This window comes from Ictidomys tridecemlineatus, chromosome 8, assembly GCF_052094955.1.
Source record: "Ictidomys tridecemlineatus isolate mIctTri1 chromosome 8, mIctTri1.hap1, whole genome shotgun sequence".
NCBI classification, from domain to species: domain Eukaryota; kingdom Metazoa; phylum Chordata; class Mammalia; order Rodentia; family Sciuridae; genus Ictidomys; species Ictidomys tridecemlineatus.
The window spans coordinates 99,419,162-99,480,109 of NC_135484.1; the positions used below are offsets into that span (position 1 = coordinate 99,419,162).

The following is a 60,948-nucleotide window of genomic DNA, read 5'->3' on the forward strand; positions in this document are numbered from 1 at the left end:
TTTGTTGAGGATGGTATATCATGGTGGGAATGTGTGGTGGAGCAAAGAGAGGAAGGATGAGGATTCTACAATCCCCTTTGGGAGCACACCCTCAATGACCCAAGGGCTTCCCACTAGGTTCCTCCTCCTAAGGGTCCACAACAGCACCACCTTGGAGATCAGGCCTTCAACACAAGAACTTTTGAAGACTACCTCATCCAATCCACAGCAGCAGATGATTGGTATTTAGCTAATGACCCAACCTCATCCCCCAATTAGAGAAAGCCATTGTTGATCAGCAGCTGCTTAATTAAAAAGACACGGAGCAAGACAGAAAGAGACAAGACTACCCAGAAGACTCCCTCTCAGTGGAACAACTTTCCTCTGATCTCTACCAAAGTCAAGTGTCTAATCTTACAGACATTAAGTAGGAAAAGAAGAAGAAATAATTTTCTAATGACTCAAAACTGTACAATATTTTTTTGTTTTGGAAATTTCTTGAATTTTCTTTTTATAATGATCTAGCTAAATAATCCAAAGAGTTTATAAGGCTATGCAGAGAAAAATAAAATCCTCCCTTCTTCCTGGGCCCTTACTGTTTGGGGCAGTGCCTCCCTCAGACTTAGCCAAGTCTGTGTGGTTGAGCTCCCCAAACTGCCAGGCAATCTTCCAGGGTTCTTGATTTGTCAGCCCTTAGGCCTGACCTCAATCTGGCATACTGACATGTTCTCAAAGAACACCCCAAAAGCACCAGGCCACAGACATAGCCAGCCAGCCATCGCCAGAGCTTGTTGCACTGTCGCATGATCTCACAGATGCCACTTGATGTTTTTGCGGTTTCTTCTTGACTAATGATGGATTCGTACTCCGGCAAACCCGTCGTTAGTTGAAATATTGTTAAGACAGAAATGCAAAAGGTCCTAGCTCAGCAGCACAGCACACTGTAGGGCACGATGGTTTCCTCTCATGATCTGGAGCTGTGGCTTCCTGCTGCCACTGCCCAGCCTCACAAGAGAGTTCTCTCACTACATACTGCTAGCTTGGGAAAAGATCAAAATTCCAAATTTGAAGTATGGTTTATCCTGAATTTGTATCACTTCCACACTATCATAAAGTCAAGAATTGTAAGTCAAACCATTGTAAGTCAGGGACCATCTGCACATCCTAACCCTTCCTTTGTGGTTCTCTTTGGCTCCTCCACCCAACTAGTAGAAGTAACTATGGTTGCCCAAAGAAAAGTGAACCTCAGAAAAAATAATATCATAAAGGAGCACTCAAGGCCCCACTTCCACTCTCCCATCACGGAGGGTCTTGGTTTTGGACGGAGAGAAGGTCAAGTTTAGGTGTCCAGCTCAATAGACTCCTAGGAATGAAGGGGTGGGGTTAGGGGGGGTTTGATCCTATAACCCAGAAGACACTATTATGGAGACACTGTTACTAGCCTTGGTTCACCACTTAGTGGTCTGGCAAGTGACAATCTCTTTTCTTGGGTGGCTATAAATCTGTCCTTGCTTCAGTTAAGGTCATCTTTTCAAAAATTGCCGTTTGGACCTCAGAGAACTGTTTTGGGCAATGGCACACATAATGACCCTTCCTAACTTGACCTTGGTAGTTCGTTTATTCTCCCTTTGGGCTCCTCTCCAAACTTTAAAACATGATTTTAGAATCAAGTCAGAGATGGTTTACTCTCCCTGGAAACCCAGTCCTTAGTGGAATTGAGAGAAAGGATTTTGGTTTTGATTTTGGTCTTTTAATTTTGTTTGGGGGTGGTTTAGGGTTGTCGTTGATGTTTTTAAGCAAAGAAGGGGACTTTTTCATATGTATTCTTGAAAGAAAGAGAATTTCTAGAGTGTCAGGATTTTCCATATCTCGTGACAAGATCAGGTACCTTCCCAGATATATGGCATTGACTCACATCTTATTCTGATGTCTGGGTGGCCTTAGGTCCTTTCAAGATTCTGTCATTAGTTTTCCCCTGGCTAGGTGTCCCTGCCATTACTACAGTGGTAATGATACTTCCAAACTGGAACCACATGGAGGAGGAAGGAGACATTTCTTAAATAATAGGAATGTTATTACCAGGAGATGGGGGGAATAGAGACTGTGCAGACAGAACAAGAAAGGTCTACTAACTCCTCAGTTTACAGATAAGAAAAGTGAGGTTCAGCATCCCTCCCCACAAGAGCCAGCTTCTACTGTGTGTGTTACCAGAAGAATTACATCCTGGTTTTTAGGGATGGGGAAAATTAGACACATAAAGTGGAGGCAAATTGTTCTAAGATCACAAGCTAATGAGTGATAAAACCGGAACCTGGATCCAGAAGTTAGGACCCATAGTATTTTAAATATATTTGGCAAGTTACCCAGCATTCACTGGGAAATTGAATCTATCTGAAAAATAGGTCTTTTCCATTTGCTAAAGGGTAGAAAATTTGTACATGGTGTTCTTAACTGAAGCTCTTAGCAGAAATGTTGATATTTTAAGTTTATTTATTTATAACCAGTTCATTTCTATTCAATGTCTATTGGACCCTTCCAGAAACCTTGCAAGGAATGGGACTTTTTCTTTCTTATAGCACCTTTGGGACTGGGTGTGCAGTATTTTTTTTTTTTTGCAGAAATCTTTTTACCAAAGTATAACAGACATATAGCAAAGAACATATATCTTAAGTTTGTAGCTCAGTGTTGTTTTAACAAATGTCATTATTTAATTTTTTAAAAGTATCATTGAGGTACATTTATTACAAAATGCTTAAGGTAGAATGGCCAGTCTCCCTCAGTGCTGGGCAGATAAGACCCCTAGGAAAGGGTTCCGGGGGACTAGCATGCAGTTCATCAAGAACTGGAGAACTTAGATACAGGTGCAGTTTTTATGTTTGGAAACTTCTGGTACTAAGCGTTTAACAAACAAATGAGTGAAAGGGAAACATGGTTAAGATTATTATTTGTATCTTTTTGATATCAGAAGTTGCTGAGGATGCATTCTCCTGGCTCTGAAGGGTTATGGACATCCAGTAGGTTAGTATTCTTCATATGAATACTAACACTGAGACTGAACTTCTATTCTGTCTCCAGGACTGAAAAACAAAATACACTGAATAGTGGGGGAAACTGACAAAGCTTTGCTCTTTGTTCAAGGCCATTCTAGGAATAATTGACTATAAGTTATATGGTATATAACCTCTATAATCCTGTGTAGGCCTTGAGCAGATCACTTCTCAGGATGGAGGAGAGAGATACATACTCCTCCATGGGACAGGGACTCAGAAAGATATGGAGGAGGGAAATTAGCTGCTTCTCCCCTAGAAAGCATCCATTATGGAGGAGGCACAAGGTGACCAAGTAGATAGAATGACCTGGTCAATCAATGTCAGGCAGCTCATCAATCAGCCACTCCGCCCAGTGGTGGCACATTGCTATCAGGAACTGAGTGACTATGGTAACAGCAAAGGAAGCTACACATGGGCCCCACACCATGGGTTTCCACTTACTAAAGCCAAAATCTAATGTATTAGCCAGAGAGACCCAAGGTGAGTTCCCTACAGCATTGTCCTTCAAGAAGACCAGTCAGACACTCTGCAAGTTGATTTATCTTTTATGGAATCAAATCTGTTTGGGGCATATATCTACTTTCTCACCTCAGGGTTTCAGTCAGCACCGGTATCTGACCTTCAAATAATCAATTCAGAATTTATGCATCCTTTCAGAAGAAGATACTAGGTCACTGGACTTCTCATAAGCCATACCCTCCAGAAGCTGCTGACCCAAGAGAATAACACAGTGGCCTTTTGCAGGAGAAGCTATGTGTCAGCTTGCACATGATATTCTATAAAGAGGAATCTTCACATTCCAGGACACAGTGTGCACCCTAGATAAGTGATCAGATATGCTGTTGTGTTACTGAAGATCAACTACGTGAGGCAATGAATCAGAGTGGGACACTGGTCTCTGCCTTTGCCACATAGACTCACTTGTCCCCACAGTGATAGCCTGTGTGTCTGGAGGTTTTGACTCTCAAAGGAGACTCAAAGCTTCTATGAGAAGGATTATTATCAGCCCCATTAAAAGTCCAGCTACAGGTATTTTCCAGTTACTTAGGCCTCCTTTTGTTAAAAGAGTAGTAGAGAACAAAAGAATCAGCATACTGGGGAATAATGGAACTTATTCATTCTGAGGAAATGGCAATTATTTTTCATAATGGGGGAAGAAAACAGTAAGTTTTACACCCAAGAGATCCACAGAGGCATTTCTTATTACTTTTGATAAAGAGTCTTTGCTTAGCCAAATTTTGATCTGTTTCCTGAAATCTTCCTAGACCCATCTTGACATTTCCTTAGAAAATCAAGTTTTAACAAAGAATCCTCCAAATTCAATTTAGCAAGAACCCCTCTCCATCAGTAACTGGTCATCCTGTGTCTCTGGTCTGGTCCCTTACCCCCCATCATCTCCAAGTTGTCTGTCTAATCAATCTGGCCTGTCTTCATCAAGAATCTCATTAGGTCAGTTTAGCCAGAATTCCTCCTTTAGACCGATGTTCCTTCTTAGTAATTTTTTTCCATCCACTGACCCCTACCCTGATCCTTAGCTATAAATTCCCACTTGCCCAGATGGTATTGGGAGTTGAGCACAATCTCTCTGCAAGGTTACAAGTTTCTTATACTTATCATGAGAGTCCAGAATAAAGTCAGCCTTATCATGCTGTAAAAATAAATAAAATAAAATGTTTGGTGATTTTTTTAGTAAGTATTTATAGATGTACAACCATCATCTCACTCCAGGGGTGAGCAGTCCCTTCATCCCTACAAGTTTCCTCATTCTAGTTGATCGCTGCTCCCAACCCAGCCCCTGGTTATCATCTGGCTGCCTTCTGTCACAGTCTGTTGACTGATGCAAAATAACTCTGGCTTTGAACCCACAGTGCCAAGAAAATCATCCTGGCTCGCCTTCTTGTGGCTTTCTCTTCCTGAAGGAAGGCCCACTAGAACGTTCCTTCCCAAGTGAGGAGCTGTTCTAAGCCTATGGCTCCATCTCTCACCAGAGAATGAGACAAGGCATCACAGATACCACCAGCATTTCCAGGTCCTGGGGAGGTTTCTGAAGTCCTTCATCAAAGACTTTGAGCTGTAATTTTCAGAAAATAGGATTTCATGTTAAAGTAAGCGATAATCCCATTAGCAGCTTCAGGTGGCCGTGTGCAAAGAGTCTAAGGGGCAAGGATTTGCAGATCATTCTAGCACTTGAACAGGAATATTCTGGGCTCCTGACACAGAGCTTCCCAACCTGTGTGTCCCAGATGGGTTCCAGGAGGACAAGATTCTGAATATCAAAGCCTTTTAGATGGCTGGAGAAGACTCCTAGTTTCCCCCCAGGGCTTACAACTATTACCATTTTTTCTTTCTACCTGTTCCTGAAATGTTGGGAAATTGCTCTGGGAAGCCCAGAGATGGGCCCTGAGTTTATGATTTCTTGAGACAAACCAATTCTCAACATCAACCCACTTTCCTAATTCAGGGTCTGTGCTCACCCCAGCCTCTTGTAGACTTTCCTTCTACTTTGTGTTGGCCAGTCTCAAGGTACGTTCTGATCCTCCTAGTGACTGTTCTTTTTGTAAAACAACATACATCTCTGGCTTATGTATGTTTCGTGTGTGTGTGTGTGTTTGTGTGTGTGTGTGTGGTGTGTTAATGGAAATAAAATTTATTATTTTAACCATTTTCGAATATACAATTCAGGGGCATTAGGAACATTCATATTACTGTGCAAACACCACCACAATCCTTCTCCTGCACTTTTTCATCATTCCAAACTCAAACTCTATACCCATTCAACAATAACTCCCCATTCTTTATCCCCAAGCCTCTGAAGACCACCATTCTACTATCTGTCTCTATGAATTTGCCTAATCTAGATACCTCATAGAAGCAGGATAATACAATACTTTCCCTGTGTGTCTCGCTTATTTTATATATAAGTGCTATAGTGCTTTCAAGATTCGTTCACGTTGCAGCATGTCGAACTTTAATTTGCTTTTAGGCCTGTTTTTTTTTTTTTTTTTTTTTTTGTGTGTGTGTGTGTGTGTTTATATGCAAATAGTTTCCTCTTGTGTGACATGGAGGGCACTGTACTCATCATGTTTCAGGACCTGCAGAGCTGATGCATGACCTTGGATTCGGTGACCTCACAAGATACTGCCACCTTTGTCTGAGAAGCCAACCACAACCCTCTTCCCCTCCACAATTAGTTCTCAGATTTATATAACTTCTCTCTGTGCAATTTCTATTTTACACCTAGTATTTGCGGTAAAGGGCTTTGTCCCTTCTAGAAGGGAAGGAATTTCAGCTACCAGGAAATAGGTATGGCTATATAAAAAAAATCAAGTTCATACTGAAATTGCACCACATGAAGATTGGTTGAGATAAAGGTCATGAGAGCAAAATAACAGTTGTTGGGCACTGTCTATGGACCAGGCGCTTGTCCAGCTATTCAACGTTCATTACGTGACTTAATCCTTTCAGCAAACCTCCAAGAGACATATGATCAGGTGAGAAATTGAGGCCCTGAGAAACTGAGGTACTTAGGTTCCCAGAGGTGAGACCAGGATCAGGGCAAGAAGCCAGGCCTACTCATGGCAGACCTTGGACACTTTCTTCTGCCAGATTCAAGAGCAAATATTTATAAAACATAAGATGTTTGAGAGATCTAATTGCTGGCGGAGAATACTTCATCTTGTTTCCCAGTGTGTCCTGTGATAACATGAGGAATTCAGGACTGCAGGGACCCTCCGCTTGGCCCAGCTTCAGGTGAGGGCATTCTATCAGTGCAGGTTCACCAGACTGGCAGCCCAGAAAGGGGGCAGGGGGCAGCTCGCTGTCCTGGTGGTGGTGGTAGGTAACTGCAAGGGTCCTCAGGTGGTGGATTCGTGTGGCTTCCTTCTCCCTCACAGTACCCTGCCTGCTGGGCTTGGGTAGGCCAGACTTCTAACCACCTGAGTCAGTAGACATTCCAGGGGATATGGAGGCCACTGACTTACCGCTTTCATCAATACCTTCTATTTTCACTCTTTGGTACTCTTAAATTCTCTTTTCATACCTTCTTCTGTAGTGAATGAAATAATGGACCTAATAGCTACTATTTTTTGAGCACATGCTTTATACATAGATTTGTGATGAGTAATTTATACCTCTTACTTAAACTTCACAGCCACCTTATAAAGTAGGGTCTAGGGGAATTTAAAGAACTTTCCACACTCATGGAAGCTAGTAAATTCTTTTTTAAAATTTTTATGGTGAAAAATTTTTTTCCATTTATAAAAATCCTAAAAATGATAAGCTATCTTTAAAAATAAATATTTTTTAAAAGATAAATATTTTAAAAAGACAAATATCAGAGTAACTCCATTCCACATAGAATTGTAAAACCATTCTATGCAGATTTAAAAAAAAATGTTATTGGTTCTTTTTTTCTTTTGGTGTCAAGGATTGAACCCAGGGGCATTGTGCATGCAAGGCAAGCACTCTACCAACTGAGCTAGTTCCCCAGCCCTGGTTCTTTTCAGTTACACATGACATTAGAATTTATTTTGATATAATTGTTAGTGTATGCCATTTGCCGTATTCTAGTTAGGATTCCATTCTTATGGACGTATGTGATCGTGGGATTTGCTAGGTGTATTCATATAGGTACACAGGAAAATGATTTTGTATTCATTCCATTGCCTTTCCTTTTCTCATTCCTCTCCATTCCCTTCATTCCCTTTTGTCTATTCTATTGAATATCTGTTATTTCTATCTTCCTCTTTATTGTGGGTTAACTTTCATATATCACAAAAACATTCAACTGTTGGTTTTGGGGGACTGGCTTATTTCACTTAGCATGATAATCTCCAGTTCCATCCATTTACTTGCAAACATCATAAAGTCATACTTGTTTATGACTTTTATAATATGCAACAATTTCTTTTTTCCATTCATTTGTTGAAGGGCATCTAGTTTGGTTCTAGAGCTTAGCTATTATGAATTGAGCTGCTGTAAATATTGATGTGGCTGTGTCTCTGTAGTATGCTGATTTAAAATCTTTTGGATATAAACTGAGGAGTGGGATAGTTGGGTCAAATGTTGGTTCCATTCCTAGTTTTTTGAGGAATTTCCATACTGCTTTCCAGAGTGGTTGCACTAATTTGCAGTGCCATCAGCATTGTATGAGTGCACCCTTTCCCCCCCACATCCTTGCCAATGTTTATTGTTACTTGTATTCTTTTTTGTCAATTAAATATTTTTCTTTCTTTTTCATGTATCTTTTTCATATTCTAATTGTTATGTATGACAGCAGAATGCATTACAATTCATATTACACAGAGCACATTTTTTTATATCTCTGGTTGTACATAAAGTAGAGTCACACTATTCATGTCTTCATATATGTACTTAGGGTAATGATATCTATCTCATTCCATAGTCTTTCCTACTCCTATGTCCCCTTCCTTCTCTTTCCTGTCCCTCCCTTCTCTTTCCTGCACTTTGCTCTATCTAGGGTTCATATAATCCCCCCATGCTCCCCCTACCTACACCATTATGAATCAGCATCCTTATATCAGAAAAAATATTTGTCATTTGGTTTCTTGGGATTGGTTAACTTCACTTAGCCTTATATTCTCCAACTCCATCCATTTACCTGCAAATACCATGATTTTATTCTCTTTTAATGCTGAATAGTATTCCATTGTGTATATATACCACATTTTTAATCCATTCATCTACTGAAGGACATCAAGGTTGGCTACACAGTTTAGCTATTGTGAATTGTACTGCTATAAACATTGATGTAGCTGTGTCCCAATAGTATGCTGTTTTTAAGTCCTTTGGGTATAGTCCTAGGAGAGGGATAGCTGGGTCAATGGTGGTTTCATTCCCAGTTTTCCAAGAAATCTCCGTACTGCTTTCCATATTGGCTGCACCAATTTGCAGTCCCACCAGCAGTGTATGAGTGTGCCTTTTCCCCCACATCCTTGCCAAAATTTATTATTGTTTGTATTCATAATAGCTGCCATTCTGACTGGAGTGAGATGAAATATTAGAGTAGTTTTGATTTGCATTTCTCTAATTGCTAGAGATATTGAACATTTTTTCATATATTTGTTGATTGATTGTATGTCATCTTCTGAGAAGTGTCTGTTCAGTTTGTTGGCCCATTTATTGATTGGGTTATTTGTTTTCTTGGTGTTAAAATATTTGAGTTCTTTATATATCCTAGAGATTAATGCTCTATCTGATATGCTTGTGGTAAAGATTTGCTCCCATTCTGTAGGTTCTCTATTCACCTCATTGATTGTTTCTTTTGCTGAGAAGAAGCTTTTTAGTTTGAATCCATCCCATTTATTGATTCTTGGTTTTAATTCTTATACCATAGGAAGCTGGGGCCTAATCTGACATGATGGAGATTTGGGCCTACTTCTTCTATTAGGTGCAAGGTCTCTGGTTTTATTCCCAGGTCCTTGATCCACTTTGAGTTGAGTTTTGTGCATGGTGAGAGATAGGGATTTAATTTCATTTTACTACATATAGATTTCCAGTTTTCCCATCACCTTTGTTGAAGAGGCTATCTTTTCTTCAATGCATGTTTTTGGTGCATTTACCAAGTGTGAGGTAACCGTATTTTTGTGAGTTTGTCTCTGTGTCTTCTGTTCCATTGGTCTTTGTGTCTGTTTTGTGTCAATATCATGTTGTTTTTGTTACTATAGCTCTGTAATATAATTTAAGTTCTGGTATTGTGGTGCCTCCTGCTTTATTTTTCTCTATAAAGATTGTTTTGGTTATTCTGAGCCTCTTATTTTTCCAGATGAATTCCATGACTGCTTTTCCTATTTCTATGAAGAATGTCATTAGAATGCTGATGGAAATTCCACTAAATTCTTATAGCACTTTTGGTAGTATGGCCATGTTGACATCAAGAGCATGAGAGAGCTTTCCATCTTCTAAGGTCTTCTTCAACTTCTTTCTTTAGTGTCCTGTAATTTTCATTGCAGAAGTATTTCACCTCTTTTGTTAGATTGATTCCAAGTTTTTTTTTTTGTTGTTGTTGTTGTTGTTTGTTTGAGACTTTTGTGAATGGGATAGTTTTCTTAATTTCTCTTTCAGCTGATTTGTTGTTGGAGTATAGAAATGCAATTGATTTATGGGTGTTAATTTTGAATCCTGCTACTTTGCTGAATTTGTTTATGAGTTCTGGAAGTTTTCTGGTGGAGTTTTTTTTTTTGGGGGGGGGGTCTTCTAAATATAAGATCATGTTGTTGGCCAGCAAATTTTGAGCTCTTCTTTTCCTATTCATATTCCTTTAATTTCTTTCTTTTGCCTAGTTAGAGCAAGTAAATTGTTGACAGGAGATTTGAGCAAAGGTCTGGCTTGGTCTTGCTGTGCCTGTTAAAAAATAGCAGAGAAAGGTCAAGGGGGCAGAAGGACCTGCATTGATTTAAATCATGCATGACAAGGACGCAAGTACAGTGGAAAGGGGATGTGGAGAACTCTCAAGTTCTGCTTTAAGCTGTGTCACCTTTTCAGAGGGCTGTAACAGATAGGTAAAAGTAGCTGTTGTGTCCCAGTATTCTTTAAGCCCCCATATTCCCTATAAAATTGCAAAAGAATCCTGTAATCGTCTTGTTATTTCAACTGCTTTTCTTTTTAAGTCTTTGTGATCAAATATAAAACTATAGTTGCATTTATTATTCCCAGATGGCATCATAGGGAACAGCTTTATGTAGTGACAAAGCATCCTGCCAAGTGTGAAACAAGAGACAGAAGAACCCCAGGCCTAGAAGAGATGCCACAGTTAGAATAACGTGGCTTTCCAGAGACACTTCCACTACAGGGAAGAGCCATCCCTTCTAGGGAATGGGATTGCAAAGGATTTTCAACGTTGAAGATTGTATCATTCCCTAAAGCAAAGGGGAACAGTAAAACACCATGTACTGAATGCTTCCTTTCTGTTTCCAAAAATCCTAGCCAAGTTAAGGGAACAATGAGAGCAAGCCTGGATCAGAAAGCCCGGATACATATTATCTTGAAGAACACTGTCTCATGCACACTGGGACCTAGGGAAAGTCCATGTTATCTGTAGAAAGCTACTTTCTTACATGTATGCTGGGAGAATTGCTCCTTGGAATGCTGGTCAGACAAGCAAACTAAGCCCACTGATGCTGACGATGTCACGGCTTCTGCAGCCTAACATATAAAAACCCCTCTCTGAGTGGAGATGGGCACAGAGCTGAGGGCACCGTGGAAAGGGTACATGTCACCCATCCAGTCTGCTGCCATTGGCCAAAACACCAGGAGAGAGAGAATGTGTTTCTTGGCAAAGCACCCTGGGGGACAAAGGTGCTGTCACTCTGTTACGACTAAATTCTTCTTGGAATAGTCAGGGATCTCTTGTAAACTTCCACCAGAAAAATCATATGTCTCCAATGCTTCCTTTGGGCACTTTTTTTGTCCTATCTGCAACCTACCCAACTGCCAGGGCACAACTGGGTTGTGGATGAAACAAAGCTTATATCCTCCCAGACAGTTTCTAAAATCCATCTTCTATTTAATTAGGGCCTCCACTTTGAGAAAAAACAAAATACAAAGATACCCTCAAAATGGCTAGCTTATCTATAGATAGAAAGTGAAATGAGTTTAAGCATTTTTTAAAAATCAGAAGTTGCTTCCTGACTCTAGCATCAAGATGGACGTGGGTGTACACATAGATGAACCACATGATAGGTTTAGACATGATGCCTAGCACATAGTGGACCTTCAGGAGAGCTCAATTTTCTTTTTTATCAACCTAGAAAAGAAGAACAGAGATTTTGTGGGTGGTTTTGAATATAACATCTGTTTCTGAGTTGGCTAAATAAGATATTGGAGGCTTTGAAATTGGGAAGAGAGGTGTGTTCAATAGGAGCCTCATGGCTGGTCCTGGGCAGGGAGGCCTCCCTCCTCTGGAATGTTTGCTCAGACTTGCTACACTGGGGCGTGGGGTGTGTTGCTCCTTATGGCCCTCCTGGGTCTGATCCTACCATTTGGTTCTGTTCATTGTCATTTAAAAGAATTATGCTTTGAAAAGTGGAATTGTGGGAAAAGAGTTCTTTTCCTGTGGAGAAGGAAAGGCAGAGTGAGATCCATGCTCAAACATAAATGTCTCTATGAGAAGAAAGCTCTGCAGCCCACATTCAGTCCAACCACTCTGGGAATTAACAAACATTTCTGCTAAGAGAAAAGCCCACTTCCAGGTCAACAGCTCTGGCCCAATATATCTGTGTTTTTTGCCAAAAGTAAATAATTCAGACTCACAGCTGAACTCTTGCAGCAGCAACAGATGACCGACATTCATTGCTTCTAAGGCGAGGATACTTGTGACCCCTCACTTGTTGCCACCAGTGCCTCTGTCCCCGACCCTAGGAGTGGGCGACTTCATCTAGAGCACACAATCTTCTGTTGGTTCGGCTTCCGAGGCTTATACCTATAATCTACAGTGCAGCCCTGGACAGGACCGTGGGTTGCACCTGGGAACTTACTAGAAGTGCAGTCTCAGGACTCAGCCTATCCCTATCCATCAGAATCTTCATTTTAAAAGACATCCAGGGGCTGGGGATGTGGCTTAAGCAGTAGCGCACTCGCCTGGAATGCGTGGGGCCCGGGTTCAATCCTCAGCACCACACACAAAGATGTTGTCTCCGCCAAAAAACTAAAAAATAAATAAAAGGATGGGATCCATCATGGCAGTCGGCGAGGAAGCAGCGATTCCAATGTCTCCACTTTAACGGGACCAGAACGACCCACTCCAACAGCCACAGCCTACCTACGGAGGAACTTCTAGCAAAATTCCCTTAAGAGGAGAGCAGCTGAGAACTGGTAGGTTTATTGGAAGTGACAGTTTGTCCCAGAGAAGTGGATCTTGGCTGGCCACGCGGGCACAGAGATACAGTCCTGCAGCCATCAGCCGCTCCTGCAAGCGGCTCTCACGGGAAGCCTATCTCTGGCTCAGCATGCGGCTGCCCCACCCACCTGCCTGGCTCTAGACCACACGGCCTCCACAGGCAGCTCCACAGTGGGTGCAGGTGTTTAGTCCCCCAGCCAGCACCCGCTAACGCAAGCGGCTGGCATCCGCCCGAACCGGCAGGCACCCTTCACCAACCGGGCTCGCACGGGAGGCCCATCTCTCGCTCAGTGAGAGGCTGCCCCACCCACCTGCCTGGCTCTTGACCACACGGCTGCAGCTTCCTGGCTCCACAGGCGGCTCCACGGCGGGTGCAGGAGTTTAGTTCTGCAGCCAGCACCCGCTTCTGCAAGTGTTTGGCACCTGGAGCTGCGCGGCCCGAACCGGCAGGTGCCCTTCACCATCTGGGCTATCACAGGAGGCCCATCTCTCCCTCAGCGAGCTGCTGCTCCACACGCCTGGCTCTTAACCACGCGGCCGCAGTTATCTGGCTCCACAGGCGGCTCCACGGCGGGTGCAGGTGTTTAGTCCCGCAGCCAGCACCCGCTACTGCAAGCGGCCAGCACCCGGCGGCTGGTCGCTCTGCCCGAACCGGCAGGCGCCCTTCACCATCCGGGCTCGCACGGGGGCCCATCTCTCCCTCAGCGAGAGGCTGCCCCACCCACCTGCCTGGCTCTTGACCACGCGGCTGCAGCTTCCTGGCTCCACAGGCGGCTCCACAGCGGGTGCAGGAGTTTAGTCCCGCAGCAAGCACCCGCTTCGGCTAGCGGCTGGCACCCGGAGCTGCGCGGCCCGCCCCGCCCAACCGGCAGGTCCCCTCCACCATCCGGGCTCTCACGGGAGGTCCATCTCTCGCTCTGCGAACGGCTGCCCCACCCACCCGGCTCTTAACCACACGGCAGTATGAAAAGACAAGGAAAGAAAGGACCACAAGCAATGCAGGTCAACTCAACTTTTGAAGAGGCAATAGCTGCAACAGAGGGAATATCAGAGAAAGAGTTCAGGATATATATGCTTCAGATGATCTGGAGTCTCAAGGAAGACATGAGACAGCAAAATCAGACAATGAAAGATCACATTGACAAACAAATCCAGGAAGTAAAAGATCAATTTCACAGGGAGATAGAGGTAATAAAAAACAAACAAATAGAAATCCTAGAAATGCAGGAAGCTATAAACCAACTTAAAAACTCAATTGAGAATACTACCAGCAGAGTAGATCACTTAGAAGATAGAACATTAGACAATGAAGACAAAGTATTTCAACTGGAAAAGAACATAGACAGCTCAGCAAGACTGCTAAGAAACCATGAGCAGAACATCCAAGAATTATGGGATAATATCAAAAGACCAAATTTAAGGGTCATTGGGATACAGGAAGGCACAGAGCTCCAAACCAAAGGAATAAATAATCTATTCAATGAAATAATACGAGAAAACTTCCCAGACTTGAGGAATGAGACAGAATCCCAAATCCTAGAAGCCTACAGGACGCCGAATGTGCAAAACCATAAGAGATCCACACCTAGACATATTATAATGAAGATGTCCAACATACAGAATAAGGAAAGAATTTTAAAAGCTACAAGAGAAAGGAAGCAGATTACATTTAGGGGTAAACCGATCAGGATAACAGCGGATCTCTCAACACAGACGCTGAAAGCTAGAAGATCCTGGAATAACATATTTCAAACACTGAAAGAAAATGGGTTCCAACCAAGAATCATGTACCCGGCGAAATTAAGCTTCAGGATGGAAGATGAAATTAAAACCTTCCACAATAAACAAAAGTTAAAAGAATTTGCAGCTAGAAAACCTTCTCTTCAAAAAATCCTTGGCAAAACATTACAGGAAGAGGAAGTAGAAAATAACATTGAACACCAACATTGGGAAATAGGACAGTAAATGGGGGAAAGTAATCAAAGAGGAAAACAAACCAGGTTTAGTATCATCAATAAACAAATATGGCTGGAAGAACAAACCATATCTCAATAATAACCCTAAATGTTAATGGCTTAAACTCACCAATTAAGAGACACAGGCTAGTTGAATGGATCACAAAACAAGACCCAACAATATGCTGCCTGCAGGAGACACATTTGATAGGAAAAGATATACATAGACTGAAGGTGAAAGGTTGAAAAAATCATACCACTCATATGGACTGCGGAAACAAGCAGGAGTGTCCATACTCATATCTAATAAAATAGATTTCAAGCCAAAGTTAATCAAAAGGGATAAAGAGGGACACTACATACTGCTCAAGGGAACCATACACCAACAAGACATAACAATCATAAATATATATGCCCCAAATAATGGTGCAGCTATGTTCATCAAGCAAACACTTCTCAAGTTCAAGAGTCTAATAGACCACCATACAATAATCATGGGAGACTTCAACACACCTCTCTCACTACTGGACAGATCTTCCAAACAAAAGTTAAACAAGGAAACTATAGAACTCAACAACACAATCAACAACCTAGACTTAATTGACATATATAGAATATACCATCCAACATCAAGTAGTTACACTTTTTTCTCAGCAGCACATGGATCCTTCACAAAAATAGATCATATATTATGTCACAGGGAAACTCTTAGACAATATAAAGGAGTAGAGATAATACCATGCATCTTGTCTGATCATAATGGAATGAAACTGAAAATCAATGATAAAAGAAGAAAGGAAAAATCAGGCATCACTTGGAGAATGAACAATAGGCTACTGAATGATCAATGGGTTTTAGAAGACATTAAGGAGGAAATTAAAAACTTCTTAGAGTTAAACGAAAACAAAGACACAACATATCGGAATCTATGGGACACATTGAAAGCAGTTCTAAGAGGAAAATTTATTGCTTGGAGTTCATTCCTTAAAAAAAGAAAAAACCAACAAATAAATGATCTCATACTTCATCTCAAAATCCTAGAAAAAGAAGAGCAAAACAACAGCAATAGGAGTAGAAGGCAAGAAATAATTAAAATCAGAGCTGAAATTAATGAAATCAAAACAAAAGAAACAATTGAAAAAATAGACAAAACTAAAAGTTGGTTCTTTGAAAAAATAAATAAGATCGACAGACCCTTAGCCATGCTAACGAAGAGAAGAAGAGAGAGAACCCAAATTACTAACATACGGGATGAAAAAGGCAATATCACAACAGACACTTCAGAAATACAGAAGATAATCAGAAATTATTTTGAATCCTTATACTCCAATAAAATAGAAGATAGTGAAGGTACAGATAAATTTCTTAAGTCATATGATCTGCCCAGATTGAGTCAGGAGGATATAGACAACCTAAACAGACCAATAACAATAGAGGAAACAGAAGAAACCATCAAAAGACTACCAACTAAGAAAAGCCCAGGACTGGATGGGTATACAGCAGAGTTTTACAAAACCTTTAAAGAGGAACTAACACCAATACTTTTCAAGCTATTTCAGGAAATAGAAAAAGAGGGAGAACTTCCAAATACATTCTACGAGGCCAACATCACACTAATCCCTAAACCAGACAAAGACACTTCAAAGAAAGAAAACTACAGACCAATATCTCTAATGAACCTAGATGCAAATATCCTCAATAAAATTCTGGCGAACCGGATTCAAAAACATATCAAAAAAATTATACACCATGATCAAGTAGGATTCATCCCTGGGATGCAAGGCTGGTTCAATATACGGAAATCAATAAATGTTATTCACCACATCAATAGACTTAAAAATAAGAACCACATGATCATCTCAATAGATGCAGAAAAAGCATTTGACAAAGTACAGCATCCCTTTATGTTCAAAACTCTAGAAAAATTAGGGATAACAGGATCATACCTCAACATTGTAAAAGCAATCTATGATAAGCCACAGGCCAGCATCATTCTGAATGGAGAGAAATTGAAGGCATTCCCTCTAAGATCTGGAACAAGACAGGGATGCCCTCTCTCACCACTTCTGTTCAACATAGTTCTCGAAACACTGGCCAGAGCAATTAGACAGACGAAAGAAATTAAAGGCATAAAAATAGGAAAAGAAGAACTTAAATTATCACTATTTGCTGACGACATGATTATATACCTAACAGACCCAAAAGGGTCTACAAAGAAACTATTAGAGCTAATAAATGAATTCAGCAAAGTGTCAGGGTATAAATTCAACACGCATAAATCAAATGCATTCCTGTATATCAGCGACAAATCCTCTGATACGGAAATGAGGACAACTACTCCATTCACAATATCCCCCCAAAAAATAAAATACTTGGGAATCAACCTAACAAGAGAGGTGAAAGATTTATACAATGAAAACTACAGAACCCTAAAGAAAGATATAGAAGAAGACCTTAGAAGATGGAAAAATATACCCTGTTCATGGATAGGCAGAACCAACATCATCAAAATGGCGATACTACCAAAAGTTCTCTATAAGTTCAATGCAATGCCAATCAAAATCCCAACAGCATTTCTTGTAGAAATAGATAAAAGAATCATGAAATTCATATGGAATAATAAAAGACCCAGAATAGCAAAAACAATGCTAAGCAGGAAGTGTGAATCAGGCGGTATAGAGATACCAGACCTCAAATTATACTACAGAGCAATAGTAACAAAAACAGCGTGGTACTGGTACCAGAACAGGCGGGTGGACCAATGGTACAGAATAGAGGACACAGTAACCAATCCACAAAACTACAACTATCTTATATTTGATAAAGGGGCTAAAAGCATGCAATGGAGGAAGGATAGCATCTTCAACAAATGGTGCTGGGAAAATTGGAAATTCATTTGCATCAAAATGAAACTGAATCCCTTTCTCTCACCATGCACAAAAGTTAACTCAAAATAGATCAAGGAGCTTGATATTAAATCAGAGACACGGCGTCTGATAGAAGAAAAAGTTGGCTATGATCTACATACTGTGGGGTCGGGCTCCAAATTCCTCAATAGGACACCCATAGCGCAAGACTTAACAGCTAGAATCAACAAATGGGACTTACTCAAACTAAAAAGTTTTTTCTCAGCAAAAGAAACAATAAGAGAGATAAACAGGGAGCCTACAACCTGGGAACAAATCTTTACTCCACACACTTCAGATAGAGCCCTAATATCCAGAGTATACAAAGAACTCAAAAAATTAGACAATAAGACAACAAATAACCCAATCAACAAATGGGCCAAGGACCTGAACAGACACTTCTCAGAGGAGGACATACAATCAATCAACAAGTACATGAAAAAATGCTCACCATCGCTATCGGTCAGAGAAATGCAAATCAAAACTACCCTAAGATACCATCTCACTCCAGTAAGATTGGCAGCCATCATGAAGTCCAACAACAACAAGTGCTGGAGAGGATGCGGGGAAAAGGGTACACTTGTTCATTGTTGGTGGGACTGCAAAATGGTGCAGCCAATTTGGAAAGCAGTATGGAGATTTCTTGGAAAGCTGGGAATGGAACCACCATTTGACCCAGCTATCCCCCTTCTCGGTCTATTCCCTAAAGACTTAAAAAGAGTATGCTACAGGGACACTGCTGCATCGATGTTCATAGCAGCACAATTCACAATAGCAAGATTGTGGAACCAACCTAGATGCCCTTCAATAGATGAATGGATAAAAAAAATGTGGCATTTATACACAATGGAGTAAGAAACAACAAAATCATAGAATTTGGAGGGAAATGGATGGCATTAGAGCAGATTATGCTAAGTGAAGCTAGCCAATCCTTAAAAAATAAATGCCAAATGACTTCTTTGATATAAGGGGAGTAACTAAGGACAGAGTAGGGACGAAGAGCATGAGAAGAAGACTAACATTAAACAGGGATGAGAGGGGGGGAGGGAAAGGGAGAGAGAAGGGAAACTGCAGGGAAAGGGAAGGTGATCCTCAGGGTTATATAAAATTACATACAAGAGGAAGTAAGGGGTAAGGGAAGAAGTACACAAGTGGAATAAATGTTTTACAGTAGAGGTGGTCGAGAGAGAAGAGGGGAGGGGAGGGGAGGGGTGGGGGGATAGTAGTTGATAGGTTAGAGAGCAGAATTCATCAGACACTAGAATAGCAATGTGTAAATCAATGGAAATGTAACTGATGTAACCAATGTGATTCAGCAATCTGTATACGGGGTAATAATGGAAGTTCATAACCATTCTGAATCAAATTGTGAAACATGATATATTAAGAAAGATGTAATTTTTAAAAAAAAAATAAAAAAAATAAATAAAAAAAATAAAAATAAATAAATAAAAAATTCTCTCTCTCTCTCTCTCTCTCTCTCTCTCTCTCTCTCTCTCTCTCTCTCTCTCTCCCCTCTCTCTCTTCCTCTCTCTCTCTCTTTAAAAAAAAAAAAAGACATCCAGGTTATTTGTGTGCACCTTCAAGTTTGCAACTCCATTTCCCCAAACACACAGGTGAACTTAGCTCTCTGAATAGATCACCACTGTCTCTAGATGGGTAAATGTTCTGTCACCTCCCATCCCCACTTGCCATCCTCTCTATGGGAGGGCCTCCTCCGTCTCTGCCTGCTTTGGTTTGAGACGCTCATTTGCTTCCAGGGGTGGTGTTTTTATTCAAATTCTCAAGCACTAGATCATGGCTTCCTTCTTCCCCTTTGAGTGAGAGGTCTGTGAAGAAAGCATGGACTTTAGCCACGTGAAAACCTGAGATCTGGCTGTTATAAGCTGGATGATTCAGCAAGTCCTTATCTGAGGTTCTGACATCTTATCTGTAAAATGAAAACACGACCTCTCTTGACATTATGTAGATAGTACCTGGCACATATTTCATCTGCTTGCTCAACTTTCCTGGATGTCCCTTGATAACTAGGTCCTTGGGAACCCTGACAGGCAAGGCTCTGATGTCCTTGGGCCCATACCCTCCTTTTATAGTGGCACCAGAGAATTGGATATAGACCGCCCTTGTGATGCAAATGGTGCCTTTTTCAGATAGTCTCATTCCACTATATAATATTATAGTGGAATAGTGTGGTTATATCTAGAGGAAAAAAGTACTTAATTTTGAAGGAGCATATATTTTAGTAAAATGTACCTCCAATAATACAAAAATACATATGTGTAATGATATTTATTAAAGCATTGTTTGTAAGTCCTCAACATTGGAAAAATCCTAAATGCCCCCACACAGGTGAGAGATGGCATAAAAATATGATGCATGCAAACAATGAGATACTTACTTTGAAGTTGTAAAATAAATAAACAAATAAATGACTAAATAAGAAAGTGCTTTGTGACCTAAGATGGAGATGAGTTCTGTGATCTGTCATTAAGTGAACATAACAACAACAAAACACAAAGTGCAAAAATATCGCTGTGATGGGCCGTCTTTCAGGTCAGAAAGAAGAGGAGCATTGAAACCTCTCCAAGCAATGAGTGCACACAAGGTCCCCAGTAAAAAGAGATGAGGAATTTTTGAGAAATGATTGAGTTCAGGGCTGGGGCAGAAGAAAGAAAGATAAGCCTAGGACATTTTTTTTGCTACAAAAAGTAGCTGCAGAAGCTCACAAAAAGAGAAAGCTTGTCATAAAAGACCCAGAAGCCAAGATGAAGGAGCTCTAAAGGCCAAAGCTGGAATGATTTGAGCAACACCATATATGTTGGTTATACATATATCCAAATAATATATTTACTTGATTGTATAAATAACTGAGCAAAGGAGAAAGAATAGCTCTGCTTTACAGAAGAATCCTAGTTATTAATTATAGAATAAATGAGGGAAATAAAAATCATTGTTAGAGGGCTGTCAATATAGCTCAGTTGGTAGAGTGCTTGCCTTGCCACACACAAGGCCCTGGGTTCAGTCCCCAGGACCAGCAAAAAAGAAAAAAATTAAAAAAAAAAAAAGAAAAGAAAAAAAAGAAGAGAAAAGAAAAAAGAAAAAAAAATCACTGATAAACTCTCTGGTAATATTTGCTGTAGACAAGATCTATAATGAATGCTACGTAGTCAGTAGATAAAAGCTGATTCAGAAGCAGAATATTTACCTAGTAACAAAGTCTCTCCATAAGATATTTATTCATTCTGAAGGAATAGCTTGTAACTACAATGGAAGACATGCCTTTAATCAAGGGATCAAGGTAAACATCGACAAGTATGAGACAGGTTATGTCTGGAAAATGATGTCTAGAAACCAAGCACTGAGAAGGTAATGGAGTAACTTCCATGATATTTTGCATAAAATGTATTATCTCAGCCAAACCACAAGAAAACATCAGGCAGATGCAAACTTAGACACAATCCACAAAGTAATTGACCATTTCTCTTTAAAAATACCAAGATGATAAAGGAGACGGATAGCCTGTCAGTCACAGATAGAGGTGGCTAAGTAGACATAACAACTAAATATAGTGTGGGGTATCAGATGACATCCTTGACTAGAAAAAAAAAAATCCCAATTGAAAAAGTGATGGAATCCAAGCAAGTCTGCAGTTTAATAAATAGCATTACCTATTGTTGAATTCCTGATTTTGATCATTGTACTATGGTATTGTAAGATGTTTATATTAGAGGACCCACGAGGTAAATGGTATCTTGGAACTCTATACCAGTTTTATAATTTTTTTCCATAATCGAAATAATTTTTAAAAAATTAAAAGATACACCTTAAATGATTTGTTGATGAAATAAAATGAAATTAAATCTGAGATTCTTTTCAAATTTTGTCGAAAATCATTGAAGCAAAGTGAAGGGTACATCTAAGCCTATCATCCTGTTCTTGCTGCATTTATACATGTTAGTGAATTTCTATTATAAAAGGGAAGTTATGAATATTCATTAAGCTCCCTCTATGTGCTGGGCACTTTGGTCAGCCATGATTGGCAGTCATGCCCCCAGGAACTCACAGTTGACAGGGCGGAAGCAGGTATTAAAGTCCAAGAGTGATATGATAGAGGGGGCACAGGACCCCAGGGCAGGGGATAGGAGTGTTCCAAACAGAGTAAACAGTGTGTGCAAAGGCTCAGGCACAAGGAGCTAGAGTGCAGCCAATAAGATAAAAGGTCTGCTAATGACCCCAACCAGGCAGCCAAGGTCTTACCATCTGGGGCTTGGACAACTCAGCCAGATTCCTTGGGCCTATGGAATTATGCAACAGAATCCACAGTTTAGCCCTTTCTACAAAAGTAGATTGCTCCCTCCCACTCTTATCAAATTCCTTTTCTGATAGCACTTTCTTACATTGAGGTTTTTCTTCCCCCATGAATTTTTTTATTCTTTTTTTTAATCTGCCCTAAACTTTACAGTCTATTTAATGAAATCTTTTGAAAGTAGTGTCCTAAGAAAACTGATGTCCAGTGACCATGACCTTCTAGGACAGACTTAAAATCCTTTGTTAACACATACATTGATAATTCTAAAGGACAAAATTGCCATTTTCTTTCTAATCTAGCATAACATTCTGGAAACATGAAAGCCAGGGGAGTGGCTGTTCCCCATTGGACCCCACCCCTGTTCAGAGAGCAAGGGTTGTTAGCATATTAAAGCTGCTAACACACCCACACAGAGCCGGGCCTAGAGGAACACAGCAGCCAGGCAGCCTGCACTTGAATCAGGTTGGTACTCCCTTTTTAAAATCTTCCTGAATGTTCTCGTGCCTGCTTCACTAGGAAAACATTTTTAAATGTGGTACGTTGTGTGAGCATTTTATGTTCTTATATTGCTTTCTTTGTATACTCAGGGGAAAAGAAATGTTGTCTATTAGTTCTTTAAGGAAAAATAATATCCAAGAATTCAGAAGAAAAAGACAGAGAATTTGATGCTAGGAAAAAAGCGAAATTGGTGTCATTATCAGTGATCTGAAGTGCTTGCTTCCTAGCGCCTGCCGGCATGTAGGAGCTGACACTAAAGTTGTGTTCTCCATTTAAAGTATGTATTAGTGTGACTCATATAGGAGTTGATACACAATTATGATGGGAGCACCACTTGAACAATGAAAAGAAAATATATCTAGGTGGTTGTATGGCTCTTGAAGTAGAATATCCAGTTTGGAAACCAGTAATCAGTGACTGCCACTCAGAATCTGAATGGCAATCTCCTAACTGACTTCACGAGTTTGTGTTCATATATTGCATTGTAATTGGGTATCAAGTTCTTCTTCCTGCATCACCATCACCGGCTCCCTCTCCTCTTTCTTCTTCCTCTCCTTCTCTTTGTCTTCATCCTTTCTCCTCCTCTTCCTCTCCTTCAATGCTACTGAAACCAAAGGGTGGGCCGAGCTTAAATTCTCAAAGTCACAAATGAATCTAAATGTATCGGACTTTGGGGGGCAGTAAGGCAAGTGGACCTGGCTTTATTTCTTAGGGGAACTAAAGAACAACGCCCATCTTTTGAACTGTCATGTTCCTAGTCCAAAAGAGAATTTGGAAATACCTTTTATTTGCCAAGTTAAATATGCCCCTGGGCTATGCTACCAAAGAACTTAACCTCTTTGTTTCTACTAGGTAGGAAACTTCCATCGCTTTAATTATTCTGTTTAAACGTCAGAATGGCAGTTTTTATAACCAGAATTGGTTATTTTATTACAATGATCCTAGCTTATTATATTTTTGCTCTATACTAAGTGTATTCTTAAATAATGATTCCTCTAAAGGAAATGCTATAAAGCAGAATAACAGCTACAGATTTTGGACCGAACATGGCACAATGTACAGTGCTAAAAGACTGTGACAACTTCTCTGCTTCATGGGCTCACAATTTAGTGTGTGTTCTTGGAAGGAAGAAAATGGTAACCTTTTCAGGCTGGGAAAATTCAAAAATAAGCTATAGCAGAAGGAAACTACTCTGAATATCAGAACTAGGTTAAAATCCAGACTTTAGCAAAGTGGAAAATCACACACCCTTTCTAGAGTTCAAAGTATTCATTACCAGTTTGGAGGAAGGGCTAACTGACGTCTCAGATCCCATCCAAGTCTATAACTTGGAAATTCTTAAAGGGAGAGCTTGATCTATCTGTGAAGCTATAATTGGTTTTCATGAGGCACATACGGTCACTAAGTAACAAGTGACAGTCACTAGTGCCCCCAAATAATTGTCAACATAAAAAGAATAAAATGAATTTTTTTATATAAGAAAGACTCAGAATCTCAGAACTTGTGAAAGGCCACCTGCGTGTTGGGGCCTGTGCAGGGCAAACCAGAATTCATGGAGGGAAAAAAAACCAACCCCAAATACCCAGAATCTTCTGTGGGAGAAGAGATTAAAATGTAATGAAGGGGATGTACTCTATAGTATTGCTACCAGCAGCTTTTTTATATACCCATGAGGAACAACCCTAATCTAAGGGTAGGAAGGCAGACACACAGGGATTTAGAAAGCTGCTTCGGCTGGATGGTACTAACCTAGGCACAAAGGGCAGACTCTTCATCTCAGCCTGGCATCTTTGTACCCTGGCTCTGGCTTGCTTGAGTGATGAGTCTTAGGTCCAATTCTCAGGAATCCATAAAGGACAGCCACACATTTTGCAGGGTGCATTCTGCTGCATCAGGTGTCTTCAAGCCTGTGGTCCTGACTAGATGGGGCAGGGACCAAAGCAGACTAGTATCTTGCTCCCTCCAACCATTGTCACTGCTTAACGTGCTTGATATGTGGAAACTGTTCTGTGAATGTTCGAAAGTTTGAACGAAATTTTTAAAGAAGAGCAATATATTTACATGGAAAGCAGAAAGAAGGCAATAAAAAAAAAAGAAAAGAAAGAAGGAAAGAAAAAGATTACACTAAATTTCCCCTGGCACATTTAAATGATTTTGACATACAGAAAAATCAAATTTCACACATGATAGCTCAGTGGTAGAGCACTTACCTAACATGGGTGAGGCACTGGGTTTGATCCTCAGAACCTCATACAAAATAAATAAATAAAATAAAGTTTTGAAAAATATATTTAAAAAAATAACTACTGCATAGAGATAAATATATATGTGCTAAAAACTGAACAACCACAAAATCTTGCAAAACACATTTTAAAGTGTTTTCTGACCAAAGGTCTAGCAATTAAAAATAGATTTGAAATTGTTTCCCGCTAACCCAAGGCAATTGAATCTTTGCTTTTTAACGAACTCTGGGCTTTTGTATTCACAGTCCTGATGAAACTTGCCTCACCCCATGGCTGAACTTGCCTGGCCACTGTGGGACTTGCTCTTTCTGGCTCCCTTCTCTGAACTATTCTCCCAAGCAGCTTGGGATACAGCAGTGATTCTCAGACAGGGGTGATTTTGCAGACCTAAAGGAGATTTGGTAAAGCTTAGAGATGTTTGGGGTTGTCATGATTGGACAGTGGAGGGAAGTACAGAACTATGCTTTTGGATGCTGCTTAGTAAATAAACTCCAATAGTTTCCTGCAACAAAGAATTTTCCAGCCTAAAATGTCTACAGTGCAGAAAAGCTGGGGATAGGCAACAGATTTCTTTGGCTAGTCCCAGCCAAGTGTATCTCTTACATTTACACCAACACAGAGCACAGTCACATATACAACCTCATAAGATAACTGGAAATAAAATCAAGGTTTCACCATAAAACACTGACGGTTGCCATATATGGCTCACACCCTGATATTTTCTATGATGATGAAACTTTAAAACATTATCTGAAAAACCATGGTATTGATTTTACAACCCACAAAGGAGTCATGATCCAAAGTTTGCAAAATGCTGATCTAGAGAAGTTCCAAGGTTTGGGGGACCAATAAAAGTGTACTTGACAAATAAAAGTATATATATATATATATATATATATATATATATATATATATATATATATATATATACTTTTTTTTTTTTTGGTACTGGGGTTTTGGCAATTGAAACCAGATGCACTTTACCACTGAGCCACCTCCTTAGCCCTTAGCCCTTTTTTTATTTTGAGACAGACTCTCACTAAGTTGCTGAGGCTGGCCTCAAACTTGCCATCCTCTTGCCTTAGCCTTGCAGGTCACTGGGATTACAGTTACAGGCCAGCGTACCTGGCATAAAAGTGTATTTGAATGCCAGGTTTACCATATCAGTAACCTATATAGATATAAATATCTTCTTTTGCAAACTTAGAATAATAAAAATCTATATGAAATAATTTTATGAGGACTAAATGAAGATAAAAATGAGAAACAAAACGTGTTCCCCGTGATATAAATACTCCTTTCTTGGATTGTAAAAGAAAGTTCAGTAGTGGAAAAACGGAATTTCAGTATAAAAAAGAAATAAGCACCTTTTCCTGTGGGGAGAATTTAGGTTTAGGCTGCAGTCAGGGAAGACTGAACCTCGTTTTAATGCTTTTGAATAAATGCAGCACAGGAGCCAAAGAGCTGGCAAGTAACTTTGCTCCTGTCCCCTTCTTCCTGCCAGCCACTATGTCCTGTGTCCTGTGGTTTTTGAGGCCTCCTTCCAGGCTGCCAGGTCCTTCAGGTGTAGGATCCAACCTGCTCTGTTCATATCCTCAAAATGAGGGCAAATAGCAATATGAGAGTGGCTTGGTGCAATTTCAGGAGTGGACCAAGGAAGATCTTCCTGGGACTCCAGCAACCCTTCCATGTAGAAGGCAGATTTTTTTTTTTTTGTATTGTTGGATTATGAGCCATAAATTAAAGTACCTCTTTCTTCTGTGTACTCACTCATTCATTCATTCATATTTAGTGAAACAAGAGAGACTGCTAATATGGCGGGGAAGCCTGTGCTTCATTACTTCAAGAGCCGGGGCAGAATGGAGTGCATTCGGTGGCTCTTGGCAGCAGCTGGAGTGGAGGTAGGTTCTAAGTACCTTACCTTACGTTGGATCTAAAATTGACTATATCAACATACTTTGCTAAGCTAGGAGAGTTCCATACTAGATAACCTGTGAATGGTCTGCCTTAAATAAAAAAGTCCCGTTATTATGAAAGAAATTGACTGACTGACCAAAGGGAAATGACAAAAATCTGCCTGGCAAAGGGCCACATGAACAATTAAAGTATATTCTGTAAGTGTATTTTAATTATATAGAATAATGTAAATAATGTACTCTGATCGTATTAAAAGATATTTTTAAAAGAAATCAGAGACATCAAATAATCACAGTGTGTGCATTTAAATGAACTTTATAGTTTGTGACGGAGGCAATTAGAAACTGGAATATTGAATAGGTATCAAGTGAAATTTTAAAATCTTTAATTTTCAGTGAGTTTTTTGTGTGATTTTAGGTGTGATATTGTTATTTTTTAAAAATAGTTCTTAGTTTTAGAGACACCCTGAAGTATTTAGGATGAGATCACATGATACCTCAGACTTATTTCACATGACCAAGGTGAGAGAGAGGATGGACACGGGGAGGAAATAAGATGAGCGTGAGTTGGTAATTACTGGAGCTGGTGACTGAAATGAGGAAGATGCTTGTGTTTTTTTTTTGTTTTTTTTTTTTTTTAAAGAGAGAGTGAGAGAGGAGAGAGAGAGAGAGAGAGAGAGAGAGAGAGAGAGAGAGAGAGAGAGAGAGAGAGAATTTTTAATATTTATTTTTTAGTTCTCGGCAGACACAACATCTTTGGTTGTATGTGGTGCTGAGGATCGAACCCGGGCCGCACGCATGCCAGGCGAGCACGCTACCACTTGAGCCACATCCCCAGCCCGATGCTTGTGTTTTATGTGTTTTTTTTATATGTACCCAAAACCTCACACAATATAAAGGTAAAATGTGTAAGAAACTAAAAGTAATTAAATTAAAAATAAAAGCACAGATGAGAGGTGGGAGGGAGTAGAGAGTAACAACCGGCTTTTAACAGTGGAGCACATCTGTTTAGTAATCATTTTGTTGAGCACCCATGAAATGCCAGGTTCTGTGCTGGGTCCTGAGGACACAGGGTGAACAAGGCAGACATAGTTCCTGTCTTCAGGCAGCCTGCATATATGTGAGGATGCAGACAAATTGGGACTTAAATGAAGGGTGGGAACAAGCATTTTACCGGGTTAAAAGGCCATTGCTGGAATGGAACCACCATTTGATCCAGTTATCCCACTCCTCAGCATATATACCCAAAGGACTTAAAAAAAGCATACTATAGTGATACAACCACATCAATGTTTATAGCAGCTCAATTCACAGTGGCTAAGCTATGGAACCAACCTAGGGGACCTTCAACAGATGAATGGATAAAGAAATTGTGGTATATATACACAATGGAATGTTACTCAGCCATAAAGAAAAATGAAATTATGGCATTTGCCGGTAAATGGACAGAACTAGAGACTATCATGCTATGTGAAATAAGCTAGTCCCCCGCAAACCAAAGGCCAATGTTCTCTCTGATATGTGGATCTAACACACAATAAAGTGGGAGGAGGGAAGAATAGAAGTTCACAGGAGTAGACAAAGGGGAATGAAGGGAAAGAAGGGGAATAGGGATAGGAAAGACAGTATAATGAGTCAGGCATAACTTTCCTATGTTCATATATGAATACATGACCAGTGTCAACTGCACATCAAGTTCAACCACAAGAATGGGAAGTTGTACTCTGTATATATAATATGTCAAATACACTCTACTGTCTTGTACATCTAAAAATAACAAATAAAAAAAGAAAGAAAGAAAAAAGGCCATTCCTTCTAACTTTTGAATAGGAAAAACTGGTAAGGCTCTGTGTTGAGTGCTTCCCCCTAGTGGCATCACCAGGAAAAACAATTTTTAGTCGGATCAGAGGGACCCAGCAACTGCAGAAGGGGTTTCCTGGGAGGGAAGTGAACACTCTCAGGGAGAGATTTTGTTCTGTGAGTGGGAGCAGAAGAGGATGGTTAAAGGGTATGGTCATGTTCTGTGAAGGGAATTTTTAGTGTGCTCCCTTGCCGTCCTAGGGGATTACACTTTCTCAATTCCTTCATAAATGCCTGAGACTTTTTAGCTTGATCCTTTCTGAATTTCATAAAGAAGCAAGTACACAAAACCTCAAAATACTGTAGTGCTATTCCAGGCAGATATAGATATAAATATAGATATAGATCTTCAGTACCATTTCTATCTTTTTATATGGTACTAGGGATTGAATTTGGTGGTGTTTTAGCACTGGGCTACATTTCTAGCCCTTTTTAAAAATCATGCCCTTTACTTGGTAGAGCTAATCTGAAGTTCCAAGTGGTCCTGATCAGACTCTTCTGTGTGTACTGCCAAACTCAAGAAAATTTAACCTCTCCACTTTAATTACTGAACAGGGACTAGTTAAGTTTTAAAGGCTACGAGGTTATGCAGTGAACAATAAGAACTTCTTGACTTTTTCTGTTTCCAGTTTGAAGAGAAGTTTATAGAATCTCCAGAAGATTTGGATAAGTTAAAAAATGGTAAGGCCATCTGAATGTTCTTGATGAAAGTGTCCAGCAAAAGGTTGAAATACCAGGCAATGATATGGTGTATGGTGGGGTGGTAGCTAGGGATGGTAGAGAGGTAGAGTCGGGGTAAAATGTAAGGGTGGGACTCCTTGAAAAGATCTGGCAACTCTCACAGGGTTAAAAAGGCTGAACCTCTCTGAGAATTGCTAAAGAATCATTCCCGGGCCTTGTGAGTACCCTCTCCTTGCTTTCTCATCCTTTCTACACCAGAATGAGCTCAGGATCCTACTGTGTCCTCTCATCCAAGCACACACAGGGATGCATTAGATGGCAGGAGGGGAAATAGATGGGACAATTACCTTGAGTTTTTTAATTTATGACTTGTCACAATATTCCAGCAAAACTGAAGACTTGAAAGAGCCTAGAAAGGAACCTCAGCATAAAAAACTCTCAGAACCTATCTTAAATGTCAAGAACACCGTGAGACTTAATTTGGAAGCTTCCCACTTAAAATGACATCTGGCTGGCAGCCCTGCCACAGCCCCTCCTAACCTTCCTAAAATATCCATGAAAATGTATTAAACACACACACACACACTCACTCACACACACACACACAAAGGCACTTAGTATGTATTTAGATGGGAATAAAAGACAAATAAAATAAGCTAAAAAGTAAAAAAATAGGTGAGGAAAAAGGACTATAGGAAGCTAAAAATAAAATGCTATTTTACTTGAAAAGTTACCAGACAATATATATATTTTTTTCCATTTGTATCTTCAGTCATTTCAAGGAACATTTTCTCATCATGAATGAATGGGACCCATAGACATTTCATTCTCTTTTTCCTTTTCTCCTTCCACAAGATGGGAGTTTGATGTTCCAGCAGGTGCCCATGGTGGAGATCGATGGGATGAAGCTGGTGCAGACCAGAGCCATTCTCAACTACATTGCCACCAAACACAACCTCTACGGGAAGGACATGAAGGAGAGAGTCCTGTATGGCGTATTTTCTGTTCTCACACTAAGAGATAACAAGGGAAAGATTTAGGCTCTTTCTCGGGTGAACAGGACCATGACAGCCGGATCATGACTGGCATCAGGCTGGGCTGGGCAAATACAATATGGCAGAGTCCTATGGATATGAGGGAAGAGGAATCTTGGAGTAGGTTCAATGAGTGTCATTATAGCAGAGGATGATGTTCTCAGACTCAGCACAGGGACAGAGTTTTAAACACTGATAAGCCATGAAGTCATGAGGATAGTAGAATCATGATTCTAGGTGCTCAGTCCTAGAGGTTAGACTCCAGCTAACAGCATAGGACAAAGACTATCATGTTTGATGGTGTCAAGGAGGAGTCCTGGGGAGGGAAGGATCCAAAGGACTGATTCCTAATTTCCAGAAATTATAATAATGATGACCAGGAACCTAAATTACCAGCTTATGCTATGGATGGGTCAGCTCCATGGAAAGTGAGTAGAGGCTGGTGCCTAAGATAACGGGGTTTCCTAAAGTGTTTCATGAAGGACTAATGCAGCTAGGCTGATTCTGCACCCTCAAAGCTGGGGTGGGATTTTCCTCCCTATTGGGATATAGCTGCTTGATTAAAAACAAAATTCTATATGGAACTGTGGGGTTCTCCAAAGAGTTACAGAATTATCAATGACCCAGCCATTCTAGTATGAGGTATATATCCATCAGAAATGGAAATACATTTTTACTATTATTCATATAGAAATGTTCTTGGCAGCATTATTCATAAATTTTAAAAAGTGATAACATCTCAAATATCTAACAAAGGATGAATGGAGGAATAAAATGTGCTATAGCTATACAATGGAATAGTATTTGACCATGAGAAGAGATAAATTCCTGTTGTATCTACAACATGGGTAAACTCTGAAAACATTATGTAAAAGAAACCACACCCAAAAGAGGCCTTATATTCTGTGATTCATTTATATAAAATATTCACATTAAAATCCATAGAGGCAGAAAATAGATTGGCAGTTGCCTGGGGCTGTAAGGAGTGGGGGAAGGGACTCACTACCAAAGCACATGATTGCAAGGAGGGGGAGTTGGAGTGATTGAAATGTTCTGTAATTAGAGAATGTTAATGTTTCCAGAATTCTATGAATGTACTAAAACCTGCTGAACACTATGCTTTAAAGGGGCCACGATTATAGTGTGTGATTATGACAAAAAAGCTGTTACTTCAAAAGAATTGTAGAAAGTCCAGTTTGAAATAGCAGAAATAAAGGTCTCCTAAGATATGCATTAGTTGTAATTGAATAAAATATTGCACCAAATAAAGAGATATTTTAGGTGGAGTCCTGGGGAATGGAAAGAGGCCCAGGGTAGGGAAACAGCATGTGGAGAAAATAGTGGAAAGTGTTTCATGAGAAATAAATGGGAGAACTTCTAACCTTGAACAGGAAAATGAGCTTGGGCTATGTAACAGGATGAGACAGGAGCAGGAGAGTATTTGAGAGGCTTACTCAAAGGTGGGACATTAGCCATTTTTTCATGGAACAAACCACAACAGATAAAGATAAATAGATTGTTCCAAGAAATAAATGTTGACACATAGTAAAATCATCACATAATGACTAGCACATAAAAAGCACCCACTAGACGGGAATTATTTGGCAACAGCCTGAAGCTCCACGCTCTGAAGTTTTTAAACATTAACATCTAAAGCAAGAAACATTGACTGTTGGAAACATTAACTGTTTTTGTCTTTCAGGATTGATATGTACACAGAGGGTATAGCAGATCTGAATGAAATGATCATGCTTCTGCCACTATGTCCTGCCGATCAAAAAGATGCCAAGATAGCCTTGATCAAAGACAGAACAAAGAATCGTTACCTCCCTGCCTTTGAAAAAGTGAGTGAGTCTGATCAGTTTGGGGCACTGGGTTCAGTGGACAAGAGAAAAACAGAACTGGGCATTTATAGACATTGATTTTCACTTCCAGAAAGGCTTCTTGAACACCAGAGCAATGCCCTGACTTGCAAGGCATTTTATGAAAAATGGACTGTGAAGATGCCTTGTGTAGTTATACCAAAGTTCTCATTTTTTCAGCAAAAGTTTAATTTATTAGGCCCCAATCTAGAATTCAATATTTGATGGAATGTCATGGTCGCAGCAATTGGGCTGTAGAAGACTCTGAACCACAGTAGAGGTTGACTAGATGCTGCAGAACACCTGGGGCTTTAATTCCAGAGCAACCTGGTGAAAACGATGCATTGCAGAATACTCTGGCACCCCGTGTGAATAGGGAGACGTGATACTGGCTCATCAGAGGAATTTGGGAGAGTTTCAAGGACGGATGAGAAGTCTCTAAACAAGGATAGTGGCAGAAGATGGACAGTAAGAGATAGATGAAGGGATGGTATAAAAAATAATTTTATAGGATTTGGGGACCTAGCTTTCAGACTTGAGGGAAAAGCCATGCAAAGTAAGGAAATGAAGGTCCATCATTACATAGTGCCTAGCTGGATTAAGATTTCTCTCTGAAGGTAAATTGAGGACATTTCAAGGACAAAACTAGTGTAACTGATGCTTGGTAACAATTAAGAACAAAAAATGATTACAAATGATATAGTTATCAAACAAATGAATTGTAGAACTAGCATTTACACACACACACACACACACACACACACACACACACACACAGTCTGGAGCGCATTTACCAAAACATTTAACAGTGGTTCATATTTAAGTGGTGATGGCAAGTGTGTGTTTCCTTTTTATACTCTATGATTTTCACATTGATAGAATGTTTAAATAAATACCACATATTTCTGATACATTTTGTTATGCCAATTTCATACATCCAGAAAAGTTGAAATAAGTGTCTAATGAATGCATAGTTCCACCTAGATAGCAGAATTAACGTCCTATGATGTTGACTTCATCATATGTGTCTATCTCCCTACAACCCTCTCCATCAGTTAAATGTATTATTTTTCATGTATTACAAAGGAATTTGCAGATATCAGTACAGTTCACCCCTAGGGAATTCCTCATGTAGATTTTTACCATAGTGTATGTTAGGAGTTACAGCTGATTTTTCAAAGGAGGTAATGAATTCAAGTTCACCCAGGTTTACCTCAGATTCCAGAGAGAGAACAAAAAAGTGATGAGAGCAGACAAGATGAAGAACACAAACTTTAAGATTGTCTTTCCCTGGGGGAGGGTGCTTCCATGAAGGTGGAGCCAATACCATAGGACATGGGAGAGAGAGAGTAGGCTGCATCCTTTTAGAGTGTGGAGCAGATAGAAACATGTTAAGCCCGTGGCATGTGTGGAAGATCCAGGCAGGGGAGAGGACACTCTCAGATCTCAGGGCTTCACCCTGTGGGGTGTGGGGCAGACAGGAACACGGTCAGCCCTTGGTGGATGCAGAAGATGCAGGTCCTATTGGGAGGTATGAATGACACAGGGATGTAGGGATGAGAATGAAGGTCCCCTGGGCTTTAACAGAGGAGGGAACAGAGCCCCACTTTGCACTGTCTCTCATGAGTCAGGGGGTCTAAAGAAAGGTCTACAGCTCCACACCTGTCCAGGAGGTAGGAGGGGTTGAGTTGGGCTGAGAAGCTTGGGACAACTCGAGGTACTAGCTAGCTGTGCATGTGTTCACAATCTCACTCCTTGTATTCTGCAGGTATTGAAGAGCCATGGACAAGACTACCTTGTTGGCAACAAGCTGAGCAGGGCTGACATTCACCTCACTGAACTGCTCTACTATGTGGAAGAGGTGGACTCCAGCCTTCTGGCCAACTTCCCTCTGCTGAAGGTGATCTACCTCAAGTCCTCAGAGAGGCAGCCCTACATCTCCTTTCACGAATCTCATTATTTGAACCTTTGAGTTGGTGAGGTTCCAACCTCCAGCCTTCTCAAGGCCTTCCACTCCTCCCCCTGGCCTCCAGAGTGAACTTCTAAACCCTGGATTTGAAGCATGAAAAACATCTTGTTAGTTGGGTTTGGTGGCACCTACTTGTAATCCCAGCTACTCAGGAGACTGAGGCAGTTCTAGGCCAGCCTGTGCAACTTATAGAGATCCTGTCTCAAACTAAAATAAAACAGGATGGGGGTGTAGCTTAGTGGTAGAGTGTCCTTGAGTTCAATCTCCAATGCCTCAAAGGAAAAAAAAAAAAGAGAGAATTTTGGTATATATCTCAGGAAATCTGAGAGGTGAATGCTACCTAAGAAAAATATTTTGCCTTTTATTGTGAGAACCCAGGGCCCAATGCACTTGCTCCCTCCCTCTCCCCCTGTCCCACTCTGTCTCTCTCTCTAGTCTCCTGTTCCTGGTGGGCTCTGTTCCTGATCCCTCTGGGATTCCTTTATCCCAGGTATGCCCTTGTCTTTGCATAGTGAGTCCATCTGAGCAGGTGTCTTTCACCGATCTCCTGCCTTTGGTTCTGACTCTTAGACACTGTTTCTCACGCCACAGTTTCCCACCTCATCTAGTTTCCCATTTCTTAACAATCCTAACTTTCGTCTCTCAGTGTGAAAATTGGTTGACACTTGCCCCAGGTTAAACTTTAATATTTTCTCTTCACTTCCAACTCAATTTCCCCATGTCTTAATTTTTTTGGATACTTGTCTCTGTTGATATCTGAGCGACATGTTGCTCTTCTTTGAGAAAGAAAAATCAGTCTATAGGATTCAGGTCTAAGAGGGCAGTGGAGACTGTAACCTGAATAAAGTCTTAAAACATACCTTTCAAAAATATGCCATTGAGCTGTTTCCTCCCTCTAATCTTCTTTATTATTAGATATCTGTTTCTAATGTTGCTGATGGAGGGACTTGGTTTGTTTTTGTCTAGAAGAGGTGCAGATTCCCCGGGGGTTGTGCTAATAGTTGGTTTAGACTTTGGACCCCTCCCCAAGACTATGATTTTTGTGTTGCAGGCCCTGAAAACCAGAATCAGTAACCTCCCCAGTGTGAAGAAATTCCTGCAGCCTGGCAGCCAGAGGAAGCCTCCCACTGATGAGAAAATGTTAGAAGAAGCGAGGAAGATTTTCAAATTTTAAGAAAGCTGGCATTGACCAAGACCAGCATACCGAATTTCTAAAGTTTTGCAATAATGAAGTGCTTCACCTAAATGTTGATCTTGGCTTCTATTAAGAATATAATGATGTTTTCAAATTATGTATGATAATCAAATAATAAAACTCCTTGGAGAAGACTTAATTTAAACTTATTCTCTTCATAGGATCTAATATGAAATCAGATTTCTAATCTTCTTCTAACATGTCTCTTTCTTGGAATTAAAATCCTAATAAAAAATAAAAATATAAAAAACCCCACAAAGGCTGAATGTTTTCTGTAATATGCAGATGCTAATTCACAATGGGGGGGCACTAGAGAAGAAGAGAGTTACCTTAGATTAGGTAGAGGGCAGTGAAGCAGGGGAGAGAAGGGGACGTGGGGATAGGAAGGACAGTAGAACGAAACATTCATTATTCTTTTATGTGTTTATGTGACTGTATGACCACTGTGATTCTACAACGTGTACACTCAGAAAAATAAGAAATCATATCCCATCTATGTATATCAAAGTGCATAAACACATTCTATTATCATGTATAACTAATTAAAACAAATAAAAATTAAATAAAAATTAAACAATACAAGAAAAAGTACAACTCAAAACAATTTGGAAACCAAAAAAAAAAAAAATAGAGATTTTGTGGATTGTTTTACTTTTCCAAGAATTGTTCTGAAAGGTTAATAAAATAGGTACTTGTCACTCCATTTTTCTGTATGCTTAATAAAACACTGTTGAAATCCTGAGAACTGTTTGCTAATCCTGTTCCCAGAATGTGCTGTCCCCAACTGCCAAACTGCAGGATGCACTCCCTCACTCGGTTGCAGGCAAACTGTCCACTCGCCCTGACCTGTCAATGAACTAACTTCCCTCCCTGCCCTCTCCAAGGAAAGTATATAAGCTCTGCTTAAGCTGTTCTCAGGGCTCTCTCTCTTTGCTCTATGCAAGTGAGCTCTGAGCCCCAGCATGCTGGTCCCCAAATAAACCCTTTTGCTGTTGCATGAGACAGTCTCTTGGTGATCTCTTCCTCCGACGTTTTACCGGTCCCTTACAGTTCTATAACATCTGTCAGACAGTTTATTAAAGAGTCCGGTTTAGAAATATCCATTTGAAATTCTCAAGTATGAATAGGAAAATGGTTATCATTTGGGGTAATCGCATAACAAAATTTCCTTCTTGTCTTGAAGAGCTATTTTATTTCTAATTAAAAAAAAAAGTTTTGTTAGCTATTTGCCCCAAATTCACCTTTAACTGTGTGTACTCTATTTGACTCGGCCATGTGATATGAAAAGTTTTCCAGCAGGCCATCTGCTTGCTGTATGCAGACATCCTTACCTGCTGGGTTAATAGAGGTTTTCATCTGTCATAAACCTTCATCTAGTTCATGGTCATTCCACAGGAAGTTTCTTCAAAAGGGCAGTTCCCAATGCCTTGCACAGAGACATTCTGAGCACATGACCAGTGCCAGAGGGAGCTGAGGAGTTCATGCTAAAGTTGCACTCTCTGTAGGAGTAGTGACAACATGGCTGTGGATTGGAATTTGTCAAGATCACAGACTTGAAATCCCTAATGGACCAGTGAAAGTGACATTCATCTACGTAGTTCCAGGAATTCAATTACTTCTCAAACCTCTACCTCCTTTTGAGAAAGAAGCTGCCCAGTCCTACCAGACACAATCCAACCACTACACGATATGGCACACAATAGTTCTAGAACTTGCAGGTGAATCAAAATCTGTAAGAACGTTTGGATTTATACAGAAGAATGACCTGGATTTATAACTTCACAAAATTAAGCACAATAATTATCTCCTTGTGAACTCTTGTAGTCTCAGGTTAAGGAGTATCTGTTAATATCTGCCCTTTTCCAAGTTTCTCTTCCTCGGTCCTATGTACCCTCAGTAGGGCAGGCTTACTTCTTTATTAGTTCTGTTTGATCTGTAGAAAATTGTTTCTGATAATCTAGACTGGCTGATGCCATGTCACAGTTCTATTATTTAATGCCTCTGTAGCACTCCTTTACATGAAGAAAGATCAAAGGGAGAAACTATATAGACACCTGTGTACTCTGTTGAGAGCCACAGCCGAGTTGGGATGGCGCCTAGCATTTTGCCAGTACTTTTGAGTTCTCGCAGAGTTCCCGTTGAGTTCCGGTTGAGCTCTCGCGGGGATTCCTGGAGAGTTCCAGTTGGTTGGTGAAGCTTCCGGTGGAGGGAGTTCCAGTTGGTGTTCCTCCTCTTCCTGGAGGAGCCGTGTGGGTGACGTTTGGGAGAGTTCCTGGGGAGTGTGCTGGTGGAGTTTGGAAATAAAGTTTGTTCCTGCTTGAGTGGCTCGTGATTTGCGCCCAGCCAGATTGCGGCAGCACTCAAACATTTCTATAAATATCTTGCACCCCTATTGAAGCATTCCAAGCGATACTGTAATACAACCACGTGAGAATGCTTGCTAAAATGCCACGGCAACTCTCTGCTCTCTGAGCCGTCACAATTTATTGAAGACACAAATACGCATATACGTATGTATTCAAATTTAATATTTATTTTAATAAGAATGAAGTAGTCTGAATGTCAGGAGAGGTAAATTCTAGTTCATTCTTTGCCACTCATTAGGTAGGTGACAAGTCACATTTTCTCTCTGGTATTCAATCATTTATGACAAACCTAGAAAATGACTAAAGCAGGGATTCTTGGCTTTGGCACAACTACCCTTATGGATCGGGTAATTCTTGGGGGTCTGTTTATTGCTGTATATTTAGACTCAGACTAAACCTCTACTCAATTGATGCTGTAACTTCCTGATCCTCAAATGCTGATAACCCAAACTGTCTCCGGACATTGCTGCATGCCGTCTAGGATACAGGCCAAAATCAACCTTGGTCAAGACTCACTGGACTTCTCAGGCGCTAAAACTCAGAAAACTAGATAATCACTGGAGCACATGTGCAATTTTTTAAAAAGACCTCTAAAATCACTGAGATAGAATGTATAACATCATTGTAAATTAGAATATAAGTTTCATCAGTGCACTGGAATAAGTGTTAATATTGGTGGAGAAAGTTATAAGAGACCAACAGTTTCAGTGAGATCCTCTTTTCTGTATCCAGATTTTGGAGCTGTCAAAATCACATTGTAAGTTGGCACTGAGAGTGAGATTTTCTCAAAGATAAGATGAAATCCTAATTTGAAGGGGAAGTGGATAGACATTTGAAGGGTATAGTGTCCACTGCACCTGAAAATTGAGAGGCTATCTTAGCAGGTAGGACTCACCTGGGCAGAAGGGGAAGGGTCCTTGATTCTCTTTTCCTGGCAGCCTTCCTCAGGCTCTGACTAGCTTGGTTAGGATTTCCAATCATGACCCTTGGTTGGAAATCCTAGGAACCCATAAAGGGAAATCACTGCAGGGTACATTTTACTATGCCAGGTGTTCACCAACCTGTGGTAATGATTAGTTTTAAGCCCCTTTTAGGTCACCAAATTAGGCTAGTGTCCCTATCAGCCTTCATTATTGGTTGACAGGTGGAAACTACTCAATGAGTATTAGGAAGCTTAGTGAAACTCTTTTTTAAAAAAGAAAACATAAATCATAAATAAGGAATTATAAAAGGACCAGGACCAAAAAGTCTGTTTCCAGTTAAGGAACAATGGAGACAAGTGATCACTTTCATTGAGCGTTCAAGGAGACCATCCCTAGAGTTAAGACTAACTAGAGAGAGAAACAGTGGGTCTCCCAACACAAGGATGGAATCCATGCAACAGGACCCGAGCAGGAAAGGTTCAGAGCACCTCAAGTAGGGGTCAGCAGCAATGGAGATCTTGACTGAGGATGAAGGCCCATTGAGAGCACAGTATAAACATTGGGAACCAGAAATCTGGTGCAGTCCTGGTACCAAGCCAAGCTGTGTTTGTGATGTGCCAGGCCTCCCTGCACCTTCACTGATGGTTTTCTCTAAAAGTTTGACTGATTAGTGAATATCATTGACCTCTCTGCACAGGAGATTAAAATAATAATAATAATAATGGAGTCCTTATTTGGCCTATTGGAGAAAAGTCCAAATGCATATCTCATTCCTATCAGAGCTAGATTACAAATGGATTTAGAGATAGAAAGTTGGACAGAGAGATATATGGAAGAGGGAGGACTCATGTGTCATCCAACCTGTGTAACTTCTCACCCACGCTCAGACCTTCAGACAGGAGGAAATTCCCATTTACTGAAACACTTTTAGGAATTTTATGTCCATTATCTCATTTAACATTTTCTCAACAGTCCTTCAAAGAAAGTATCCATTTCTCTTTATTTTCAGAAGAGGGTTTGAGCTCAGAATTTGAAAAACCTTCCCAAATTTGCATCTCTCCCAAAGGAAGGAGTTGGAATTTATGAAAAGTTATCTATGCTAAGGCCAAGGCCAACATCATTCTAAATGGAGAAAAATTGAAACCATTCATCTAAAAACTGGAATAAGACAGGGATGTCCTCTTTCAAAATTTCTATTTAACATAGTTCTTGAAACTCTAGCCAGAGCAATTGGACAGACAAAAGAAATTAAAAGGATATGAATAGGAAAAGAAGAACTCAAACTATCACTATTTGCCTACAACATGATTCTATACCTAGAAGACTCAAAAAATTCCACCAGAAAACTTCTAGAACTAACAAATGAATTCAGCAAAGGTGCAAGATATAAAATCGACACCCATAAATCAAAGGCATTTCTGTACATCAGTGACAAATCCTCTGAAAGAGAAATTAGGGAAACCACACCATTTACAGTAGCCTCAAAAAAATAAAATACTTGAGAATCAACTTAATGAATGAGGTAAAAGACCTCTGCAATGAAAACTACAGAACACTAAAGAAAGAAATTAAAGAAGACCTTAGAAGATGGAAAGATCTACCTTGTTCTTGGATAGGCAGAATTAATATTGTCAAAATGACCATACTACCAAAAGCACGATACAGATTTAATGCAATTCCAATCAAAATCCCAATGACCTTCTTCTTAGAAATAGAAAAATCAATCATGAAATTCATCTGGAAAAATTATTCTTCTTTTTCTCTCCTAATGAAACAGGCTCAGACTCATAACTGCTTTAATTTACATTGGAACTTTTATGGATTAAATTCCTTTCAAGACCAGCCCATTTTCTTATAGAGGTAAACACACACACACACACACACACACACACACACACACACAATCTCTCTCTATGTATTTTTTTCTAGTGCTAAATTCACTCATTTTTATTGTCAATGTAAAGTCAGAGTCACTTTTATTAATTTTTTCTTCCTATAAAAACATAAAAACCTGGCAGAGAAAGGAACTCATGAACTTGATGTTTCCCATCTCCTTCCCTTTCCACCTTTAGGTGGTTACAGGATTCTGGGAAATATAAAACACATCCTCAGAAAGAAGCATAGAGGGAGGGAGGGTTCCACACTGGAGTGGAGAAGCCCTCACCTGGAAACAGAGGAGTTCAAACAACCGAACCTCACAGAGTGTGAGCAGGAGAGTGGTCAACCCTCCTCACCTTCCGTGTGCTCCTCTGCAGTATGACGCTAGAAACTGTCCCCAGATGGTTGCAGAGGGGACACTCATAACTAGCGTTGATCATGAGTGTGAGGAACCTGTGTGAGACTCCAGCAAGTCATCCAGTCTCTCTTGGTCCCACTTCGTCCACCCAGCAAGACTTCATGGGGACCTCTGTCCCAGGCTTGGCATGGCCTTTGGAAGCCTCCACATTTAGAAGCTGGAGAAAGTCACTTACAGGAAAGAGAATCATGATGGAGCCTTATGTAAGGTAAAACTCACTTCCCTGTGTAACAGGATCCTTAGTCAACAGCTGAGGGAGCCCAGTGTGAGGATTAGAATCACGTGGCACTTATCCTGCACAACTGAACACACCTGGCACCTGGTGTGAGCTTCATTCTCCCTTCCCTGCTGCTGAACAAGCCTTCTCTACTTCCCTCATAAGAAAGTACAATGGTCTTTCTTACAGACTGAGAGTTGGTTCAGTATCTTTCTAAAGAATATCCAAAAATTCAACTTTTAAATTAACTTTAAATTAAAAATCTTATTTGAGTTCCACATTAAAATGTGTTTATTTAAAATTCAATCACACATACTTTTTTTTTTTTTTAAATAAAAAACTTCTGGGGGCTGGAGCAAACCGGACGGGTCGCTCTCCCAGGAGAGGAGCTTCCGGACCCTGGAGAAGGGGCGAGTCCCACGCGATCCCCCGGGGAAGCGCCGCGCGCTCGAGAGGAACGGTCGAGCTTTCCCGGCCGCGGAGGGCTCGGCGCCGGGCTCCCCTCCTTTCCACCTCGGGAGTAAGAGAGGGAGGGAAGGAGGGGAGGGGAAGGTCCCACGGAGGAGGCAGAATGGCCGGTCGAGGGGGGCTTTGGCGCTGCTTTTCCCTGGAGCTGCCTCCACTCCTGCGGCTGCCGCGAGGGCTGGCCTGAGCCGTGCGGGCCAGCGCGGCCCCCTGGGGCCAGGGCAGCAGCGCCGGCATGTCGTCCGGCACCGTGAAGTTCAATGGCTATTTGAGGGTCCGCATTGGCGAGGCGGTGGGGCTGCAGCCAACCCGCTGGTCCCTGCGCCACTCGCTCTTCAAGAAGGGCTACCAGCTGCTGGACCCCTACCTGACAGTGAGCGTGGACCAGGTACGCGTGGGCCAGACCAGCACCAAGCAGAAGACCAACAAACCCACGTACAACGAGGAGTTCTGCGCTAACGTCACCGACGGCGGCCACCTTGAGCTGGCCGTATTCCACGAGACACCCCTGGGTTACGACCACTTTGTGGCCAACTGCACCCTGCAATTCCAGGAGTTGCTGCGCACGGCCGGCACCTCGGACACCTTCGAGGGCTGGGTGGATCTGGAGCCTGAGGGGAAAGTATTTGTGGTAATAACCCTCACAGGAAGTTTCACTGAAGCCACTCTCCAGAGAGACCGAGAATCTTCAAACAGTTTACCAGAAAGCGCCAAAGGGCTATGCGAAGGCGGGTCCACCAGATCAACGGACACAAGTTTATGGCCACATACCTGAGGCAGCCCACCTACTGCTCTCACTGCAGAGAGTTCATCTGGGGAGTATTTGGGAAACAGGGTTATCAATGCCAAGTGTGCACCTGTGTCGTCCATAAACGCTGCCATCATCTAATTGTTACAGCCTGTACTTGCCAAAACAATATCAACAAAGTGGATTCAAAGATTGCTGAACAGAGGTTTGGAATCAACATCCCACACAAATTCAGCATCCACAACTACAAAGTGCCAACGTTTTGCGATCACTGTGGCTCCCTGCTCTGGGGCATGATGCGACAAGGACTTCAGTGTAAAATATGTAAAATGAATGTACATATTCGATGTCAAGCAAATGTGGCCCCTAACTGTGGGGTAAATGCGGTAGAGCTTGCCAAGACCCTGGCAGGGATGGGCCTCCAGCCTGGAAATATCTCTCCAACCTCCAAACTCGTTTCTAGATCGACCCTAAGAAAACAGGGAAAGGATGGCACCAAAGAAGGAAATGGGGTTGGGGTTAATTCTTCCAACCGATTTGGTATCGACAACTTCGAATTCATCCCAGTGTTGGTGAAGGGGAGTTTTGGGAAGGTGCTGCTTGCAAGGATAAAAGAAACAGGAGACCTCTATGCCGTGAAGGTGCTGAAGAAGGACGTGATCCTCCAGGATGACGATGTGGAATGCACCATGACTGAGAAGAGGATCCTGTCTTTGGCAAGCAATCACCCCTTCCTCACCGAGTTGTTCTGCTGCTTCCAGACCCCTGGCCGCTTGTTTTTCGTGATGGAGTTTGTGAATGGCGGAGACTTGATGTTCCACATTCAGAAATCCCGGCGTTTTGATGAAGCACGGGCTCGTTTCTATGCTGCGGAGATCATTTCTGCGCTCATGTTCCTACATGAAAAGGGAATCATCTATCGAGATCTGAAACTAGACAATGTGCTGTTGGACCATGAGGGTCACTGTAAACTGGCAGACTTCGGAATGTGCAAGGAGGGGATCTGTAATGGCGTCACCACAGCCACGTTCTGTGGAACACCTGACTACATTGCTCCAGAGATCCTCCAGGAAATGCTGTATGGGCCTGCTGTGGATTGGTGGGCCATGGGCGTGTTGCTCTACGAGATGCGCTGCGGTCATGCACCCTTCGAGACTGAGAATGAAGACGACCTCTTTGAGGCCATCCTGAATGATGAGGTGGTCTACCCTACCTGGCTCTATGAAGATGCCACAGGGATCCTAAAATCTTTCATGACCAAGAACCCCACCATGCGCTTGGGCAGCCTGACTCAGGGAGGAGAGCATGCTATCTTGAGACATCCTTTCTTTAAGGAAATTGACTGGGCCCAACTGAACCATCGCCAACTGGAACTACCCTTCCGACCCAGAATCAAATCCCCAGAGGATGTCAGTAATTTTGACCCTGACTTCATAAAAGAAGAGCCAATTTTAACTCCCATTGATGAGGGACACGTGCCTATGATTAATCAGGATGAGTTTAGAAACTTTTCCTATGTGTCTCCAGAATTGCAACCTTAGCCCTATGGGGAGGGAAAGAGAGATGGTGTGAGAATCAAAAGGAAACAGACACTTTTCCAGGAATATCCTTTGTGGGGACTCCCCAGCATCCGCCTTAGAACACCAAGCTTACCTTCAAGAAGCGAATGTTCACAACTCTGTGAAGGACAGAACTTCAACAGAGCAACTATCTCAAGTCCCGAGGGAACTGTGGTTCTGGAGTTGATACTGAAATGAGATTTTTATGATGAGATTGTTCCACTCGGCTGGTGAGTTTCCGAGGCTGTTTGAGGCTTGGGATGTTAACATGACCCAAAAGGTGAGAAGTAATGAAGAAATAAACTAGGTCCTAGAAATTCTGAGCCAAAGAGGCTTTTTACTTCAAAAGACAAATGGAGACTTTCTGTGGACCACTCTGTGCTCTTCTTTAAGCTGCCCAGCCCCTAAGATTGCAGTCTGCAGGAAGACTCTAATACTAGTGAAGGAGCAAAAGGTCTTTTCAAGGAAATGAGCAGCTTTCCAAACAGAACAATTCACTCTGAGGAAAAATAAAGAAAATGGGTATCCGTGAAACTCCCAATGAAAAGCCCAATGTTGGGCCCCAAGACAACTGCTACAGCGTATTCTCTTACCCTTACTTTCATTTATTAGATATTTATTGAGTGTCCAGTGAAAAGGTGCCATGATCCACAGTAGCGTAAGCAGTAGATTTGCCTTCGTGAAGCTCCCATTCACTCTGGGTTCCACTAATTTACCTGAATGGTGATTGCATTCTGTGAAATGCCTCTCCATAGTACATATGTCACACTTTTTTGTCTGCACATGGCCCTCTTCTTCAAAGAAGGGTCCCTGCCCCAACAGCAGGGTCAGCAGGCCAACCTCAGATGCCTGCTGCCTGCTGACCTGTGGAATCTGATCACGTCAATATCACTCCGGACTCAACAGTGAAGAATTGCACGCCAGTCACTTCAGTGACCAGATGTATGGCTTATGCATTAGCAGTTTATTTAATTATGTTTTAAGAGACAAAGAAGTTTGTTTGACATACAGTTTGATAATCAGAAATGGATCTTGTAAACAGGGCCTCTAGCAAAGATGGGCCTTATATTGTATAACCACTTATGCAGTTGGAGAATTTTATCTGTCTGGAAATAAACGTATTTTGTAGCAAAAGAAAAAAAAAAACTTCATTGGCTCACTAGAAATGTTTTTGTTCAGATCATCAAACATTTTCAAGAAAAATTTGAATGTTGTCTAAATGGTGTGCAATTTAGGGAGATAATCTAACTATGTCTCCCTGAGTCCTAGCTTTGGGGTTCCTAATTTCAATGAGTCTTGTCCTGCTGTTTGCACTCGTGATTGAACTAGTTATGTTCTTTGATGGAGCCATTGGGTTACATTTTCTGGTTCTATGCTATTATCCACATCCCACGCCACTTGGAACAGAGCAAGGTTATCATCTTTCTTTGCCTGGACCCAGAAAATGAATTTCTTTCAATTTTAAATGCCTAAATGAGTGTAAACATGTGCACACACTCATACGCAGAACATATACCTACATTTTCCACACGTAATTCATTCTGATACTTTTATTCTCTTCCTTTTTAAAACTTACTATATTTTATAATTCACTGAAATATTGCCATGTATATTTTTAAAAACAATAACATGGAAAATAAAACCAAGACTTTTGTTTAGAATAGAAATGAATTTGAATGATGGGGCCATCCCTTAAAGTTACTTTAGAAACCTCAGTGTATCTTCAGCTGTAAAATAATAATAAAATGCACCTTCGGCTATTATGTAGGATAAACTGAAGATAAGTTTGTGGAATGCCCATTATGTTAGTCAGACTTTCATTGCTGTGACTAAAATACCTAACAAGTACAACTTAGCGGAAGAAGTTTATTATAGCTCAGAGTTTTGCAGCTTTAGTTTATGGTGGGCTGACTCCATTGCTCTGGGCCCAAGATGAGGCAGAACATCATGGTGGAAGTGTGTAATGGTGTTAATTCATTCATTGTGGTGAGAAAACGGGATGGGAGAAAGGGCCACAAGAAAGATAAATTCTTCTAGGGCATGTCTCTAGTGACCTATATTCTCTAGACATGCCTACCTGCATACAGTTACTACTGAGTACATCTAAACTAGGATGGACTGATTAGATCACACTTTTCAATCATTTTACCTTTGAACATTCCTGCATTACCACAGGAGATTTGGGAGACACCTCATGTGCAAACCATAATAAGCTGTTCCTGGCTCCTAAAATATCTTGTCCATCTCACAATGCAAAATCCACCTCCAAGAATCTCTGTAGTTTTAACAGTTTCAGTATTGCCCAAAAGTTCAAGTCTAATATTTCATCTTAGACTCTAGGCAAACTCTTGGCTGTGAGTTCCCGTGATAGTCAAGAGCAAGTCACATATATCCAATATACAACATCACAAAGTAAACATTTCCATTCCCAAATGAAGGAAAAAGGTCACAGAAAGAAGAAAGAGAACCCAAACATGACAAAAACCCAGGCAGGCAAGTGGAAAACTCCACATACAGCATCTAGAACACACGGTGGTGAGATGCGCCCTCTGAAGGGCTTTAACAGCCCTACTCTGTTGACCTTGTCAGTTGCAGCCTTAATGGCCTCTCTCTTATCTTGGCTTTCTCTGAAGCCAGCAGCCTCCCTCAGTAGCCAGACCATGTTACTGACATCTCTTAATTCCTGGGGTCTCTATTCTAATTATGGCTTCACCTTCACAGCCCCACACATCACTGTCTCAGGAGCAGCCCACAGGGACTCTAACTTTGCTACATTTTGCCTGGTCTCCCAAGCCTTCCTTTGAAATCTCTGGAAGCCTCTATGCCTCTTAACTCCTGCATCCCAAATTCCTACTGATTCAGCACCACAGGGATAATGCCAAGGTCTTCCACCAGCCCCTGCAGATGCTGGGCTCCCTGGATCACGGCTGCTACAGCTTCTGAGTGCCTGGGCAGCTGAACACAGTGAAACAATTCCTAGCCCCCCTCCTCTTGCAAGCAGGGTGCCCCCAGGATCTCTTCTCAAACAAAATTTCCTTTCCACATTCTTTAGCCTGAAATAGGTATGGTCTTGCAAATACCCAAGATGTCCTCAAGCCATCATTCCTATTGTCTCTGCAAATTACTTAGCTTCTCCTTAGAGGCCAGAATATGGTTCTACAAGTTACAGAACCATGTTCCAGCTAGACTCTATTGTTAGAAGTTGAAAAGATGGGAGGATAGCTCTTATGTTCAATTTTATGGCAATTAACCAAAATAAGGATGCTTTTTAGAACAGCATAGCCTAAAAAATCCAAATAACTTTGACTAAAAATTTAGTTCTAAGGCTTACATAAGACTTATTAATTTAGGAGGTCTTAAATTGTTTCATGTTGTCATAAATGTAATTTGGATTCAAATTTCTTTTTATAAATTGAATTTGTTTTGTTATAATATTCTGCTTTAGACAAAATTTTTAGCATAAAGATTATATGATCTTGGATTATGTGGATATGTTTATGTGTGCTACCTTCAGGTACATGTTATAAGATATATTTACATGATAAAAAAATCCAAGAAATGCCATTTAAATAGATCTAAGAATAAATGAACATTTATATAAATTCAAGCTGTTACATTAGCCTGAATGCATTTAGTTCACCTAACTTTGACAAATGAGTTAATTTAAGTTTGGTAAGATAAAAGTAAAGATTTCTTTAAAGTCATTAACATGTTTTTGCCTCAGTTGCTAAATATAAAGATTATATTTATCTCTGTTAAATGTTTAAGATACAATGTCTGTGGCTTTCTATGTTGTTAGTACAATAACTTTTTGGAATTCTTTACCAAAAAAAAAAAACCTTAAAATGTTAATTATGCTTGTCTGATGTTTTGGCTTTCTTGGGTAATTTAAAAATAGCTGTTCATGGTATGGGCATAAAAACAGACACATAGATCAATGGAATAGAATAGAAAACACAGAGACAAACCCACACAGAGTAGAAGAAACACACAGACACGAACCTACATGAATTAGATGACAAACATAGTTTTCTAATTCTTGACAAAGGTGCCAAAACATAACAGAGAATAAAACACAGAGTTTATTTTATTTTTTTTTAACCAATGGTGTTGGGAAAACTGTAAATCCAAATGTAGAAGAATGAACTTGATCCCTACCTTTCACCTTGCAAAAGTCAACTCAAGATAGATTAAAGGCCTAGGAATTAGACCAGACACTTTGCAAATTCTAGAAGAAAACAAAGGGTTCTACAGAAGTCCAACATATAGGAAGAGGTGACAACTTCCTCAATAGGATTCCTAAAACCCAAGAAATAAAACCAAGAATCAATATGTGCATGGCATCCCATTAAAAACAAACAATCTTATGACAGAAAAGGAAACAAGTGAACTAAGAGAGAGCCCCCAGAATGGGAGAAAAATCCTTGCCAGCTACTCTTCTGATGGAGGATTAATACCAAGAATACATAAAGATCTCAGAAACTTACTGCCAACAGAACAACCCAATCAACAAATGGGCAAATGAACTAAACTTCTTAAAAGAAGCCATAGAAATGGCCAATAAATATGTGGAAAAAATGTTCAACATCTTTAGCAACCAGGGAAATACAAATCAAAACTACACTAAGATTTCACCTCACTCAAGTTAATCATCAATAATATAAATAATGATAAATACTGTTAAGGATGTCCAGGAAAAGCAACACTTATACACTGTTGGTGAGGATGTAAATTAGTACAACTTTGGAAATCAGTGTGGAGTTTTCTCACAAGACTACAGATGGAACCACTGTGTGACCCAGTTATACCACTCCTCCGTATTTATCCAAAAGAATTAAAGTTAGCATACTATAGTGATACGTGTGTACCCATGCTTATAAGAGGGCAATTCACAACTAGCTAAGTTATGTAATAAGCCTAGGAGTCCATCAGTGGATAAATGGTTGAAGAATAAAATTATGTTATTTGCAGGAAAATGGATGGATTTGGAGAGCATCATGTTAAACAAAATAAGCCAGAATCAGAGAGTCCAAGGGCCATATGTTTTCTCTCATATGTGGAAGCTAGAGAGGAAAAAATGGGAAAAGAGTGGGTGGAGGAAATTTCAGGAAAGTAGAAGAGAGACCAGTAGATTGAGAGGAAGTGAACTGGGGGAGGGAGAGGGGTGGTACTGGGGAGTTAAATTGACTGAGTTAGGTTACCTGTGTGTATGTGTCACAATGTACTCCACTGTTATGTCTAATTATAAAATGGGTAAATGAGATAAATATAAAGGGATAAGTGGTTATAAATATAGACACAGATAAAACATTGAGTCATTTATAAATAAATTAAAGTACAGAAACATCAATTACTAAATATGAGTTCAGGTATTCCTGGCTTCTTAAAGTCTATTAAAAATAATATATTTGGACCTAGTAAATATTTTTTCATAAATTGTTGATATATAACAAAACAGTTTATAATTGTGTTCTTCCTGGGTCTTCATTAAAATACAATTTTACTAAGAGTTAACGTTCTAATGAACTTGTATAATTCTATATGCAAAGAATACAAAGAGGTAAGCAATACTTTGATAAAGAAGACTATACAAAACCAAATTGAAAGTATTTTATCTTAGTTTTAAAAGGAGTTATTTGTCTAAACTAAAAAATTTTGTAAGAATGTTTCAAAAATGTTTTTAAAAAAGGAAAAGGGAAAAGAAAGAAAAGAACCTGCTAGTAGAAAAAAGAGATATAAAAATATATGAAGATATATTTTGGAGAATGTTTTTGGATAAAAGTAATTTTGTATGGCAAAATAAATTCTTATCCTAAATTACAATGATTGGAATTTTTTAAACCGGAAAAAGAAAAGACAAAACTAGGTCAGTTTGTCCAGGTGTCCCAGCCTGAGGCTTCCTCCTGATTCCACCTGTTCCTGGTGCCTCACACAGAAGATCATTCACCAAAAATTTTGCATCCAAGGTCTAAAAGTTTATTGCCCAAGATGATGAATGCTGCCTTGAGTGTAGTTGATGCTGAAAATCAGGTGGAACTTCAGGGAAAAACCTGATGTAATAATCAAGAGCTGGGACCCCAACACATACTTAAAGATCTCTCTGCAAGAGCAGATGCAGTTACAGAAGAAAATTGGAAGCTAAAATCAGAACACCAAGTTCTTGGATGATATATAGGAAACCTTATGTCTGCTTCTAGTGTTTTTCAAACAAATGACACAAAAAGCAAAAAGAACGTAAAAACAAGACTGATTCTCTTTATGTTTTTATGAAATTGCTTTAAAACTTGGATAAATTTCAAAAGTTACAGTACCTTTGATTGTGGCTTCGTGGAATATTTATGGCAGACCTATGAAAAAACAAGTGTTGACAAGAGTCTTCCATGAGTTTGTGTATTATGTTAATTTATGAAAATGTGCAAATTTAGAGACTTTATAATTAGAATTACATATATTTATGAGACTTCAAGATGAATGTTTAATCAAAGTTTCTTTGATGAATAGGTTTAGGAAGGTCTTTTATTATAGGTTTAGTAAAGTACACAAGAAAAAGTGACCAAATTCATGTACTGAATGCATAGCTTTATGTGCCATGTCCACCAGTCTCTGACCCTTCTCCATTTATCTCTTCCTTCCATTTCCCTTCCACTAAAAAAATAAAAAATTCCCATTCGTAGATGTAATTTCAGTTAATTACTTATGAGAGTGCTCTGAACTCTAATTGTTAAAACTTAACCAAAATAAGATACCTTCTTAGTTAGGCTTGTCTTATGATATTTAATAATAAGATAGGATTGCTGGTTTCTCTTTAACCAACTGAAGACAGACTGAGGCTATAAAAATGGACTCATTTTGGGAAGATTTGTTAAAAATTTCCTTTTGCACAAAATAACCCAGTTTGCATCTGAAGAGATGTGAGTTCTGCTCATATGTGTGTTAAATAGAGAAAATCTTGAGGAAAAATTGAAATAGGGCATAAAAGAACTTGGTAAGTAATAGTAGTCAACTCCAAATGCTTTCACTCCACATTTATGTTCTCTCTGGCAGAATAGATCTTTTGGGAAATAGATACAAAAATGGATTGAGTTTGAATGATTTTATGTAAACCATGTGTTAGGGAGACTAGTTGCAGTGTGGTCTCGTAGATGTTTACCCAGCAGATCAGCTATTGCAAAAGTCCTCGAGAGAGTATATTAGTATTAGAATCATAAATACATGGGAGAATTTTTCATGTATCATCATTAGATAATTGGTAATATTTTTTTTGGTGAGTACCAGGGATTGAGCCCAGGGCACTTAACCATTAAGCCATATCCCCAGCCCAGCCCATCTTATATTTATTTAGAAACAAGGTCTCATTGAGTTGGTTAGTGCCTTGATAAGTTGCTGACCTGGCTTTGGATTTGCAATCTTCCTGACTCAGCCTCCGGAGTCGCTGGGAGTATAGGCTTGTACCACCACGCTTGGCTGGCAGTACTTTTACTTCTTTTTTTTTTTTTTTAAGACCCTGCATTTTATTCGGTTGATTAAGTCAATATCTTTTAAATTATAATAGTTCTATGTGAAAATGGTGATCATGAGAGGCTTTCAATCAGTGTCTTCTGAAAAATGATCAAACCCTTATGTCTCAGAGGAGCAGTCAGTAAAAGATTTCTGTGCACACAGAAAACCCTAAAATTGATATCCTGAGTCAGAAAAAGCATCCATCAAGGATCAGGGCTTACAGGAAGGGAGTCATCCAAATTACACATTTTTACTCCTCTATAGGGTCCCTTGATTCAGTTGCTACTGTGTTCAAATTGAAGCAGATTCATGAGACTGATCTTCATCCTTTAGTAATCCTCAAGATTGAGGAGTGAAAATAAACTAGGGTATATGTTACCAAGCCACTTCCAAGTCCCTCCAGTTTCCCTTCTCCTTGCCTCGGTTTTCCCTTTTCCTGCCTCAAGCTCTCCTGAGTGATCATCCCATGGACTGAGGATGACTGATCTGTGTACAAGACATGGGACTTCACCTGGATACTAGAGAAAAGCATGACATATGACCAAGGAGTCTGCAAATAGGATGCTGGGCTTGTGGAAAATAAACCAGTCTAAGCAGGTTTGGACTCCATGTTGACTGGCGTTTGCTCTCAAACCTTCATTTTGACGCATTTTCATAGTAAAACTCCTGACTGCTGATGTCATGACAGTTTACAATTTCTATGACAACCCCACGAAGAAACCAAATATGGTCCAGCAAGGAGGGAAAGAAGAGACTCTTGGAGACAAAAGTGGCATCTTTCTGGAGAAGTCATGAATATTCTGCCTATTTGTCTGCCCTCTGGTCTCTCCTGTGATAGTTTGGGTCTGGAATGTTTCCTCAAAAATCCCCTGTTATGAAAGCAGGACCCCAATGCAGAAGGTTCAGGTGTGGCGCTTGTAGGTAGTTCTTCAATCATAAGAGCTGTACTCTCATTTTATGGATTAATACTTTGAAGGGCCCACTAGGTGGCAATTGTAAGCAGGTGGGTGTGGCTGGAGGAGATAGGTCACTGGAAGTGTTCCCCTGGTAAGTATACCTTATTTCTGGCTTCTTTCCTCCTCTTCCTCCTTTTCCTTCTTCTTCATGGCTTCCAGGAGCTAAGCAGCTTCCCTCTGCCACAGCAGTCCCTGTGACGTTGGACTTCACCTTAGCCCCAGAGCAGTGGAGTCAGCCAACCATGAACTGAGACCTCTGAAACTGTGAGCACAAAACAAGCGTTTCCTCCTCTAAGTTGTTCTTATCAGGTATTTTGATCACAGTGATGAAAAATTAGCCAACATACCACCCCACCCTGTAGGTCTACATAATCTGACTCCTTTTGTTTGCTCTGGAGAGAGAGGAGACTTGCTTTGAAAGTAGAGTCTCCTGGTCCCACCCGTCCTCTTCTGCCCCCTGTCCTTTGCATTGAGGCTAGTCACTCCCTCTGGTTATTCTCCAGTGTCATTGTTGGCTCTGCTTTAGGGAAAAAGAACCCAAGATTTGGGGAAACTCTTGGTAATAGTTCCTGTGTGGTTTTAGTTATACTCGTGCTACAATTAGTCACATCCATTATTAGAGCTGTTAATTTTCATTCTGTGGTTCTTTGCTATGTTGATAGATGAAGCAGTGTTTATAAAACTCTATCAGTATATCTCTTAGCAACTTTGGAGTTTTATATCATTTTCTATCACCATGGTAAATGGACTCATTTGGTCTAAGTATGGAATTCACATGTTTTATTTAATCTCCACTCCCACTGGGCAATAACAAATGAGAACAAGGAGGCAGAACACTAAAAAACGGAATGGTTACCCACCCCTGTTTACATTAGGTTATAATAAGGGTTAAAAGAGAGAGGACTTTGTTACTATGCAGACTCAGTCAGACTAGAATCTCCTGTTTTCTGGAAAAACTGTCTGAGATACATCTGCTTCCTTAAAGTTTCTTTTCAAATATGTGGCCTTCAGCAGGACTGACTCCATTTTGGTTTGGTCTGGTCCATTGGTGCCCGGGGAAGGAAGGAGTGTAGGCCAACTCAATGGCTTCCCATAATCTCATTTAACAGTTCCTCCTTTTGGGTCAGGCTATCACTTAGGTAAGATTCAGTGCATTAGTGCTAATCTTTGTTACCATAATTTTGGGTTTCCAATCTCAACATGTCTTTCACAGGTTACAAGCTCCTTATAATCTCACATTTCTTTGAATTTTTGTTGTTTTAGTTCAAGAGAGACCATTTGACATTCTTTGAATGGCTGCATGGGAACATTTAAAATTTTTGAGAGAACACAGTTCACCGGAAAGACTATTATTACAACTATCACAAGGTAATACTGAGAGTTTGGAGAATCCCCCTAGTCAGGGTCCCCACTAACCAGACCCACTATAGTTGAATAGAACAAAGAGAGTGACCCAATAAGGAATCTACTCACTTTCACCAAACAGCCTCTTATTCATTTTTACAAGTGAGTCCCCACAATACCTGATATATATATATCTCTATATGCAACAAAAAGTCTTGGCAACTGTACAGATTTCTTGCTATTTAGCCAGTATGTAATCTAGAGCATTCTATCATCTAGTACAACTTTAGCAAGAAAATTTAAGGATATCTATTGTCATCATTGTCTTTGTGGTAGTCTTCTAAGTGTGCTACAGAGCTTATAGTGAGTGATAAATTTCTAATAATTGCCTCATTTTATTTATTCAAACCCATGTTTTAAAAGAATCTAACCAATGGTACCCGTCCAAAACAGTTAACACTACCTAGCAATGTTCTCTTTAACCTATAATGTGGATTAAGAAGAATGGACCAACATTTTGTTTTTGATCAATTATGAAGCGAAGTTATCTTTAAAATTTTTAGCCTTCATTGGCCCTTCATCTTCTATCCATCAAGGCAGAAGTTGCCCATGCATAAGGTTGTAAGTTATTACAGGTTAAAATAGTGCTATAGTACCCTGGTACAAAAGTCAGTTTGCAAGAAACCCTTTTGGGATTTTGGTGTCAACCTGTGTTGATTAAGTACTTACTCACTGGGTTCTTGATTCCTGTGAGTGGGTTAGATTAAAACAGGAAGTAAGAACAATGGTTCTACAAATGGCACCATTCAGTGTAACTTGAACAACAGTTGCACTGGGGAAATTGCTAAAGTTAACCACTTTAGCAATGAACTAAAGGATTCCTTACATCATATAAAGTCTAGGTTTGCATGACAGAACCAATATTTTATCAAGTTACCCACTGAAGCTATTAATAGTATAATTCTAATTACAACATTATCCTATGGGGTTAGGAGGTAGTCATAAATAAGTAAGAGAGGAAAGAGTTTTATGTTTGTAGTGAAATCTTTGATCCATGATCTTGGCAGAGCTGTCCACATGTAGGATGCCACCTGCTCCTTAGGTGAAACTTCCCTAGTTAGCTTTACCTTATAATCTTCAACAGGTGTACAGATCCAAGAGTTTGGCAAGGAGCTTTTGAGTAATAAAATATGGAACCTAGCTTCAAAACCTTGAAGTTTTACTGCAATGTGGGTGATAAGAATTTAGACTGGTCTTTCCAATAAGTATATGAGTAGTCTTTCTCTGAAGTCATCTTTAGAAGATCCAGCCTCTGATGTACACCCAAAAGACTTAAAATTAGCATACTTCAGTGACACAGTCACATCAATGTTTATAGCAGCTCAATTCACATAGCTAAGTTATGGAACCAACCCAGGTGCCCTTCAACAGATGAATGGATAAAGAAAATGTGATATATATATACACACAATGGAATATTACTCAGCCATAAAAAGGAATGACTTTATGACTTTTGTCAGTAAATGGATGGATCTGGAGACTATCATGCTAAATGAAACAAGATAATCCCCCCCAAAAAACAAAGGCCAAATGTTCTCTCTAATATGCAGATGCTAACACACAATAAGGGGGAGGAGGGAAGAGTAGAAGTTCAGTGGATTAGACAAAGAGGAATAAAGTAAAGGGAGGGGAGATGGGAATAGGAATGATAGTAGAATGAATCAGACGTAACTTTCCAACGTTCATATATGAATAAACCACCAGTGAAACGCCACATCATGTACAATCACAAAAATGGAATCCTGATTAGAATAAGTTATACTCCATGTATGTAAAAAGAACAAATAAAAAATATTTTAAAAAATACCCAGCCTCCAGTTTCTAGATTGTGAATGGTTTAATTGTTCTCATTTTTTGATTAGGAAAACTTACTTTGCCTGATAAAAATATACTTTGGGGCAATGCATCAAAAACGTGTAGCATTTAGTCAAATCAAGAGTTTAGGAAGGGGTATTATTATTATTAGGGGTACAGGTCTCCTGGTGATTATTTCATAAAAGACAATGTATGTTTTCCAATGGGAGTGGATCAGATGGCAAACAATCTGCATCACCTTTGACCAAAGTAATTCAGTTGGTTCAGTTAGCATTGCCCAATGCTGCTGTGTTTGTAATCCCTTATTGAACTGTTTTACGATTTGTCCAGTGACACAAACACCTTTATCACTGTAGATTTCTTCAGGAATCCTTCTTGAAGAGAACATTGTTCTAAAAGCCTTCTGCTGCTGTGATAACATTGCCCTTTCTTCATGGGAAAGTGTTGATATAGCCACAGAACATGCATTGAATATGGCAATTGACCAAAATCCTTCTATAAACAGCAATTTTAGAAGAGTTGCCACAGTGATATTTTTTCATAGTTTGGATCATTCTGTGTACTTCATAACGTGCTGTGAAATGCAGAACTTCCTATAATGGGAGACTTGAACTCAGGAAAGACCAAGTGGTCATCCAGGCTCTCTGCATGTTCATGTTTAACACTGAATTTACATTCATTTATGTGTGAATTTTGTTTCTACAGTTAAGTTGTGAAAACTGTCTATTAAATAAGTCGTCACAGGCAATCTGACTTGGGTCGATCTTATGGAGTTCATTCACAATGCAGGTCTTAACAATGCCAGTTTTATCCAATCAGTCCTTCTTTGCTTCATTCACTCTGAAACAACTTTCAAACAAGACAGAATTGCTCTTGATCCTAACAATAACGCTAAAAATCCCACCTCTTTGTGCCTTCCCCATACCTTTCCTTACAAAAAAAAAGCATCTTATTTTCTTTATTTCTTGTATTATCTCTTGCTTTAATTACATGTATTAGTTAGAATTTTAATCCTTTGTAATTGTTAACCAGCATTCTGAAGACTAACAGAGTTTTATAACTTCTAAAAGTATGTGCTTCCTCCTAAGAAGATTTTTTTCATATTTATCAACACACCCAAGTACATTAAGTTTTCTGTATTTCGTATAAAAACAAGATGCCCTCCCTCATCCCTGGGGCGCAGTAGTACATCCGTGTAACCAGACTCTTGGGAAACTGAGGCAGGAATATCACAAGTCTGTGCAATGTGGAGAGACTCTGTCTCAAAACTAAAAAGTAAATAAATGAAAATAACTGAGGATGCAGCTCAGTGATAAAAGGGCTCCTGGGTTCAATCCCCCAAGTGGCCACCGCCCCTCACCCATAAACCAAGATGCTAGAGTAAATTTTATTATTATTATTATTATTATTAAGTTTTTGTTTTAATTAGTTATACATGACAGTAGAATGCATGTATTTATGCTCCTTGATATATCATACATAATGGGGTATCATTTCTCATTTTTCTTTCCTATTTTTTCCCTAAAAGACCCGGACTCTTTTTATTTTTTTAATATCTTTATTTTTATGTGCTACTGTGCCTCACACATGCTAGGCAAACGCTCTATCACTGAGCTCCATACAACCCCAGCCCCTTATTTTTCTGATTATACATGTTGTGGAATCACAACGGTCAAGCAGTCATATATGTACATAAGGTAATAATGTCTGTTTCTTTCTACTGTCCTTCCCATCCCCATATCCCCTCCCCTCCCTTCACTCCCCTCTACCTAATCTAAGGTAACTCTATTCTTCCCTAGTGACCACCCCACACACACATTTTATTGTGGATTAGCATCTGCGTATCAGAGAAAACTTTTGCCTTTGGTTTTTGGGGATTGACTTATTTTGCTGAGCCTGATATTCTCAAACTCCATCCATTTACCTGCTTTTAATTTACTTAGAAATGACTTGTTTAATGAGTATCTGTTACTTAATTAAATATGAGTTTAAGATAAGTTATTGAAAAGAAATTTTGCAACTGTGACAAGTTTACCTACAAACTTTTATCACCTTCCAGCAAGAGATTGCATAAAGACACCCTTGCTCTTTTCTTGATGGACCTGACTGATTATTGCTCTAAGCAATTATTAGTGTCAAGGTTAAAAAAAAAAAAAGCTAGCATTGATTTGAGCTCTCAATGGAGTTGAGAGGCCATTGTTAATCAGCTCACAGATAGGTCCCCAGCCCGAACTTTGAACAGTGCGGCCTTCTTGATTCAAGTTGATCTTTGGACTGGGCCAATTCACGTTTTCCCAAATCATTGTCGGTGAAACTCTGCTGACCTTCTGTACAAGTGATCTCTTCCCCTAAACTACCCAGAGACAGAGAGTGCAAGTCATCCTTTTTTTTACAGCTTAATTTTGCCAGCCCCAGGCACAATTCCTCACCAACAAGTAAATACAGACACCATTTTGTAAAGCTCAGAGCACATTTTCAAGATTTAGAATCCGTGTTTTCCTGGATTGCAATCCTAATTAGCCCCACATAAATGTAATTTGTTTGTTCTTGACTAGGTCCACTCTAGGTTACATCTTTACAATTTCTGCTTCCTGACTTTTTAAATTTCCAAACTGAAATAAACAGGAATAAAAACTCGTGTGGAAGCCTTTAATGCTGGAGGTCAGCCGAGGCTCTCTTGGATAGTATTCTGTTAAGACCTCCGTTTTAACTCCATCCATGTCTTCTTATCTTGCCGTGTTTCTAATAATCATTTGATTGTTTTTAACTTCCTGGGATGTCCTTTGTCTTTCCCTTTTCCTCATTGTTTTGTTAATTAACACTATTTTATTAGTGTCTGCAAGACCCAAAGCTGGAACAGAAAATTCTAGAAGTTTTGCCTGACTAGCTGAGTTTTGTAGCATTGAAGTTACATGGGGTGCTGATGTAAAAAGAACCCCTTTAACCCCAACTTCCACAGTGTCCTGCGTAAGAGGCATATTTAGTAGATTAATATTCTTATTATAATAAAGTTTACCTGTAAACTTTTCCTCACATTCCAGCAGAAGGTTGCATAAAAGACACCTTTGCTCTTGAGGGATCTAATGATTATTGTTCTTCTAAGCAAGTGTCAGTGTCAAGATGAAAAAAATAAAAATGGAGCAGTATGGGTTTGGAACTGGGCCAATCAGTCTCCTGAGTCATTGTTGCTTAAACTTTGCTGACCTTCTTTGCAAGTGGCCCTTTCACTAAACCCACAGGTTTGCTTACAAAATGTCTTGGCGGCCTCACTTAGAATGTTCCAGTTGGCATTTGTAGAAAGACAGAGTCCCTCTTCTCCCTCAGGGTAAAAAGACTTCATAGTCGCTGGTGTCTAACACTAGGCTGGCTGTTCTTTGAGGAATTACTGCCTTCAGTGATTGCTCCATGGTGAGCTGTGGGTCCTGCATCTGCCCAGACATACTCTTGGACCCTGTAGTATTTAAAATCAAGATGCCGCTCCTAAATTAGTTACTCCCGGAATTCATTTTAGTAAGGGCTCCTCAGAAAGTTCAAGATACCCATCTACAAAACGAAGCAATTCCTTCCAATTATACCCTCCCGTTTCGAATAGCTTCTTGACTGCCCTCATGCCACACTGACTACTTTTCTTGGTACTTTTTTGTGGTCCCTGAATAATTTTTCCCTTGTGGGGAGAATGACAGTAAGACTGATGGACAAAGCTCAGATTACTTGAAATCCGAGTTTGGTGATCATCAAGAATACACATAATAATGAATGCTGGCAATGACCAGACAAGAAAGGAACTCTTACACACTGCTGGTGAGAATGTAAATTGGCATAGCCACTGTGGAAATCAGTAAGGAGTTTCCCTAAAAAAAAAAAAAAAAAAAAAAAAAAAGTTAAAAGTGGAACTTCCATATGATCTAGCCAGACCACTCCTAGATATTTACCCAAAAGAAGTCAACATACTTTAGAGATACATGCATACCCATATTTATTGCGGCATAATTCACATTAGCCAAGTTATGGAATCAGTCTAGGTGTCCATCAACAGATGAATAGATAAAGAAGATGTAGTGTGTGTGTGTGTGTGTGTGTATGTGTGTGTGTGTGAGTGTGTGTGTGTGTGAGTGCACACAATGGAGTTTCATTCGTCCATAAGAAAGAATGAAACTGTGTCATTTACAAGAAAATTGGTGGAACTGGAGACGATAATTTTGAATGGAGTCAGTCAGATTCACAGAGAAAAATATCATGTTTTCTTTCATATGTGAAAGCTAGAGGGGGGGAAAAGGAATGCCATGAGAACAGAAGGGAGGCATTTTGGGTACAGGAAGACCAGCAGGGAGGAAGAGAAGAGGCAGGGGGAGGCATCAAGGAATGAAACTGATCAAATTACATTTTTACCTACATATGAATATACCACAATAAAATGTACCAATTTGTATAAATAGTATACACCATTAAAAAAGGAAAAAGATATAATAAATCAAAAGGTATAATAGGATCATTTTCAATAAATATTATTTTTCTAGTTTTTCCTTCCCCAAATAACTCCCACAGTTTCTCAACTATTAACTAGCCAAAAACAGTCACCCTTGGGAACATGATGTTGTGGCACATTCTAAATAATTCACTAGGTCCATATAAAAGCAGAACATGGAACCTTTATTGCAGACAGCCGAGAGGCAGAGATCTAAATCTCTTGCTACATCTCGACCCTGACTGAGGGTAAGGACAGACTTATAAAACGAAAAACCACAAAAAGGAGAGGGGCAGAAGAAGCAATCATAATAACAAGACACATTTCATAAAAGTGGAAAATTACCAGGTTGTATATAAAAAAAGTCACATTTTCACAAATTACATTTTCAGAAGGGAGGAAGAAGAAGAGACCTGTCTTTATACACTGGTACTCTCAGAACAGAAATATGGTTAGAAGGTGAGCGGGGCAGAAGTGGGCACCATTTGGGAGGGGGCCAACTTCACCCAAGGTGGGGTATCTGAACACACTGGGGTAAGTCTGGTCAGGATTCTTGAAATCAGCCCATAACAATGAGACAGGTTTGGTGCAAGGTGAGGATGCTGCTAATGAGTAACAATTTGGACCAAGAGAGAGACGGTCTAGGAGCTCCTCCAAAGTTGCCATAAAAAAGTCAGATGGAGCTTCAGTAGACTTGATGCTGTTCAACATTACAAAGTCTGTTTTTTACTATCATGGCTTCATTCACTCATTCCTGCTTCCAGAAGCTGATATCATGACAGGGAAGCCCAAGTTTCACTACTGCAATGCAGGGTCAGAAGGGAGTCCTTCTCTCTAGGGAGCAACTGAAATGAAGGTAAGTTTCGACTTTGACAATCTTACAATGAACCGGTATTAAATGCTCTTCTTGCATCAGTCAGG

General features: G+C 40.1%; 1 protein-coding gene and 2 pseudogenes across 1 annotated transcript; all 3 read left to right on the top strand.

The window, feature by feature from the left end:
* Nucleotides 1-22,358: 22,358 nt before the first annotated feature.
* Nucleotides 22,359-35,572, top strand: LOC101958631 (glutathione S-transferase A1). The gene is made up of 7 exons (XM_005318561.5): nucleotides 22,359-22,517; nucleotides 26,589-26,697; nucleotides 29,202-29,253; nucleotides 30,109-30,241; nucleotides 31,990-32,131; nucleotides 33,918-34,049; nucleotides 35,170-35,572. The coding sequence occupies exons 2-7, from the start codon at nucleotides 26,611-26,613 to the stop codon at nucleotides 35,290-35,292; spliced, it is 669 nt and encodes a 222-aa protein (XP_005318618.2). The 5' UTR covers nucleotides 22,359-22,517; nucleotides 26,589-26,610; the 3' UTR covers nucleotides 35,293-35,572.
* Nucleotides 35,573-41,536: 5,964 nt separating this feature from the next.
* LOC101967343 (protein kinase C eta type pseudogene) lies at nucleotides 41,537-45,353 on the top strand (annotated as a pseudogene).
* Nucleotides 45,354-49,875: 4,522 nt separating this feature from the next.
* LOC101967624 (short coiled-coil protein B pseudogene) lies at nucleotides 49,876-50,157 on the top strand (annotated as a pseudogene).
* The last annotated feature ends 10,791 nt before the right edge of the window (nucleotides 50,158-60,948 follow it).

Excerpts from the sequence above, each read along its gene's own strand:
- LOC101958631 (XM_005318561.5), top strand. The coding sequence starts at position 26,611 with ATGGCGGGGAAGCCTGTGCTTCATTACTTCAAGAGCCGGGGCAGAATG. Across the intron at positions 29,254-30,108 it reads TTTGGATAAGTTAAAAAATG|ATGGGAGTTTGATGTTCCAG; the intron begins GTAAGGCCATCT and ends TCCTTCCACAAG. Across the intron at positions 34,050-35,169 it reads CCAACTTCCCTCTGCTGAAG|GCCCTGAAAACCAGAATCAG; the intron begins GTGATCTACCTC and ends TTTGTGTTGCAG.